Source organism: Trichosurus vulpecula, chromosome 4 (assembly GCF_011100635.1).
Source record: "Trichosurus vulpecula isolate mTriVul1 chromosome 4, mTriVul1.pri, whole genome shotgun sequence".
Lineage (NCBI taxonomy): Eukaryota > Metazoa > Chordata > Mammalia > Diprotodontia > Phalangeridae > Trichosurus > Trichosurus vulpecula.
The window spans coordinates 205935491-206007579 of record NC_050576.1 but is presented as its reverse complement, the minus strand read 5'-3'; the positions used below and the strand labels follow the sequence as shown (position 1 = coordinate 206007579).

Sequence of the window (72089 nt, the reverse complement as noted above, 5' to 3'; positions counted from 1 at the left end):
TCTCAAATGTATCTTTTTTTAAAACTCTTCTTTCCTTGCTCCTGGGTCCACCATGCCCTGCATCTGGGTCCTTCAAATCAGGCCCTATATATTTCCTGGACTTATTAACAAGACTCATAATAATGGTCTATTGCTTTTAGCACTATGGGTTGTTTTAACTGCTGCAGCTCAGAACTCCCAAATTCAAGAGGTCCACCAGCCCTCATCATCTCGGGCAGCAAGGATTACATGCATTTACTTCCACGTCTGTTAGAATTGAAATACTGTCTTACTGAAAATATAAAAGAGGAGCACTTAAAAATATTTGATAATACAGGGTTTGGGAATACTGGGGAAACGGTAATGAGAGGCAACTAAAGGTGCAGTTCCTCTTCCACTCTCCCAAATAAACTAGAAAATGCCCCCAAATAAATCCCTAAACCATCACAGTCATAGGAAGAAAATTAATGAATTGACTTCGATGTAAAGAAAATAAAAACATAATTGAAGATAGATTCATTATTCCTTGCCCCTTGGTCCTGTATGAGAACAGAAAGGAATGTGAAACAAAAGTTCACAAAAATAGAAACACATCATTTACGGATCATAGCCCAATAAAACTAGCAATTAATTTAAAAAAAATTAGGAAAAAACCTAAATGAAGACTAAGTAATGACACCTAAATGAGTGAGTCAAAGAATAAACAATAGGAAAAAATTTGAAAAATTAAAGGTAATATTGAGGTAACATAACCAAAACTGAAGTGATATAACTGAAGTAATTCTTGCAAGAAAAAGTTACTTGACTGAAAACATATTTTTTAAAGTAGAAAAAGAGTAAATAAACTAAACACAAAAATGTTTTAAAAACTAGAAAATAAGGAAATTAAGTAATTCTCAAGCAAGCACAAAGCAATTTAAAAAAACGTAGAGAAGAAATAGAAAGACTTGAGAATAAAAAGACTGTCAAGCTGGTATAAAAATCTCAGGGTTGTTATAAAAAAAGAATAAAGTCAATGAACATTAACTAAGCAATCCTGTAAAAGAGACAGTTTTTAAATGACTAGGGTGAACTCAAAACTGACAGAGAAAAAAGGATTTTACCAGTAACTCTCATGAACAGTCATCTGCCAACAAACTGGAAACTCAGCACAGAGTAATGTGTATTCAGAGAAATACAAAATACCTCAATAACAAGAGAAAGAGAGATTTGAAATAACCCTTTCTCCAAAAAAGAAATTAATGAATCCATAAATGAATTGCCAATGAGAAATCTCCAGGGATAGATGGAATTAAAGTTGAATTATATCAGCCATTTGATACCTCTGCTATAAATATTATTCTCACAAAATAGAGGCAACGTGCTTTACTAAATTCCTATGCGACAAATGGGATTGAAACACATTTATTAAGGATTTACTATGGTCTAAGCACTGGGTTAAATGTTGGTTTGGAATAAAAAATATAAAAGAGAGACAGAAACTATTTTTTTTTCTTTTAACTTTTTAAAAAATAGTATTTATTTATTTTTAATATTATTTTTGTTTTACTTTGAATTACAAATTATCTCCTTTCCCGCCACTCACCAACTCAGCAAGAAGGTAATATTATTAATCATACATGTGAAATCATGCAAATCATGCTTCCATATTAGCCATAGAAAAAGCAAAGAATTAGCAAAGAAAGAAAGAAAAGGAAAGAAGAAGGAAGGAAGGAAGGAAGGAAGAAAAAAGTGAGAAAATTATGCTTCAATTTGCAGTCAGAGTTCATCAGTTATCTCTTTGGCAGTAAATAGAATTTTTCATCATGAGCTTCTAAGATTTGTCTTGGATAGTTGTATTGATCAGAGTAGCCAAATCTTTTATAGTTGATCATCATTACAACATTGCCGTTACTATGCACAGTATACTCCTGGTTCTTCTTACTTCACTTTTCATCAGTTCATGTAGGCCTTGCCATGTTTTTTTTTTTTTCCTGCAACTGCCGCCTTTTCATTTCTGATAGCACAATAGCATTCCATCACACCCATATGCCACAACTTATCAGCCATACCCCAGTTGAAGAGCATTCTCCCAATTTCCAAATCTTTGCCATCACAAAAAGAGCTGCATAAATATTTCTGTACACATGTCTTTTTTCTTTTTTCTTCGATCTCTTTGTGATGCTGACCTATTAGTAGTGACCAAGAATTCATTAATATACCATTTTCTTTCATCTCTAGCATTTGTCATTTCTGATAGGTGTGAGGTGGTACCTCAGGGTTGTTTTAATTTGTATTTCTCTAATCAATAGTGATTTAGATATTTTTTCATATTTTTATTCATATACATAGCTTTGATTTATTCTTTTATGTGAGAAAATTCCTTTTTCTACTTCTCCCTTTCCTCTTCTCCCAATAAATACCTCTTTCTCATTTTAACATAACTGACTCATATCCATACCCATGTAAGCTCCTTATATTGCTTTAATAATAATAAAATTATTAGGAGTTACATGTATCTTCCCACATGGGAATGTAAACAGTTTAATCTTATTGAGTCCCTTATGATTTTCTTCAGTCTAGTGTTTGAATGTCAAATTTTCTCTTTAGCTTTGGTTCTTTTACTTGAATAGTTGTTGAAAGTCCTCTATTTCATTAAATAATCATTTTTTCCCCTGAAGGATTATATATACTTTTGCTTGCTTGTATTCCTTGCACCTTTGCCTTCAAAAATAACATATTCCCAGCTCCCTAATCCTTTAAGTAGAAGCTTCTAAATCTTGTGTGATCCTGACTGTAGCTCCATGATATTTACATAGTTTCTTTCTGGCTGCTTTCAGGGTTTTCTCCTTGGCCTGGGAGCTCTGAAATTTGGCTATATTTCTGGGAATTTGCATTTTGGAATCTCAGGAGGCGATTGATGGATTCTTTCAATTTATATTTTGCCCTCTGAATCTAAGACATCAGGGTAATTTTATTTTATAATTTCTTAAAATGTAATGCCTACCAGGAATGGAGAACCTGTGGTCTCAAGGCCACATGTGGCCCTCTAGGTCCTGAAGTGCAGCCTTTTGACTGAATCCAAACTTCACAGAACATTCTAAGCTCTCATTTTGATCATGGCTTTCTGATAGTTTAATCTTTCTTAAATTCTCTCTCTTTGATCTATTTCCCAGGTCAATTAGTTTTTTAATGAGAAATTTCACATTTTCTTCTATTCTTTTTCATCCTTTCGACTTTATTTAATTGTTTCTTGTTGTCTCAGAGGCATTAGCATCCGTTTGTCGAATTCTACTTTTTAGGGAGTTATTTCCTTCATTTTTATACCACGTTTCCCATTTATCCTATTCTACCTTACAAGGAGTTCTTTTCTTGATCATTTTTTTGGTATGCTACTGTTTTTAGAGCTAATTCTGTGGGTCTGAAAGTTTTTTGGTGTTTCCCAGGTGGTGTCTTCTGGAGAAAGGTGTGGTCACTGTTCTCCTGGTCTGTGCTCGTCTTCACCTAACAAGGAATCCTGTTCTCCTCTACCTACAAACATTAGCATTCCTCTTGGATCTAGGTCTGTGACTAGATCCCTTTCTCTTCTCCACCTGCTTTTCACTTCACCTTGCACCTGCAAACAGGGCCCCTACTCCCCTGTGGTGGACCACAAGCATTCCTCTCTGCCCTGGAACTTTGACCCAGGATTGCTTATAGGAAATTGAGTTGCTAATCAGCACCAGCTGCACCTAGTGCCAGCAAAATGTCCCCTCTAACCTCTTTCTGGCCAGTTGTCCAACACCCTTTCCATCTCTTTACTTAGAACTCCCAAACCTGCTGCTGCCACCACCATTGCTACCAGGGGGTGGATTAGCTCTAGACAAGCTTCCACCCTGGTGTCACAGGCCTCTCTTGTAAACTTCCTAAGTTTTCTTAGGCCATAAAAAATCTCTTACCCTGACCTTTCATTGGCTCTGCTACTCCAAGATTTGATTTGAGGAATTATTTCTAAGTTGTTTGGAGGGGAAAATTAATCTGCCCCCAATTACTACTTTTAAAGAGTTTATTTTCTAATTGGGAATGGCAATACATATATATGAATTCATCCATCTACGCCACAGATGCAGAGCTGGAAATGACTTTGGGGGTCATCAAATCCAACTCTCTTTATTTCACATATTGCAAAACTGGGCATAGAGAAGTTAAGTGACTTGCTAATTGTCACACATCTAGTAATATGTATCATAAGCTTTTTTCTTTTAATTCACATTATCTTTCAGAATATGATCAACACCTATTTTTATCAGTATTAAGAAGAGGCAAGATGAGAGTGAATAAAAGAGATGCCCTAAAAAACTAGAAAGACTTGTTTTCAAGGTCTTTGCCACATCTGCCACATACTGACTCTAGGCAAGTCACTTAATCCCACAGTGATCCAGGTGAAATATAAGGAAAAATGCCACAAAAATCCTGTTGCCATCCTTAAAACTGTTTCATAATGGGAACAGAATAATGCTTTAGAAAAAGTTCACAACTTCAGATATAGGATGTATGTAAAGTAATAAGGAACAAACAATCCTCAAAATGCTTTAGCAGAGTAAATATCACTGCCGAGGGGCCTAGGTAGTCAGTGGCAGGGCAAATGGTAAGGTCCAATGGCCTTCAGGGATCAGGGTGGGGCAAATAGTGAGGCCTTCATCTTACTGCAAGAAATGTTGTGATAACTCAGTGATTCCTTCCTCATTGAAAGGTTGTGAGTATCTATATCTGTCATACAGAAAAGGATCATCCTAGAGGGTCCCAAGGACATTATTATTGGGCAGGAGAGATCCTTGTGGGATCTATGGAAACAGAAGGTCAGGTTAGGGCTGCTGGGGAAGAGATCCTATGCAGGTATGGCTCTTTCGGGCCCCTAGGGATCAGAAGGTATGAACTGATCTCATAACTCCACTGAAACTACTTTCTCCAAAGTGATCAATAACGTCCTGTCAATTATAATGGCTCCTTATAAATCCTCTTCCTCCTTGAAATTTCATCAGCATCTCATACTGTTGATCACCTTGGGACACTTCTTTCTCCTCCTTTTCTTCCTACCTGTTCTTTTATTTTTTGTTGGTTCATCATCCATGTCATTCCCACTCACCAGGGACATACCTATGACTATCTACTATAATAGAATCTTAATTCATATACCTGCTTCAAAGATCTCCCTTGTTCAAGCCATCTTCATAAGTCAAAATTATTTTAATGAAGCACAAGTCTGATCTATTCAATAAACTTCAGGGATTCATTGATTACAGAAAAAATATATCTACTAAATCCTTTCTTAATTTCTCTATTTTGTGTTTTTTGTAGAAAGTTTAAAATCACTTCTATAGTTGTACATGCATATAATTTACAAATAAGTAAATGATATATGAGTTCATGCATTAAAAATGCTGATAGGGATTTTTAACCAAAAATGTCCATAGATCATTAATACGTGAGGTCTGATGCCGGAGTTTTTGACCATGGTATCACTCTTACGTGATACTTTAAAAAAATTTCGCAGTGTTTTTCTGTTACCACATATTAAGATGGCATTCTCCACTCAAAGGATCTCTCCTCTCTGACCAAGGCTATTCCCTCTACCCTATGACAAAGACCTCCTTTTCCTTGAGCAGACACTAAGGAATTACATATCTCTCTCTCCAATTAACTCTGGCATGTATTATGTGTGTATTTGCATACATGTACACATAAGCATAAATACTATACATCTGTGTATATATGCATATGTGTGGGCATATATATCATATATGATAAAAAGACTAATTTATATATGTATGTCTCATTGGTGCACAATACCTCAATGTTAATATTCTGTAGCCTATTTATAACTATCATCACCATGTATCTATTAATAGCAACTTTAGTTTTTGTTTTTTTTTTTAATTTAAATTTATTTATTTAACATATTTGGTATTCAACATGGATTTTCACAACAGTTTGGATTACAAATTTTCTCCCCATTTCTACCCTCCCCCCCCACTCCAAGATGGCTTATATTCTGGTTGCCCTGTTCCCCAGTCAGCCCTCCCCTCTATCAGCCCCCTCCCCTCTCATCCCCTTTTCCCTTCCTTTCTTGTAGGGCAAGATAAATTTCTATGCCCCATTGCCTGTGTATCTTATTTTTTAGTTGCATGCAAAAACTTTTTTTTTGAACATCTGTTTTTAAAACTTTGAGTTCCAAATTCTCTCCCTTCTTCCCTTCCCACCCACCCTCCTTAAGAAGTCGACAGGTGACATTGACTTAATTTGCAACCCTGCATTCAATCAATGCATCTCTTAATTGTCCAGCAAACAGGGAATTAATATTCCTGCCTCCATAATTTTGCTCAAAAATTCCCTTCCAAACCCTAAGTCTGGTGTATAATTTCCACCTCTCTTTATTTTTCTAATTTCAAACAATTCTTGGATAGACATCTTTGATCCCACATTTTCCACAGAACTTTCCATGATAGTTCCAACCCTTGCTCCCTCCTCCAAACTACTTTAGCATTTATTAATATTCCATGGATCTATCGCTTTGCAAATGCTACATTGAATCCAACAATAATGTCTTGTACTTAATATCTTGTATTGTTATTTATATTTTTGTACATCATTTTAAACTAGATTATATTATTGGTTATCAGACATTGTTGTCCTTTCACAGAGTGCTAGCATAGTAGTTTGTACATAACAAACATTTAAAAAGTTTTCCTAGGGTCTAAATTTGCTGTGATTTTGGTGTAGAAATTCGGTGTGGCATAGTATATAAAGGATCCACCTAGAAATTAAGAATACTTCATTTAGTTAGATCCTGCCTCTGATGTAATTACAGATGAGTTGTCAATCTGCATCAGTGGAGAGTGTGTCCACTTTAGGAATTCCTTTTGTCAATGAATTCATATATCCTAGTTGTTATTCAGTTGTTTTTTGACTCTTCGTGACTCCCTTTGCAGTTTTCTTGGCAAAGATACAGGAGTGGTTTATAATTTCCTTCCCCAGGTCATTTTATATATGAAAACTAAGGCAAACAGCTTTAAGGACTTGTCAAGGGTCACACAGCTAAGTTAAGTGTCTGTAGCTGGATTTGAACACAGGAAGATGAGTCTTCCTGACTCCAGGCCTGGTGCTTTTAGAGACTGTGCCACTTACCTGCCCTCCTCTATTGTAATAGCAAGCAAAGTGGTATTTTTCATTGTTTTTTCCTTTGGAGTGATTCTCAACACTAAGGTAATCAAGTGCTTTTTATTGAACCTTGCCTTTGTTTGAATCAAGAGTCTTTGATTGAATCAAGAGTCTTTGATGACCTGCTTAAGTGACATGACAGCCTAAGTCACATGAGTTTGAGTCATATAGTTGTAGTGCCTCTGACCCTGAAGAAGTGTATACATAATCTGAGGTTAGCATTTTGCTTTGGGACTTACTCATTGCAAGACTGTTCATGTGACTTGTCCAGACGAGATTCTGGGTAGCCATTAAGGAGCGCCCGCCCCAGCTTTGAAAACCCAAATGTTGGTGTTTCTCTCTCTGGTAACTATGTATGAATTGCTATGGACAGATAATTAGAAACCCTGTCTGCTGATTTGTGTTATTTGATCTGTTTATATAATTTCTGCTTGTAATTTCTGCTTGTGTTTTCTCTGAAATTCAAGGTGCTGACTTTTTCTGCTGCACTAAGTGAATGATATATGTATGTTTAATTAAAGTAAGATTGTTAACCCCTTAAAGTTGCTTTCCTTAGAAAAGCAGATCAAAGAACTTGTGCTAGCAGCCCTCCTGTGTGCTGGTGTTATTGGCCTTATACCTCTGCAAGTTTCAAGGGCCAGAATTGTAGCTCTCTAAGGGTCCAACAGAACACTGTGCACTTTGGGCATTTATTCTATTTGTGTTGAGTTTCTGAGTTGGCCATTTGTTGGTGAAGGATAATGCTACTCCAAAATTAAACATAATTTACTTTTTCCTTGATTGATAACTCCTTTGATATATTCATCCAGTCTCATAAGATTAGCATTATGAACACAATATATCACTCTATTGATTCAGTATAGTTATAGTTAACTAAAGAGCCAAAAACAGTTTACTGTAACAGAAACAATAACAGTTATGGACAAAGTGATAAAGGCCCTGCTTTTCTTCTCTAGGTAATGTCATTGTGTATGTAGCATTATAAAGTTTTGAAAGCACTTTATAAGCATTATCACATTCAACCTCCACAAGAACCACAGGTTTTTATTGTCCTCATTCTACACATGAAGAAACTGATGCTCATCATAGAAACAGATGCTTACATTCAAATGCAGGCTTTCTGAACTCTGACACCAGCATTCTATCTACTGATAAGACAAAACACAAGGTTAGATTACACTGACACTATTTGTGTGTATGTGTTTAAATATATAGATATTCCTTACAGAAGGTATAGGAAGATATAAGCTGAGTTCTGACTCAACTTTGCAGAAAGTAGATCTTCATTTATACCAACATAATGGTTGCTAAGGGCAGGGGAGGCGAATGTAGCAGGCAAGATACAAGACATCTCTGTTGTTGTTCAGTCATTTTTAGTTGTGTTGATTCCTTGTGATCCCCTTGTGGGGTTTTCTTGGCAGAGATACTGGAGTTGTTTGCCAATTTCTTCTCTATCTCATTTTACAGATAAGGAAACTGGGACAAATGAGGTAAAGTGACTTGCCCAAGGTCGCACATTGAGTATCTGAGGCTGTATTTGAATTTAGGTCTTTCTGAATTCAGGCACAGCACTCTATTTCTCCTGCCTCCAAGGATGTTACAGGGCTAGAATTACATGTATTTATCATCCCTGAAATATTTCTTGTGTAATGGAAACAACTTCCCTAATTACTCTAAAGAGAGAAAGTAGCATCTACCTTATAGTCTTTAATTTAGCTCATCCTTAAAAAGTAGTCATTACATAAAAGACCATCACCTATAGCAAGACAGAAAAAAAGTATGTATCAAAAAAAAAATCCCAGCAATTGGAATTCTATAGTTTAGAATATACCAAAGAACACACAAGAAAGAATGAAAGTTTTAGAGAGGATTAAAATAATCTCTTAGATTAAACCAGAAGAGAGAGAATGATCTTAATTGTGGTATTCCTCTCTCAGCAATCTCTATAATTGCAGGCCCTGGGGGTTAGTAACATGATGGGGCTTCCCACTATGCATGCATGTCTCTGGCTTAGATACTCTAAAAAAGTCTTTCCTTCTCCATTATTTTCCAGAAGGTCCTTTTCTCATGTTTCTTTGAAGAGTTTCTAGAGCCCACTCAAACTGGTCCCTTACAACAGGTACTCAGTATTGTGCTCAGAATTCTCTCAGTCTATCCAGAGTTAAATTTCCTTTGATTGGTCCTCCACAAAACTCCCCCAGGTTTGGGTGGACATACTTAATATGGAAAGCCATTGATAGTAATGAAAAGCAGAGGTGCTTTACAGTCTACATATCAAGATTTTACCACTGCCAATCAAAAGAATGGCACTTTCAATTTATTTTAAACCAAATGACAGAAATGGGGGGGGGGATGCACAGATCCTTTTGTGCCTTAATGTCTCTCTAGCAATTCTTAGTTTTATTTCTGCAGGTTGATATAAGATTTTCTGCCTATTATGAAAATGTGAAACAACAAAAGAGCAACTTGGTTTAAGCAGTATCACTTTTTTACTAATAGAAAGAGACATCTGAGATTCACTATTGAAGTTTTTTCTAAGTTGAGTGGCAGGGCTCTTATGAGATTTATCTGTCATTTCTTATAGTTGTTTTTTTGACAGGCTGAAGTATAGCTTTGCCAACATCTGTGGTATTGCTTAGAGCTACTGAATTCATAAGATGATAATGACTTGACGAATTGAAGTGTGATAGTTAACATGCCCTTCTGACATCAGTATTGCCAAGGTGTCTCAGGGAAGGAAAAAAAGGCCAACTTGCAGTTGTTTTAAGAAATCCATAAAAAAGACATTTCATTACTTCTTTCCTATCATGCCATATGTATTTTGCTTATCTGTCATGTGTTTCCTATCTTCTGGGAGTTGCTTGGAATGTAGCTGCTGTACTCAAACAAATACTCAATAAATGTTTATATGAAACATTGTTAATGTGACTCTTGCCGTATCGAGTGCTCTTCTTGACTTTTTTTTACTTTAAATTATTATTTATTTAAATATTTTTAGTTTTCAGCATTGATTTCCACAAGATTTTGAATTACAAATTTTCTCCCCATTTCTACCCTCCCTCACACTCCAACATGGAATATATTCAGATTGCCCCATTCCCCAGTCAGCCCTCGCTTCTGCCACCCCACTTCCCCCCATCCCCTTTTCCCTTACTTTCTTGTTGGGCAAGATAGATTTCTATGCCCCATTGCCTGTATATCTTATTTCCTAGTTGCATGTAAAAACTTTTTTTTCGAACATCTGCTTTTAAAACTTTGAGTTCCAAATTCTCTACCCTCTTCCCTCCCCACCCACCCTCCCTAAGAAGGCAAGCAATTCAACATAGGCCACATGTGTATCATTATGCAAACCCTTCCACGATACTCATGCTGTGAAAGGCTAACTATATTTTGCTCCTTCCTATCCTATCCCCCTTTATTCAATTTTCTCCCTTGACCCTGTCCCTTTTCAAAAGTGTTTGCTTTTGATTACTTCCTCCCCCTATCTGCCCTCCCTTCTATTGTCTCCCCTTTTTTTATCTCCTTCCTCCTTCTTTCCTGTGGGGTAAGATACCCAATTGAGTGTGTATGTTATACTCTCCTCAAGTCAAATCCAATGAGAGAAAGGTTCACTCATTCCCCCTCACCTGCCCCCTCTTCCCCTCCAACGCACTGCTTTTTCTTGTCACTTTTATGTGAAATAATTTACCCCATTCTATCTCTCCCTTTCTCCCTCTCTCAATATATTCCTCTCTCATCCCTTAATTTGATTTTATTTTTTAGATATCATCCCTTCATATTCAACTCACCTTGTGGCCTCTGTCTTTATATATATAATATATAATATATATATATATATATATATATATATATATATATATATATACATATATATGTATGTATGTATATTCTCTTCAGCTACCCTAATACTGAGGTCTCATGAATTATACACATCATCTTTCCATGTAGGAATGTAAAAAAAAACCAGTTCAACTTTAGTAAGTCCCTTATGATTTCTCTTTCTTGTTTACCTTTTCATGCTTCTCTTGATTCTCTTCATTCTTCTTTTTGAAAGTCAAATTTTCTATTCAGCTCTGCTCTTTTCACTAAGAAGGCTTGAAAGTCCTCTATTTTATTGAAAATCCATATTTTGCCCTGGAGCATGATACTCAGCTTTGCTGGGTAAGTGATTCTTGGTTTTAATCCTAGCTCCATTGACCATTGACCTCCAGAATATCATATTCCAAGCCCTTCAATCCCTTAATATGTTATCCTGATTGTGTTTCCACAGTAGTCAAATTGTTTCTTTCTGGCTACTTGTACTATTTTCTCCTTGATCTTGGAGCTCTGGAATTTGGCAATAATATTCCTAGGAGTTTTCTTTCTGGGATCTTTTTGAGATGGTGATCAGTGGCTCTAGAATATCAGAGCAGTTTTCCTTGATAATTTCTTGAAAGATGATATCTAGACTCTTTGTTTGATTCAGGGCACTAAGGCCTGTTCTGCCCAGCTCTTGGTCTGGTTGGTCTGGGCGCAGCCCATGCTGGGCTCTGATCTACTCTGCTCCCAGCATGGTGTGATAGACTTTACCCAGTGACCTTCCAGCCTGTCCTGGGCTGAAGCCCTGCTTCCCTCTGCTATTTTGTGGGTTCTGCAGTTCTAGAATTTGTTCAGAGCCATTTTTATAGGTTTTTGGAGGGTCCTGGGGGAGAGCTTTAGGCAAGTGCCAGATTTGCAGCCGCCATCTTGGATCCCACTCTTCTTGCTTTTTTCTTCATCCCTTAAATCCACACAGATATGCTTAGAAAATAAATACAGGTTGTTCCCAACAAATAGGATGTATTCTCAAAGTTTATTTATAATTTTATTTAGAGCTCAGAACTCTTTTCTCCCCCAGAAATAAAGTCATACGTGGCAATCAGGCAGTAAGTCTAGTTCCATAAAGCCTATTTAAATGATGATATATTAGAATTTTTGGTTCTGGAGGTCAGAGACCTGCCTGGTATAGAAAATAGAAGGTAAGAATAAATGAGAAAATAATTTATTTCTACTTTCTGAGTCCCCATGTCAATCCTAACAAAAACTCCAATGTAGGGTAAGTGGTTGTATTTAGTAATTTCCCAAGGTTGTATGTCTTTCACCTCTATGCTCATCAAGGTCGGGCATGAGTTTAACATACAGAAGAATATGAAGTTTGAAGTAAACATATGGCATTTGATGATCATTGAAAGTCGTGCTGTTTCCAAGGTGAACCTGGTAGCTTTGGTGAGGATATACATGACTCATTATTTGAGTGTTCAAAACAAGCCTTGTGGTCTAATCAGCTACCTTCTTCAAGGATCTATGTTTGTAGAAGCTGTGAATTAAAAAATGGTTCTTAGTCCATTAGGATATCTGTGGGGATGATGTATAGGAATTAACAAGAAAAAATAGGATCTTCATTTGTGACCAGTTCACATTAATTGTAAGGAGTGTTGTTTCTTAGGGAGGCAGATGCTGTAATCTACAGAAAAAAATTAATTCATATACCTTTTGTTTGTCCTTCCTGGGCATCGAACTCAACCAATTAATTTGACCTGTGTGGTTTCTTCTTCCAGGTGGGATAATTTATTTTGACTGGACATGTTTTGGAGAAATATATGCAAGACTGAAACAGGCTAGTCTTTACAATCTTTCCAAGGGTTTGTACAACCAAAGAGATATAAACTTATCTCTAAACTGTCTATATGGAGGCAAGATGTCAGGAATGGGGGTCCATGTCAATCTTTACTGGTTATAGTATTCCAAGATAGCAGAGATAAATTCTACATTCTTTTTCTTTTAATTAGAATTTAAATCTGGATAGGAAATTTGAAAGGTCAGGTGAATATAATACAACATTTCTTTTCTGCAATTTCCAGGTCTTAAACTTCATTAATAATTATATCAATCCCATTGCAATTGGAGCTCCCTAGTCCAAAGATATGATGCAGCCACAAAACATACAATGCAGCCACAAAACATACAATGCTCCTCAAGAATGGCTTACCTCTCATGCTGAAGAGCATGGGAGTAACTATTAGCATATGGCATTAGTATAGTCCCATTTGTCACAGAGAGCTGGAATTATGGAAAATGAAATTTCACTGTCACAGAATCCTTTATAATGTCTCATATATGTAAGTCAAATCTCCTGATCCCTGTTATACAAAGACTAGGCATGTACATATTGAAAAACTCACAGCAAACTCCTGCCCAAGCCCATAGTAATATTTTCTTACGTTCCAATCAAAGCACACCTCCACCAATCATCCCTATTACTGATGAAACTTAGGAGAGCTCATTCATGTTGACAGAGTTTCATATCCACATTTCTAGAGAGTCTATGCCATGAAAGTCTAGATATGGAACATTCATTGGTCAAGGAGTCTGAGCCTGAGGTACAGAAATAGATAGGCTAAAAGACCAGCTCTGAAGCTTTAAAGATGGGAACAAAGATGTAGTAGTTTCCAATGAGAGTTCCCTTGTTATAGAACCATATACAATTCTCTACTAGTTAACCTTTCCTTTGAACAAGTAACTAGTCAAGTAGCAAATGGCCGAGCCAGCTAAGGCATTGGTCAGCTAGTGCTCATTAAGATAAAATACTCTTAGTAGTAGGTAGATAGACTGAATGAATTTTTTGGCTTCTTGGGGTACAATCCCAGAAGATGAAAATGCTACCTTCTACCCTATCATATATTCTAGTTAAACAAAAGTGGAGGCAAGACTATTTTAAGAAAATTTCTTGAATCTAGGCAAGGAGGTGGTAAAATGTATAGAGAATGGAGTTTGAGTCAAGAAGATCTGAGTTCAAATACTGCTTTAGATACTCTGTGGCCCTGGACAAGTCATATTCTCTCTCTTAGCCTCAGCTTCCTTATATGTAAAATGTAAAAATTTTCTTACCTGTAAAATCACAGCAAGTATATCCCAGGTTTTTTTGTGAGGATAAAATCTGATGATGTATGTAAAGTGTTCTCCTAAACCTGAAAGTATTAAAATACTAGTGATTGCTAATTGATGATGGGCTATTTCCATCTAGATAAATTAATGTTGAATTGCATCACCCAAGTCCTAAGACAGTTATCAACAGACTCTAGTTCTACATCAGATCCTATATCCAAAGCCCAATTGGATTTGTACAGTTGACCATAGATCCTTGCTTCTACCTGAGGCAATGGCTCTGGTGTCTGGTAGTTTTGACACTCAGTAGGTTGTAAAAGGTATCCCTGGGAAACTCCTAGATGTCACTTAATGATAGGAAGCCTCCAGTTAGGTAAAGTAACACTTAGCAAGTAGTCTGCACTAATGCCTGATGAACCGTAAAGACCACTTTGGCTTGATTCACTTAAAATTCAGACAGTCATGACTAGGTTTATTTGTGACATGGAGATACTTTGCCCAGACAATTTAACCAGGTGGAGCCAACTATGTTTCTAATGATAATAATAACAAAAATAATAACTTTAATGTAGTGCTTACTATGTGCCAGGCATCGCGATAAGCACTCTTACAAATATCTCATTTATGAGGTAGGTGTTGTTATTACCCACACTTTAAAGATGAGGAAATTGAGGCAGAGGTTCAGTGACCTATCTGTGGTCACATAGTAAGTTTCTGAGACTGAATTTGAACTCGGGTCTTCCTGACTCTAGGCCCAGTGCTCTAGTCACTGCACCACCTAATCGTGACTTTGTGAGGACAATTGCTTTTCCTTTCTCTGACTTAGTATTCTTCCTTCTGTTTGGGTGGATGGTTTGGCCAAGCTTCTGCCAAATTCGGAGCCTGCAGCACCATCGCCTGGTTTGATCCTCCATGCTCCAGAGGCAAAGTGAATTGTGGTGCAAGATGGTCTTATCCTCCCTGGGAGCAAGTAATAAATGAGATAAAAAGACAATGGCACATGACTTCCTACCCTTCCTTATAGACTGCTTTTGATACGTTCTGTTGATGTGGCAGATAATAACTATTCTCAGGGCCACCACCTGGTTCTTCTGAGATTTGACAGACAAGTAATACAGCTATGAAACTATTCAATACTGAGGGAAAATGAGAGCCAAAGAAAGATAATTACTGCAGAAAAGAAAATGAAAAACCTCCTTTATTTTCCATACTAAAGATTTTAAACAGTCATAGCAACAAATGAACCAACAACTGTATTATTTATGAAAAGTCAGAGCCATCCAGGAATTTCTAAAGTACTATAATGAGCTAACTTTTAGCAGAAGACAACAGAAAGACTATTACAGCCTAGATTTGAGTAGTCATTGGCATTTACACAATATCTTTCTTTAGTACAAAGAAATACATTCCTAAATATGCCAGTTTTCTTTGGTACAATAAAATACTTTCCTAAATATTGCCAGTTAATTTAGTCTAATACCTCCCCTCACCTCTAGCCCCAGTCCTAACCCCATTTTGCCCGTTTCTTAGTGACAGAAATCCATTTTTCTTGCCTTCAGCAGGATACTTAAAGTATTGGTGAGTGGTCCTCATCCTTCTACAGCAATAGCACTTGGGGGTTAAAGGAGTGGAGTCTGGAGAAAGTTATTTTCCCTTTCCGTGATGCATATCTCCTCTCAAGTTGCTTATCTCTTCCCCTGCCTCTGGTTCTGAAGGTGAAAACAAACTTCATCTTTTGAAAAGTAACCCACAAATGAAAACAAATGAACTCTCCTCTCCCCTCCCCTCTCCCAGTTGTATATTTTAACTTAGTGCCTTGTTTTAATGTCCTGTTTTACAGCTTTCATGATGAATTCTAGGGAGAGCTACCTCCCTCCGTGCCAGACTATTCCAAGTCAAGTTCTCCATTAATCATCCCCGTGAGTGCTGCTCCTGGGCTCCTAGTACATGGTCTCTCTTCTCAGCTTGCAGCCTTGCTGTTGCAACAAACATGCTGGAAACCATGTTTACTTTACGTGTCAGATATTGTTAGCATTTGAATCATGTACCTCTACTATGAACTGTTCCATAAGCCCAACACAGTTGGTCTCAAGTCTCTCTTCCATCATGAGAGTGACAACAGGTCTCATCGGGAACTGAGATCATAGTTTTGACTGAATAGGCTACAGGGTTTTGTCTGTGAATTTAACCAGCTGTTAAACTTTTAAGCTTTGCCTTTTTAAGTAGGGCGTGTTGCACTAGGGAGAAAATCCCCTAGAATCACTTTCACCTCAAGGCTATGAGAAAACGAATGCTAAACTTATGTCTCTCTACCCTCATTCACAACCTAATCCAGGTTGGTTTCCTCTCGGTCCTCCACACATATGCTGTTCTAACCTCCATGACTTTGCTGATGCTATCATTTAAAATGTCCTCCTTTCTTTCTGCATATCTTTCAAGATAATTTTTCCAGTCTCACCTCATTCATGAAGTCATTTCTCACTCTTTTAGTCTCCTCTCTTATCTGAATTCCTATTTATTACATACAAGCTTAGCATAGTGAGTATATATTTAATTTTTCTCTAAGGATTTCATGTGTCAGTTTTTTCCTCCCTGTTTAGGCTTTATTAATGATATATGACATTTAAATGACTTTTTATTTTACTTTTTAAAAATAAAATAATCTATTATTTGTTTTTTAGCCTTCTTTTCTTTTTGAATTTTGGTTTCCAGATTCTCTCCCTCCCTCCCACCCCTCTCTCACTCACCGAGAAGAAAAATAATATATTATCAGTTAGACATATGAAATCATGCAAAAAAACACTTCCATATTAGCCATATCACAAAACAAAGTAAAAACAAAAAAAAATCAAGAAAATTATACTTCAGCTTGCACTCAGAATTCAACTGTTCTCTTTCTCGAGGTACATAGCATTTTTTTTTCACCATGAGTCCTTTGGAATTGTCTTGGATTGTTATAGTGATAAGAATAACCAAGTTTTTCACCGCTGATCATCATTACAATATACCAATTCATATAGGTCTTGCCCTTTTTTTCTGAAACCACTCCCTCATCATTTTTTATAGCATAATAGTCTCCATCATAATCATGTCACAACTTGTTCAGCCATTCCCCAGTTTATGAGCATCCCTTCAATTTCCAAATCCTTATCAGCACAAAAAGAGCCGATACAAATATTTTTTGTAATATAGATCCTTTTCCTTTTCTTTGATGTCTTTGGGGTATAGATATCATAGTTGTATTGCCGAATTAATAGGTATAGGCAGTTTTATAACCCTTTGGGCATAGCTCCAGATTGTTCTCCAAAATGGTTGAAACAGTTATAAGGCACCTAGCACAGTTCATGGCACATAGAAGCTATATTAATGCTAGTTATTATCATTTTTATTATCATTATTATGTCTAAATATGGAAAGTACTAAAGATACATGTACCCATTATAGACTAAGAGACATTTGATGATTTAGTGGGATCGAAGGGGAGTCCTGACACTAATTAGAAAAAAGGCAGGATTACCAGAATCATCAAATAGTCCTTATAACTAACCATATTTCTGGCTCCAAAGTGTGAAGATTTTTGCCTTCTTCCCCCTTACCCTTTTCTTTGCAAAGCTCTTATCTATAAATTCCATACTAAATTCTCCACTCAAAGTATACATGCCTTCTTTCTGATTAAGGGACAGAACTCTAGGTTTATGTATGTTTCCAGCAGCATACCCAAACTGTGAATTTTTGCTTCCCTAAACACCTCAGGGTGATGGTAGAGGGGAAGCACATCAAGGACACATATGATGATTCTTTTTTTCAATATAAGCCAGAAGAGCAATAGCTGTCTCTTTGAAAGCCTGCAGTGGAGCAATAATGTGGTCATTGTTTTTAGATAGACAACAAAGAAATAAAAAAAAATCTGAAATAAAGTAAAAAATAAAAAACCTTGCCTGAAAGGAAGCAAAAAAAGTGAAGGACATTTGTTTGTTTTAGCAGACAATGATGGAAATTTGAACATAATTAGTTTGTTTTATTTTAAGTTACTAAGAGTTCTCATTTCTTGTGATTCAAACACTGTCTCCTATGACTTACATTTCAAGCTTGCATCTTTATATACACAAATCAACAAGTATCCATTGAGCACCTACTACGTACTTATGATTTTATTTGATCCTCACAACAAACCTGGGGGGTAGGTGCCAGTATTATTGTTATTTTGCAATGAGACAACTGAGGTTCCACTGCTAGTATGTGTCTGAACCTGAATTTGAACTCAGGTCTTCCTGATTCTAGACCCCAGTGCTCCATCGCTAAGCTACCTAGCTTTCTCTGAAATTCCATAGGAATCTTTGCACCTAGAGCAAATCACACTAGCCACATCCAAAGCAGTCAGCATGAAGTGCATCCACTTTTGGATGGGTGTGAGTGTGTGTGTGTGTGTGTGTGTGTGTGTGTGCGTACAGAAGAGCTAAATATAAGACCCCAACTACGGAGGCCACTGAACAGGGCACTGGCTAAAGTGGGTGGTCTGGGACAGACTGGTAGTTTCCTACTGAACTTTAAATTCTTGCTAACTGGTCACTAAGCTCTTGGTTCTAAATTCTAAAGGATGATAATTGCTCTTAGTACTATGTAAATCCAATACACTGGGGCAAAGCTGCAGTCATCCTGCTTCAGCCATGACTACATAAGGTGGTACAATTGATAGCATGCCAGGCCTCTAAAGTCAGGAAGACATCTTCCTGAGTGCAAATCTGGCCTCAGACACTCACTAAGTGTGTGAGTCACTTAACTTTGGGCAAGTCACTTAATTCTGTTTGCCTCAGTTTTCTCATCTGTAAAATGAACCCAAGAAGGAAATGGCAAATCCCTCCAGTATCTTTGCCAAGAAGACCCTAAAGCGGTCACAGAGGGTGAGAAATGACTTAACAACAAAAAAATGTAAAACACAGCTCAGAATTCTAGCCCTATGTGATTAAAACACTCTCATCGGTAGTACCAATCCAGTATGGCAATTTTGTAAGACCTCAAATGCCCAACCAATTGAAAATATAAAGAACAGAAATGGAAACTACTGCTTTCTCTGAACAGTAGCTACACTTAGAGTACTCCATTAATTTCCCCATTTGGTGTTAATATGTTTTTTTTTTCCCATTTTTGCCTGTTGATACAAATGTAGCATTAATGAGGAAGTTTAAAATGACACTTTTTCCCCCCTCTAGTTATAGCAAGCAGTGATTTTGTGAGTGACCAGCTACCTTTAAATCCATTTGGAACAGGTAAAACATACCAACTAACAGACATGGCTGAAGTATAATTGTAGTTACTACATGAGAAATAAGTTAACTATATCATACTCTCTCCTTAATCTTAGTCTGTGAAAAATTACCTTTCTCTTAAACTGGGATCCATATCAATATGGAGAAAGGAGAGTACTTGAGTTCAAAATTTAAATTCAACCACTTACTTGGGGCATATGGGGTGCACAGGAGGACTAGCACCTCTGGTATAAGGCCTTGTTGATCTTTCTTCAGGGCTGCCCATCCACCCAAACGTGGATATCCACCTGATGCACCCAACTCTCACCTCTGTCTCCAAGAAGCAGTAATATGTGCAGCAGCTATATCCTAGTAGATGGGTCAAACCAGGTTGAGGTTGACCAACAGGCCACAAACCTGTCAGTGAGGAAGGGGGATTGTCTACCCAAAGCATGTAAAGACTCCTGCTGATGCAATGGGTGAATGAGAACAATTTGTTCTAACAGCCATAAAGGCAGGTGAAGTAGGGTCTGGTGTGCTTAGTGTTTGGTCAGGCACAGAAGACTCCAAGGTCATTCATTGCATTCCAGGCTATTGCCAGTCATCTTAACTTCGTCCTGCCGCTGGACTTTGATAGCTCAAGAAAAGAATGAGGCTGACAACTTTGTGCAACCCTGCCTTACTTAGCTCCAATTCACATACACATTAAGATGTGACTCTGTGGTGTCATTGATTCTCTTTGAAAAATGAAGGACAAGCAGCCACATCTACCAGTGCAACCATGGGTGAGTCATTTCATCTCACTAAGCCTTAATTTCCTTGTTTATGAAATGAAGGCATGGACGGGTGTAATGGCAGCAAAGTGGGACATTTTGCTGCTTTTTCTTTTGGAGTGCTTCTCAGCACTAAGGCAATCAAGTACCTTTGATTGAGTCTTGCCTTTGTTGGAATCAAGAGTCTTTGATTACATCAAGAGTCCTTGATTGGAAACAGTATGTATACTCTAAGGTTGGTGTTTTGCTTTGGGGCTCATTCATTGGAAGAGTGTTCCGGTGATTTGGACAGACAAGGCTCTGGGTAGCTGTTAAGGAGACCTCTGGCTTTGAAAACTCAGATGTTGGTGCTTCCTTCTCTGGTAACTATGTATGTATTGCTATGGTCAGACAGTTAGAAGCCTGTCTGTTGATTTGTGTTATTTTCTTTGTTTGTAATTTCTGTTTGCATTTGCTCTGAAGTTCAGGGTGCTGACTTTTTCTTCTGAACTAAGTGAATGATATATGTATGTTTAAAGTAAGATTGTTAACCCCTTAAAGTTGCTTTCCTTTAGAAAAACAGATCAAAGAATCTGTGCTAGCAGCCCTCCTGTGTGCAGGTGTTATTGGCCTTACACCTCCACAGTAGCTACAAGTAACATTGTTGTTACAACTGGACAGATGACTTCTAAGGTTGCTTCCATTTTCTGTAGCTAAGATTCTAGGAATTTATTTTGAGGCACTTTAAGTGTGTGCAAAAGAGCTTTCTAATTAATCTCCATGACTCATTTTTCATTTTTAACCATTTCTATGCATTGTTGTCAGGTTTAATTCCTTTATCAGACAATATCAACCCCATACTTAAAAACCTTCTGTGATTCTTCACTGTCTACTGAAACCTTGTGTAATTGTGAGCATCAAATGAGATAATATTTAAAAAGGCTTTGCAAACTTTAAAGTGCCCTATAAATGTTATGATTATAAGTGTTGCTATTATTATGACTATTAACAATAATGATAACAAGTTCCTTAGACTGGCTTTCAAAATCATCTGTCATACATTTCCAACCTAAATCTATGGTCTTTTTAAAACAACATTCCTTCTTACTTAAATTATGATTCTATTAAGCTGACCTGCCTTCCACTCCTCATTTTACTGCCTCCGTGCTTTTGTTGGTGAACATTCCCTATAATAGTATGGTCCTCTACCATCACTGCTACCAGATCTATAGAGACACATTCCAAAATATCTTTTCCATGAAGCCTTTCCTAATTTGAATTTTAGGCAGCCTCACTGTACCTTTCGCATACTTCTCTCATGTATTTTTATTTCATTTTGTTATAGCTATTTGTGTTTATTTCATCTCTTTGACTAGATTGCATGCAATTTAGGGGCAGGGATTTTCCCTAATCAGTATTTACCCCCATCCAACCACCCAGTGCATAGTAGAGTGTTTGGGGTACAATGGGTCCTTAATAATGTTTGATGGATGGATGGGTGGATAAATGGATGAATAGATGGGTGAATAGACAGATGGGTAATGTTAAGCTCAAGCTGTTAGGGTACTTTTGAGCTCAGAGAATTCACACAAAACCTTTATACAGACCAGAGTATTTTTCTTTCTTTTTCCTTCACACATTTACCCTTTTAAAAGTATGTGTATTTATTTTGTACTGAATTTGTTTCCCTCATATATTCCATTTAATCTAAAATATTTATTCTTGTTAAACTTTATAAACTCTCTTGTACAGAAAAAAAATGTCCTTTGCTCATAAGATATTCAGTGTTACTGATTTTTCCTTTTCTTAATTTTTGTTAATCTCTCTTCCAAATTCATACTACTCTGGTAAGAGACAGCCCATTCTAATGAAAGCTATTAGTTAACTAAAGAATGTATATGTAATCCCCAGCAAACATGGATTTTCATGTTTTCTTTTTGTGTGGGTAGTTTCTTTTTTTTTTCTTATTACACATATGGAATTTCTACTGATATCTATGATAGTCCTATGCAGAGAACAAGTTATTTAAAAAGTGAATATAGGTTCTGTGGAAGATTTGGAGTCATACAATCAGGTAGTGCTGCAAAATTTATAAATTTATTTTAATTCAAGGCATTTCATCACTCTATCAGTCAAGGAGGAGCAGGAAAAAGAAAGCAAAAAGAGATAAATGAACCATGGAACTGAACACCTTGTAGAAAATTAGGTGGTAGTTTTTTTACAATTATTTTATTATCAACTGAAATTAATAACCTGCATTAGCTTTTTAATATATATATATATACATCTTCCTCTTTATTTAAAAGCAAACATTTCAAGCTACGTTTGGCAATGGCTCTTTTAAGTTTCCATTCTGTTCCAGCTCTCTTTATAACAAGAGTATGCCAGTAAATGTTGAACAACTGGTTCTCCAGAAAGAAAGAAAAAAATGTATACGCAACAGACTTATATGTTTAATTTAAATTATCAACATTTTTCCATCATTTTCTTAAATCTAGACAATCAACAAAATAAAACAAGCCCAATTGCTGAGGTATAAATGCTTCCAGTGGAAAATTTAAAGAAAACAGTACACTAGAGCCAATTCCCACAAATGCTATCATATAAGAAAATAAGGAATGCCTATTTCTGAGTTGGCCACTATTCTATTAAAAGATCTTTTAAATACTCATACAATAAGAGTTGTAGGCGCAGAGTTTTCAAGCTAGAAAGCACCCTCAAAGACCATCTATTCTAGTCTGTTTGTTACTCAGGGATGTTCTTATGGAATCACTGGATCTTAGAGTTGGAAGGGATGTCAAATGTCTTCTAGGCCAAATGGTACTTGAACTGGAATTCTTTCAATGATATCCCTCCTAGTGGTACTCTAGACTCTGTTGGTAGATTTCCAGTGACAGAGAACAAACCTTTTGTTCAAATTTGCAAAGCCAGTTAGTGTAAGAACTTGATTAAGAGTTTAAGTTTCTTGAATCTCTACCCACAACTCTTTCCACATTTTCCATTCCTTTTCCCTTGCTATGCTACTAAAATAAAATTAGACACAGATTTTCATCTTAAAAACTATTAAAGCTTAAAACTGACTATTGGGATACCTCGTTTAATGTTGTATTATCTGGAGGTAATGGGAACTGGCTAATGGGTGCACAATCCTTTACACATGCATGTTTTATCTGTTGCAACCTCATACCTGAATTTTGATGAGCTTGTTTCTGGGTATGTGTAATGGAGAGCCCTACTCTTCACTTCAACGAATGTTTAGATATGCTATGAGAGTTTACTGTGCAACTTCTGAGGGTTTTGAGATTGGCTGCTGACCTGGAAAAGCCTGTGCATAGAAGTCAAGGCAAGACAATGAGCACCAATTACTTATTTGCCATGCATCAGGCACTGTGTTAAGTACTAAGATACTGATCCTAGGATAAAAAAAGACAATTCCTGCCATCAAGGAATTCACATTCTAAGAGCGGAAGTCAACACACAAAAGGGAGTTGAAATCCTGCAGGCAGTGGTAGTGATGGATTATTGTACTGATGGTGGGAGGATACCCAGGCAAGCCATGCCTTCTTCCTCTCTAGGCTGTACTCTTGAGTCTTTGAACTTTATCTAGCATATCTTCATAATAGTCACTTTCATCTCTTTCTTCCCTTTAAACAATCCTCTTTTACCCATCCCCTCACTTTTTTAGCTTCCTCTCTGCTTGAATATTTATTCTCAGCATTTACCATACTGTTTGCCACGTAGTGTTTACTAAATGCTTGTTTGTGACTTGTTGAAGTCCCGAAAGCCATAAACACAATAGTGAAGGGTTCTAGCCATCTGCCTTCTGCCTCTTTCCTCCCTGGCTATATTTCAGAAAAGAGAATAAACTTTTGTGCACTTCTGGGTATGAGAGGGGTCTCAGACTTTCTCTCTGGTAAAGAGATGCTGGGAAGACAGTGAATACTAGGCCTCCTGGGCAAGTCTCTATCTGGGATGGAGTTGGCTCTTGTTTTTATCTTCTTGTTACATTACCGTGAACAGGTTGGAAGAATAGAGGTCCAGTGGCAGGAGTCCATGGCAGCATTTGCTGAAATCCAAGTGAAGTTTGTAATGACCCACTTGACCATCACAGTGGATCCAAAGCAGCTGAGCTGCCATGACCTGTAGCAAGGGAGTGACTTAAGTGGGGACTATGCCACATTCAGAAGTGAACTTAGGGCTTACCCAGGATAAAATCTGGACTCCGTATTTGTGGGGAAACACTGGAGAGATTCTCCACTTGGGACTCTGTGCTGGATTTTCTAATTTTAAAGACTCTCAAAAAATGAGAATTTTTTTTCCTCTCATTTTAGACTCAACTTCACAGTCAAATTTCCTTCTGTGTTTACATCTTAGAGTTATTCATTTGGAGACAATTTTTGTAATGTCTAAATATAGATATATATCTGCTATACTTCTGAATCTTTTATATATATATATATATATATATATATATATATATATATATATATATATATATATTGATCTTAAGACTGATACGAGAAGAGTGGGTTTTGCCTCCCTAAAATACTGGTGACTGCTTGATAATTGTTCATAATTTTCTTCTGTTTTTAAACATATCTAGACTGCTTGCTCTATTATGAAATCCACATGGAGGTCAATTCCATAGGTTAAGATTTTTCTGCTGGCTTAGAAATCCTATATGATGAATTCTAAGTGCATTCTTTCAAGGCTTTCCTGATTCTATTCTCAAATTGAGCCTGATTCCTTATCCTATTTGGGGGTGTATGGAATTCCCCTTTACTGTCCTTAAAGTGGCAGAGAAACAAGGGAGGATTTTGTTATGGCTTGTGTAGAAAGGTACACCTAGAGATTGTGTCTGGCCTCCTGTTCAATTCTCTAGGAATGGCTGGAGTAAAATTAGAATGTTACATGTTTTTCAGGGACCTAAACAATTTTTATAGCACTAAGCCCATTCTGTAAGTATGGGTCCTGGAGGATGGGAGGTGTTGGTGAGTTGTTGTAAGAAGGAAAAATAAAGCACCCAACCCCTTTCCCCAGGACCTTCAGCTTTGGTTTAGTTTCTCACTTAAAATTGAGATGCCTACTGCCAGGTGACCTTAGGCTCTAAATCCCTTCAGAGAAAGTTCCACATGGTCTAGGGACCAGAATTCCTTTTGAGATAAAAAACTGATTTTCTTTTTCTCTCTCTCTTTTTTTTCTTTATTATATTTGGATCTGCAAAGAACCGTTTGAAGACCTCTAGAAAAGGTACCCGTTAAATGGTAGGCAAGCAGTAATAAATAATAAAATTTGTAAAACATTCTGTTTACCAAATCTGTATAACTCTGCCTTTGGGGGAAGTTGTGATTTTCACATACCAGTATCTGTGCCGTACTAACTGGTCAAAGAATCTTTACTGCACAACACTAGGATAGCATTTGAAAAGTACAATCTCATGCTTTCATGGAACCCCAGAGAATAATTCTGAATTGGAGGCATAGCATGTGTTTGGAATGGACATCAATTCAGACTTGGAGGAGAATGTATACACATATGCATGCACACACACACGCACACACACACACACACACACACACACACATACACACACACACTGTACTTCCCTTAGAAATATTTTTAAAATGAAAATGAATTCTTGAAGGCTTGCAACTATAAGGCATACATTTTAGACTGAAACAAGATCTAATTCCTTTGTATGTGCCTCCCTCTCACAGAAAGCCTAGGATTCCATGGAAAACAATTTGATCAACAAGATACCCCTCCACCAATAAATAAAAAAAAAACATTTTCCATCTCAACATTGATTTATATTTTAAGATACACAGATGTAAACATCTTTCTCCCTCCACATGATAAATCATATATATTAACATTGCTGTTGAATTTGACAAAGATATTGAAATGTCTGAAAAATTTAGGTACAACCATATATTATTTTTCCTAAAAGAAAAATCAGTTGGGTGATGGTAATGAAGAAGACAGTCCTCTTTGGAAAAGAAAGTAGTTACTCATCTTACTGTGCTCCAGAGATAGGACAACGGGCCAAGGTCTCTGTAGCAAAGTCAATAGTCACTAACTGCCCCCTACCAACCTCAAGTTTAGGAGGCAGCAAATATCTAGTGTAGGTAAATGAAACATCTGGAAGGTCTGACCCAGAAGAGGGGTGTCATAGTCCCCATTCCCAGGGGGCAGTAACCTGGGGCCAAGTGAAGAATTCAGAGTGGTAGATGGTTTATCTTCAGTTTAAAGAGAATGAAGTGATGGGATAGCATTATAATTTGGAAGTCCCAGGTTCAATTAATAATTACCCTGCTCTACTTATAGCTCTGAAAAGACCCTTTTTCTTTTTCAGTGTAATGAATGGAGTGGCTATTTCAGTACTCACATAACAGGTTCACATAAGATGGTAACAAACAAGTGGATGGATGGTTCCTTAATTCCCTCCGGTGATGGTGGTAGTAGTTGTAACAACAATGCTACTTGCCATTACTATGGCTGCATAAGACCAATAACACCAGCACTAGCACAGGTTTTTTGATCTGCTTTTCTAAGGAAAGCAATTTTATGGGGTTTGAAATCTCACTTTTATTAAATATACATATATCATTCACTTAGTTCAGAGTTGATTGAAACAAAGACTCTTGATTCAAACAAAGGCCTCAATATAAGGCATTTGATTGCCTTAGTCCTCAGAAGCACCCCAAAACAAAAGACCACAAAAAGCTCCACTTTACCTGCCTGATTCAAACAAAGGCAAGATTAAAGACACTTGATTACTTTAGCATTCCAAAAGAGAAAACAACAGTGGAATTGGGGAGGGTGAGAAAGAAGAGGAGTACACCTAAAGTTCACATGCTGTCAGAGCCTGGCTAAACTCTTCAATCCACTTTTCCGAACATAGCAATGATTTTATGCTTTTAGAAGCATACAATGAATATTCATCACATTCATTTTCTGTTATCTTGATGGCAGGAGAAAAATTTCTGACGATGAAAATCATATGGATCTTTAAGACAAAACGGGATCAGTCTTCTGAGGTGGTATTCCTTGTACTATTCCATGGTGCTAAAAGAATGCTTATGAAAAACAATGTTGTCCTCTGAGCCTTGAAGTGAAATTGAGAAAGTGAATCATACAGACTTGAGTATCCTGATGATGTTCTCTTTTAACCTTATAATGTTATTTCCTCATTCTCAATGAATCATACATCCAATGGCTTCAAGTGAAAAAAAAAATAAACAAGGGAAAAAATTAACAACATTATTTCCCTTTCACTCATATTTATTCATATTCTCCAAGTTACTTGAAGGCTTTTCTCAAGAATTTGGAATTAAAGGTATTTTTTTCTCTTTTTTTATACACCTAGCTTTTATTTAAAAAAATAGTAAACCATAGTAAACCTTTCATAATTGTATGTTTTTCTAATGAATGTTTCTTTTGGGGGAAAGAAGGAGTAGAGTTATTACCAAAGTGGAAATTGGTAAAGAAGATGATGTCAAGGAAAGGGTTTAAGTGCAGTAGGAGGCCATTACAGAAAATGAAGAAAGCTGAATATTAGTATTTCCTAGCAAGAAATAATCTATTAAAGAAATGATAGATTTAGTATTTAAAAAGAACCTAAACATCATTTAGTCTTAGTTTTCCTCATTTTATTATTTTATCTTTGTGTTTTATTGATGTTCCTTTCTTTCTTAAAACACCATTATCTGAGGGAGCCAAGATGGAGGATTGGAGGTAGGCAGCCAGCTAACCTCTCCAAACATTTCCTTCCAAATAATTTTAAAATAATACAGCAAACAAAATTTTGAGTGGCAAAGTCAACAAAAAGTCAGAGTGAGACGTTTTTTCCCCAGTATAAGACAACTTAGAAGGTTAGCAGGACAGTCTATAACACTGGCATGGAAGTTGGCCAAGAGCATAGTAGCAGCAGCAGCAGCAGCATGGGCCTTGGAGGCAGCTACAAAAGCATCTCTGTTTACTCTCAGCCCAGTGGTGGGACAAAGGTGGGTGGGTGGGGAGTGTCAGACAACTAGCCAGAATAGATTACAGGGCACCCTTTGCTGGTATTGAGTACAGCTGGTTCTATTCGGCAACTTTATTGCCCATATGCAGTTCTGAGTCACAATTCTAAGGCAGAGAGAAACACTGATTGTCACAGAAGAGCAGAGACCCTGGTACCAGTTCCAAGGCAGAGCCTTTGTGACTACAGGGGAACAGGGTAAAGATCAGTACAGAGTACAGACCAGGGGAGAAAGGACCATACCTCTCACCACATACCAACACCTTGAAAGCACCAAAACCTTGTAGATCCCCAGAACTAGCTCTGAAAACAGCAGCATGAAAAAGTCTGAAACTTGGTGAGTAGAGCGCAACTTCAACACAATGTTCAAAGTCAAGAAACAGGCTGGAAAATAAATGAGCCAACAACAAAAAGGAAATAATGTTAAAATAAATAAATAATATTATTCTAATGATAAATCAATAAATGAATGAACAAATAAATAAATAATGAATTTTTTAAAAAAACATAAAAAAAGAAACCTCAATTTCACAGCTCTTAGGCATGATCCCTCCATCCCTAGCACCCCCACCTATCCCTTATTATCTACATTACCTTCTCTGGCAGCAACCTTTCTTGCTGACAGACAATAAGAATTAACATCTCTTCATTAATTCACCATGAACATAATAAGTGTGCATCACCCATGGCCCTCTGTCTTCCATCTTCTCTCATCATTTATGCTACTGCTTACTTTGCTATTCCTTCCCACAAAAGATCATGTAATAGTAATCAGGGAAGGATTTTTTGCTGTTCTTCTCTTTTGGGATGCTAAAGCTATCAAGTACCTTTAATGAGTCTGGCCTTTGTTTGAATGGGTGTTGCAACAATCTGGCTAGCAGTTGCTGTGGGGGGTGAAAGACCAACACAAGCCCAACAAAAAGAATGTGCCAGCACAGGTTCTTTTGATCTGCTTTACCAGGGAAAGTAATGTTAAGGGTTAACAATCTTACTTTAATTCAATATATACATATAAACTCACTTAGTTCAGGAGGAAAAGGCAGCACCCTGAACTTCAGAGCAAATACAAACAAATTACAAAAATACATTATAAACAGACCAAATACAATTCATAGTTACCAAGAAACCAGCATCTGGGTTGACGAGCCAGGGAGCTCATAACAACAGCTGGCCCAGAGTCACATGCCACTCCTCCTATGGCAGAGAGCCCCCAAGCAAATACCTCTCTTCTCTCTTTTTATACACTCTTTCGCCATCATCAAACTTCATCTGAGTGACCAGAAATCAGGCTCCTACTATTGGCTCTGGTCTTAGCAACTCCCCTTAGGGCCCTGAGGGCTTGACACCCACATATGCTTAGCACCTAGTAGATCGGGGTTTGGAACTGGGGCTTTGTACCTCTTAAGCCTCAATCAAAGACACCTAATTAATTTATCATTCCAAAACAGTAAGTCCCACCTTAGTTATCAATGCACTGGCACAGGTAAAGTGGGATCTTTTTTTGTCTTGGAGTGTTTCTCAGCATTAAGACAATTGGAAGTCAATGATTTTTATATGATGTGGTACTGGTGGTGGTTGAGGAACCAGCCCTCAACCAGTGCTCCTCCTCCCCCAAGAACCATCAAGCAGGACAGCTACCCAGATCCAAGAATGGTAATGCAAGAGAACCCTGCCTCTGCTCCAGCAAAGCAATTGCTGCACTCCTGCTCCTATCTGGTTCTTTTTTCCTCCCACCCTGTGGGCCAGGGGCCAGAAGCAGCCTCCTCTGGAGCTCTGGAAGTAGCCACTGGAGCTTCCTGCTGCTTCAGCCGCCCAACTCTGCCACCCCTGGCCTGGGGCCAGACTGTGCACTTCTTTCACCCAGATCCAGCAGTTTTCCCACTAACCTGCTCCATTGTCTTTGTCTTTTGTGGGTTGAGAAGTCTGGTAACTGTCACAGCTCAGTGACTCACAGCCCTGATGCCTGCTGCACCAGACTCCTGGTCTGTTTTGTCTTGGTGCGGCCCATGCTGGGCTGCATTCAGCTCCCAGCAAAGTGAGATAGACCCGTCCTAGCAACCATCCAGGCTGTCTTGGGCTGGAGACTTGTTTCCCTCTGTTATTTCCTGGGTTCTGTAGCTCTAGAATTTGTTCAGAGCCATTTTTTATGGGTGTTTGGAGGGATTTGGGGGAGAGCTTAAGTGAGTCTCTGTTTTCCAGCTGCCATCTTGGCTCCACTCTGAAAATTTGACTTTCAAACACAACATATCAAGAGAGGCATGAAAAGGTAAACAGGAAAGAGAAATCATAAGGGACTTACTAAAGTTGAACTGTTTTGTTTACATTCCTACATGGAACTAGGATATTTGTAACTCATGAGACCTTTCTCAGTATTAGGGTAGTGGAAGGGAATATACACATACATATAGATATACATATACGTATACGTATACACATATGTGTGTGTATATATGTATATGTGTATATGTGTGTATACATATCTGTGTGTACATATGTACACATATACACATATACATATATACATATAGATATATAGATATATAGACAGAAGGCACAGACTAAGTTGAATATGGAGGGATGATATCTAAAAAAATAAAATTGATGGGTGAGACGAATATATTGGGAGAAGGAGAAAGGGAGATATATACTGGCGTCAATTATTTCGCATAAAAGTGGCAAGAAAAAGCAGTTATAATGGAAGAGAAGAGGGGGTAGGTGAAAGGGAATGAGTGAATCTTGCTCCCATTGGATTTGACTTAAGGAGGGAATAACATACTCAACTAGGTATCTTATCCTGCAGGAAAGTAGGGGAAGAGGGGACAAGAGGGGATGATAGAAAGATGGGCAGATTGGGGAGGAGGTAGTCAAAAGCAAACCCTTTTGAAAAGGGACAGGGTCAAGGGAGAAAATTGAATAAATGGGGACAATGTAGGATGGAGAGAAATAGAGTTAGTCTTTCACAACATAACTATTATGGAAGGGTTTTGCATAATGATACATGTATGGCCTATGTTGAATTGCTTGCCTTCTCAAGGAAGGTGGGTGAGGAGGGAAGAAGGGAGAGAATTTGAAATTCAAAGTTCTAAAAATTAATGCTCAAAAAAATAGTTGTTTTTACATGCAACTGGGAAATAAGATATACAGGCAATGGGGTATAGAAATCTATCTTGCCCTACAAGAAAGTAAAGGGAAAGGGGATAAGGTGGGGAGAGGAGTGGGGTGACCTAAGGGAGGGCAGACTGGGAAAAGGGACAATCACAATATATGCCATCTTGGGGTGGGGGAAGGGTAGAAATGGGGAGAAAATTTGTAATTCAAAATATTTTGGAAATCAATGTTGGAAACTAAAAATATTAAATAATAAACAAATTAAAAGATCAGAGCTTCAGAAGACACCCTGTGAATGTATTGAAAAAACAAAAGAATCTGAGTAATTGGGGCAAAATGGCCATTTTTTTATACAGAAAGACTGTGGGAAAATCTGGATGTGATCAAGAAGCCACTAATAGCCTGGGGTGATCCCCCCCCATGTAATGGACAATGAAGGGCTGGCCTTGGGTCAGAGGTAACAAAGAATGAAGGGTTGGGGGTGGGGATGGGGACAATGACAGGACAGTTGAAAGGATTATTGAGTATCTAGGTGGGTATGTGTGGGATAGTTCAGGAGCTGGATTGCATTTTTGTGGTCCAGGTCCCTGACCCTGTCAGTTTCAATACCTTACATCTCTTCTAAATCTTGATGGTCCCCCTTATTTCTTTCTTTTATCTCATAGATCAAGACTTATTTTTCATAAAGCACTAAACTTTAAGTATTAAATAATTGATTTTATTATTTAATGTTTTCTTGAAAATTACACTTTTTGCTTTTCTTGCCCTCATATTTGTATTTTCTTCTTGTTGTTTCAAGACATTTCTTTTATTGATGATTAGATTCATGTTTACAAAGTATGAAATTCTGACTTTCAGCATAAACTCCCTTGCTTTTTGGAATATATCTTTCTAATCCCTTATCTAATTTCTCATAACTAGAATTCTCATGCATTGTTTGAATTTACCTTTTCTCCATATTTGAAAGTCTTTTGCCTGGCTATTTGCAAAATGTGTTGTTTTCGTTTGAATTTTTTTTCAACTAATAACCACATTTTTTGGAGCTGAAAGTAAAGGTTATTTGTTATGTTTTTTTCTGGGTAATGAGGTAGACATTTTCCCACAGGTGCTATTTTTCCCTGTCACCAGTTCAGATGAAAGTGAAGTGTCAGTGTCACCAGTTCCCACATTCTGCTGCGGCCCTCATTTTAACAGTTAGTCTTTATGGTTTTTTTTTTTTGAGACAACTTATTTTTTTCTCTTGATATTCTGCTGTTTTCATTTATTTTATGTGTATTCTCATCCCATTCAATTTCTTGGTTATTGATGAGGGCACAGTCTCTGGGAACCCCCTGGAACCTGGAGTACAGTCTCTGGGAACCCCCTTGAACTCTCCTTGAATCTTCCCACTTGATCTGACCTTAGCCTGAGGCTATAACCTTACATTATCATTAGGCCCAAATCTCTACTTAGCCTTGCCCTTTATTGTCCAGCTACTTCCCACCCTTGATACTATCAATATCCATGCCTTCAGCTACTGCCCACCCTTAATCCCATTCCCTGGGTTACTGGACTGTGACCTCATCCAGGTCCCATCAAGCTCCTCCTCAGGCTCCTCCTCAAGTCCCTCCCTAAACCCCTTTCTAGTCACCCCAGACCACCCTTCAATCCCTCCTACAATTTTTGTGTATATAATCTCCATCTTACCTCCATGAAGGTGCTCAGATTCAACCTAGCTCAGTAGATTGAATTCGGCCCACTTGTGAAAACAGGCGTCACAGAGGGTGAGATTTCTTAAGACAATCCATTATGGTGAATCCTTAATAACCTTTGTCTTTTCCCTTGGCTGAGAAGGCTTGAGTAGAATTCTTTCATCAGGACACAGCGTGTTGGTATTTTGGGGCCTCGAGAACCCCTAGAAACCTACCATCATCATTTTTCTTAACCTCTTCAGTTACGATAATTAATTGCATTTATCCATCTTAATAATGTCTTATTCCTTCTTCCCTTTCCCTCCCCTCTCCTCATTATACCTCTTTACAAAGAAGAAGAGGGTATTGAAAAAGAAGAAATCTAATCAATACTGGTAATCTACATTTTACTTCACCTTCCTGTTTCCCTTCCTCTTTTCTCTTTACCAATTTTAAATCACAATATCTAGTTCTTATACTACCCTCATTTTTAATCTCCCTTGAATGGTTTTCATTTTTTGATTTCTTGAAATATAGCTCCTGAAAACAAACAAACAAAAAATTGGTTTTTAAGAGTCCATTCTGTTTTAAATGGTGCTACTTGACTCCACCTATAAACTCAAATCATTAAGGCCTTCATTGAATGGCCAATAATAGCCCTAGCCCAAGCCTCTATGTCTCCTTGTTTAGATTTTGATGGCTTACAATGACTGTAAATAACAATTGTTTTCTGTTCTAGCCAGAAACTACTAGCTCTTCTCCTCCCAGACTGAAAACTTTGTAATAGTAAATGAAAGCATTTTTTTTTTGTCTCAGCTCCTGCCCAGCCCTTAGTCATGGAATGAACTTGGTCACAGACATACTGAGATCTGGAAAAGACCTTAATTCAAAAAGGTCAATGTCACCCGCTGCATCCTTGGCCATTAACAATCTTCTTTACCTTTGGTTTGACATTGGAGGATAGAATGAGCCCGGCAACTTTGCAAAGCTCTGACCCACTCACTTCCAATTCCTACTCAAGTCAAGACATTTCCTTTATGATGTCATTGATCCTCTTCAGGAATAAAGGATGAGCAAAAATCTCCCCTTTATGATCAAGTCTCCATAGCTGATTTTTTTGTTTTGTTTTGTTTGTGCCTATTTTCTCTCCAACTCTAATCTCCTTATCCATATTTTCCTGTTGTGATGAATATATTTCTATATATTTCAACTTTCATATTATTCTCTAGTTCTAAAAGATCTGGGCAGCTTTTATTTCCTGATTTCTTTTTTGATAATGGGTTTTAGGGAGTCCAGTAATTATTACTTAACTTCTATATAACCAGTTTTCCAAGTCACTTGTATTGACAGTAGAAACTTTATATTTTCTATTATTTTTTCAAAATCTTGATTTTTTTGTAATATTTCTTGTTGTGGTAGAAATGAAGAGGTTTGGGGTTGAGGGGTGCTCGAGACCCCAAAATACCGACATGCTGTGTTCTGCCAAAATAATTCGACCCAAGCTTCTCAGCTAAGGAAAAAGACAAAGTTTACTGAGGGTTTCCCATAGAGGATTGTCTTAAGAAATCCCACCCTTTGTGACACCTATTTTCACAAGCAGGCCAGATTCAGTCTGGGCTAGATTGAATCTGAGAGCCTTCATGGAGGCACGATGAAACTTATATACACAAAGATTGTAGGAGGGATCTAGGGTGGTCCTGGGGTGATGGGAGGAGGGGTTTAGGGAGGGTCTTGTAGAGTCTAAGAAGGAGCTTGATGGGACTGGGGTGACTAGAGGTCTAGACTCCAGGAAACAAGAATGGGATTTTCATAGGATTAAGGGTGGGAAGCAGCTGGACAATAGAGGGCTAGGCCAGGTAGAGATTTGGGCCTAGATAATTCAAGGGGAGTTCAAGGGGCCTCCCACAGTCTAAACCCCATCAGAAATGATGAGGTTAAGGAACCATAGGCTTTTGATGCACCCAGTCCTGACAAATTAATTCGACTCCAGCCTTCTCAGCCAAAGAAAAACAAAAATTTATTAAAGATTTGCTATAGCAGGTAGAGTCTTAGGGAGCCTGAGCATTTGTGAAGCTAATGCTAGGGGGCCAGAAAAATCTGGACTGAGCTACGTTGAATCTGGGCACCTTCATGGAGGCAAGATGAGACTTATATACAGAAAGGTTGTGGGAGGGATCTAGGGGTGGCCAAGTAGTCTGGGTTGACTAGAGGGATGGGAAGCCCCTTGAATCTGGAGTACAGTCTGTGGGAACCCCCTTGAGCCCTACCCAGAATCTTCCCACTTGATCTAGGTTTTCATGCCCAAATAGCCTAGCCTAGCCTTACATTGTCTGGTTCACTCTGGATTGCCTTCTGGCTGTTTCCTACCCTTGATCATGATCAAAATATCTATACCCTAGCTCTCTTATAGTCTGTCATCTCCAGGTAGCCTTCAGCTATTTCCCACCCTGGAGTCTGACCTCACCCCAGTCACCCCAGTCCAATCTAAACCCCTCCTCTAGTCATCCCAGACTACTCAAGACCACCCTAGATCCCTCCTACAATCTTTGTGTATATAAGTCTCATCTTGCCTCCATGAAGGGGCTCAGACTGAATCTGGCCCGCTTGTGAAAACAGACGTCACAAAGGGTGGAATTTCTTAAGACAACCCATTATGGCAAACCCTTAATAAACTTTGTCTTTTCCCTTGGTTGAGTGTAATACAGGGAAAATTAGGAACCCCTGAGAAACCCCTAGCTACTGACAAGCACCCCCAGAAAGAATGGACTCAGATACCTTTGGCATTTAGCAAACCCCCTGGGACTCCATGACTCCACCAAGGAATGTCAATAGATAGGACCATCCCACTGAAGGATAACCTGGCAGACCCTTTCTAGCAGATATCCCTGGGGCTCTGTGACTCCACCAAGGAATGTAAATGAGATTGTCCCACTAGTACAATAACCTGACTGAATCTTTTGATCAGCCAGGACCTTTGTTCCTGTTTTCCTGCCCTGTACCCTCATATATCCTATATAAGCCAAGCCATCACCCCAACACAGGGCCATTGATTTGTGGTGCAGTACCCCAATGGCCACCGGCTAATAACTTATACTCTGTGGTGTGTCTCGCTCGCTTCTGGTACAACATGAGAGGGCTTGGGTGAATTCTTTCAGCAGGACATGGTGTGTTGGTATTTTGGGGTCTTGAGCACCCCTCAACCCCAAACCTTTTGAAGAGGAGAGGTTTAGGGAGGGTCTTGAGGAGGAGTCTAAGAGGATTTTGATGGGACTGGGGTGACTAGATGTCAGACTCCAGGAACAAAGAGAATGGGATTTTGATGGGATCAAGGGTAGGAAGCAGCTGGACAATACAGGTCTAAGGCTAGAGATTTGGGCCTAGAGATAATGAAAGGCTTATGGCCTCAGTCAAAGGTCAGATCAAATGGGAAGGTTCAAGGAGAGTTCAAGGGGGCTTCTACAGTCTAAACCCCATCAGAGACACTGAGTTTTATTTACTCTATTCTATGTTTTTTCTGGGAGCCTATTACTTTACTAATAATTTTACCTTCTGTTCTAAGAAATATATTCCTCTTTTCCTTTTTTTTCTCCTGAAATATAATTTTATTTGTAGTTTCTCTTTCTTTTCTTATTTTATTTCTCACAACTACCTCTGTAGTTCTTGTGTGTAAACCATTTTCCCTCAAGGCTCTACTTGCTGTTGTTTTAGAATTACTTTTTTTCTTGATTTACCTCTAGGATTTCTCTTAAACTACTATATTCTTTCATTATGTTTGGTGCTTTCTTACTCATACTTTAGTCTCAGTTCATGGTTCCTAATTTTGTGTTCAGGATAGTCTTCTTTGGTTCTTTTGGGAAAGTGGGGTAGACCTTGTCTATACTATATCATGGATGTCACTGCTGTTGGAATTCCCAATGTCGATGGAGGACCTGGAACTAAGCCCTCTTCCTGGTTTCTTTTTCAGTTTCGTAGATTTCTATTACAGATTCTGACCTCCATGAGTTTCTGTCTTCTTTTTTTTCCATGATCTGCTAATAGAAGTTTCTTCCATCTGTTGCTCTTGCCCTGACTGGGCCCTGACGAGGTTTAAACTGTGGGAACCCCCTGAATCTCCCCACTTGACCTGGCTTTTAGTGCCCAAATAGCCTAGCCTAGCCTTCCATTGTCTGGATTGCCTTTTGGCCAGTTCCCACCTTTGATCCTATCAAAATATCTATACCCAAGTCTGTTACCTTAGCCCTCTATTGTCTGTCATCTCTGGATAGCCTTCAGCTATTTCCCACCCTGGAGTCTGACATCTCCTTAGTCACACTGGTCGCCCCCAAACCCCTCAGACTACTTGACCAACCTAGATGCCTCCCACAACTATTCTGTATGTAAGTCTCAACTTGCCTCCATGAAAGCCCTCAGATTCAATCGAATCTGACCCACTTGTCAGACAAGCGTCACAATTGGTGATTTTTCTAAATTTGCCAATATGGCAAATCTTTAATAAGCTTTGCTTTCCTTTGGCTGGAAGAAGGCTTGAGTTGAATTCATTTGAGCAGGACCAGGTGTGTCAGTATTTTCGGGTCTCGAGAACCCCTAACCTCAACATATGCTTCCCTAAACCTCATCAGCCCCATAAGACTTCAAAGTGCACGATGGTTTCCAGTCACCTGTATAGTTCCCCTGGTGCTGGCATTCAGCTACTTAGCTGGTCCCACTTCTTACTGTGCTTTCCAATTCCATTCCTTGGTACAGTATATGATCAAGCCCTTTCTCCAAATACAGTGACCTATAGGGACTGGTTCTGTCACACAATTCTTTTCTGACTATCCAGGACCAGGACTTTAAGCTCACAATTGCTAAAATGTACACTATGTTCTTACCTACTTCTTGAGAATTCTGACTAACTTCAGGTCCATTTGTGGGAGCTTATGGTGGCTTTCTTTTTTAAAATTATTTTTATTTATTTCATCAAATATTTACCAATTATATTTTAAAAATTTAACAATCGTTTCCTTAAAAAAATTGAGTTCCAAATTCTCTCACTCTCACTTCTTCTCCTTCCTTGAGAAGGCAAACAATATGATTTTGATTATATATGTGAGATCATACAAAACATATTTCCTTGTTAGCTATGTTACAAAAGAAAGCACAAACAAACTTAAGTAATACAAATGAAGTTTTTTTTTTTGGAAAGAATGTTTCAATCCACATCAGGGCTCATCTGTTCTCTCTCTGAAGGTGAGTAGCATTTTCTATCTTTGTTTTTTTTGTTTTTTTTAAATTGTCTTAGGTCATTGTCTTGACCAGAGCAGCTAAATTTTTTACAATTAATCATCATTACAATGTTTGTTCTTACTGTGTATAATGGTCTCCTTGTTCTGCTGACTTCACTTTGCTTCAGTTCCTATAATTCTTCACAGTTATATTCTAAAACCATCCAGTTCACCAATTCTTATAGAATAATAGTATACTATCATAATCACACATCATGAATTCCTCAGTCATGCATCAATTGATGAACATCCTCTAAATTTCCAATTATTTGCGATCAGAAAAAGCGCTGTTAAAATATTTTGTACAAATACATCTTTTTTTTCCCCTTTTTCTTTGATCTCTTTGCAATATTGTACTACTAGCCTTGTAGTGGTATTTCTGGGTCAAATCTTATTCACAATTTTATAGCTCTTTGGGCATAGTTCCAAATTGTTCTCCAGAATGGTGATAGTAGCTCACAACTCCACCAATACTGTATTAGTGTCACAATATTTTCCATATACCCTCTAGCATTTGACATTTTCCTTTTCTTTCATATTAGCCAATCTGATAGCTATATGCTGTTATTTCAAAGTCGTTTAATTTGCATTTCTCTAATCAATAGTGATTTGGAGACTTTTTTTTTGTATAACTACTGATAGCTTTGATCTCTTCTTTTGTAGACTGTTCATATTTTTTGACCATTTGTCAACTGGAGAATGGTCCTTATTTTTTTTTAATAAAATTGGCTCAGTACCCTATATATTTGAGAAATGATGCTTTTATCAGAGAAACTTGCCGCAAAATTTTCCCCCAGTTTCCTGTTGTCCTTCTAATTTTGGCTGCATTAGTTTTATTTGTGCAAAAGCTTTTTTGACATCATGTAATGAAAATTGTCTATTTTCTTTCCTGCAATTACCTCAATCTCTTGTTTGGACATAAATTCTTCCCTGATCAATAGATCTATCAGGGGTATTTTTTCATGCTCCCTAATTTGCTTATTTCTAAATTATTTATCCAGTTTGACCTTATCTTGGTATACAGTGTGAACTGTTGGTCTAAGCCTATTATTGCTTGTTGTTGTTTAGTTATTTTTCAGTCTGACTTTTTGTGGTCCCATTTGAGGTTTTCTTGGCAATGATACTGGAGTGGTTTGCCATTTCCTTCTCCAGCTCATTTGACAGATGAGGAAACTGACGCAAACAAGGTTAAGATTTTTGCCCAGAGTCACATGGTTGGTAAGTGTCTGAGGATGGATTTGAACTCAGGTCTTTCTGCCTCCAGGCCTAACACTGTACCCACTACCTCTATTTTCTGCCAAACTGCTTTCGAATTTTCCCAGCAATTTCATTAAATAGTGAGGTTTTGTCCCCAAAGCTCAGATCTTGGGGATTATCACACACTAGATTACTATAGTAATTTACTACTTTGTCCGTAATGTACGTAATCTATTTCACTGATCCAACACTCCATTTTTTAGCCAGTACCAGATTGTTTTGATTATTACTACTTGTAATATACTTTGAAATCTAGAACTTTTAGACCACATTCCTTAATATTTTTTTCCCATTGATTTCCTTTGATATTTTTGTGACATCTTATGGAACAGAAGGAATAAGAAAACTAAAGGAAAATATTTCCATTTTACTTGCTTACGGGTTCTTTGAGATATTCACAATAGGTAGTGCTTACCCAATGCTCATGTCCATGAAGGAATCCTACAATTTCAATGTCTGGTTAGTTGGGTTAACCAGAGAATTGAGAACAACAGGGGAAATAGAAGTCAGTATGCTAAAATCATCTGTGAATGATATCATACTAAAAACGAATCCTCTTTGTAGAGTTAAGAAATTAAACAAAAGATAATTTTCTCAGGCTTTCACTAGCCTTTTCCTAATGTGAAGTAAATGAGTGTTGGGTCAGATATGGGCCAGCTGAGGATGAAGTCATAGGGGAGCAAGTGAAGATGGAGTTAAAGATTACGATTTGATTAGGATTTCTTAAGATAATATTTGATCTTATAAGAGGTTTAAAAGCTGAAAAATCCTTTTTCTTGAATCACAAGCTATATTTGCTCCCTGCTTCTACAGACTTCACAGGCAACCAGTGCTAAAAGGAACAGGGTTTGTTTTGGAATCTGATGGTTACATAAGACAGGCAAAATTGATGCCAGTTATAATAAGAGTCTGCAAAATGTTAGCAGTATAAAAGTATATTTGATCAATTATAAAGCTTATGGTGGTCCAAAGGACCTAATCATATTGGAGGTATGCTATGCCTGGGTTTTGAAAGGCAACTATCTCTGACCTCTATCAGTCAGGAAATTTGCATTTAATAGAGATACCCTGTTGCATTTGTGAAGGAATTAAACCCTAATGAAAAGAAATAAAAGAGCATGTGTCAGGGCTGGAATACAGACAATTTGGGGAAGGAAAAAAAGGATTATAGTAGCCATTAATATAAGACAAACAAGCTTATGCCCAAGCATGAATTCTTCAAAACTTTGAAACATGGAAAGTGGAAATTTGATAAGAGATCTCTGGGTGGTAAATGGTAAAGTTCATTTGGAATCTTGCTATTATAAGGCTTGGAATTTTGAACATTATTCACTCTCTCTTTGGGGTGAGGGAAGTTTAGATACACATTCCAAAAAAGAATACCAACCAGGATGGGCTGCTCATTTGGGGAGGGCAAGAGATAGCTGCTGAACAGACTGTATGCTCCATTAGTATCCTCGTAATGTCAAGAGAAAGTAAGGAAGGGCCTCTAAACACTGGATGACTCCCTTGTGGTGAAATATGGAAGGACACGGACCAGAGTCATATGGGATTTGCAGGTGAAGCTTTCATATCAGTGTGTTTTTTACTACATGGCACTATTTCCATAAATGACATATTCTACTTGATCCAAAGCTGAATTGATATGTCAGGGAATTTTAGTAATTTATCATGCTTCCACAATGAATCGGAAATATATGTATCACATAGATGCAAGAATTCTGATTGCCCATGATGTACACATCAAGCCACTCATTTTCCATTTGTTGTTCTTGTCCTGGCTCATGTTGACAACACCTGGTTGTTTATTCCTACGAAATTCGTCTAACATTTATAGAGCACTTAAAATCCTTAAAGATAAATTATTGGTTTATTATGTTTTTAATATTTACAAAGAGTATGTGATTATTATGACACATCTATGTGTATATGTATATATGTGTATGCATATGTGTATATATGCATATGTAAATGTATATGTATACGTGTATACATGTGTATATATGTATATGTTTGTGTGTGTATATATGTGTGTGTATATGTATATGTATGTATGTATATATATATATATATATATATATGCACATATAATTTTGATTTAAGGGGCCATCTCTTGATTAAATTCTTAGGCCTATTCACTGAATGGGCATTACCTCACTCAAAGTGGGAACCTGAAAAGACCTTAGCCTGAAAAGGCCAAGGTCTCCCAATGCATCCTGGGCCATCTCCAGTCCTCCTGGTGAATATGAGACCACTGGACCCAGATGGCTCTGGAGGAGAAAGGGAGGCTGGTGACCTTGCACAGCCCTCCCTCATTCAAATCAAAATCAACTTCAAGTCATGTCATCATATCCCTGATGTCATGGTCCTCTTAGAAAATGAAGGACAAACACAATCTAGGCAAGGAGAAAAATTGAGCAAATGTGCAATCTGAAACAGCATAAGGATTTAAACAGATGATAATCTGAACAATCAAGATTCACTCCAAACATTTTCTGTTCATTTATCTTAAATCCTATGGAGTAAATCTGTATCCATCCTCTCTGTTGTATCAAAGAGATATGAAAAGTAAGTTTTTAATAATCCCGAAGAATCAATTCTTCTTGGTTCTGAGTCTCTATTTGTGCCAGGCAGTGGAGGCTGACTCCAGAAAGAAATTCCTTTGTTATTTATTTTACCTTCAAATGGTTAAGAAAAAGAAAAAGTTAGTAAACAGCTTGCAAGAAAACTTCAGCCAAAATAATTTAAAGAAACAAAATATGCACTATTTCAGGTATACTTGGTAATTTTTTTAACTTTCAGGTTGTGTTCCAAACTAACCATGGATATTCTAAAGTAGCTAGGTGGTGCAGCTGATGGAACATCATACCTGGAGTCAGGAAGACAAGTTCAAAACTCACCTCAGACAAGCTGTATGACCACTGCCTCAATTTCTTCATATGTAAAAGGGGATAATAATAACACCTATACCTCTCAGTGTTGCTGTTAAGATAAAATGACTTAATAAGTACAAAATCCTTTCTAAAATGTAAAGTACAATATAAATACCAGTTATAATGGCAATTACTATTAATCTTACAAAACACACGGTACATTGTACTCTAGATAGTTTGTTCTATTTGTTCTTCATTAAAGGAAAGAAAATTGAATGAATAAATGAATGAATAGGCATTTATTAAGCACCAGTATATTAGGCATTATCATAAGGGATGGGGATACAAATATATAAATATTTCCTGCCCTCAAGGATCTTTATTTCTAATAAAGGAAGACAACATATATAGTGCACTGATGTCCAGTGAAGGAAGTTCTGGTCAGGAAAGTCACACAAAGAGTTGAGGTTTAGGCCAATGAATTGACCAGACTGTTGTGGGAGTAATGATGAAACTTTTGGATTTCCAAATTGATTTGAGAGGGGCGTGTGTGTTTCTGTGTGTTTGTGTGAGTGTGTACTGGCTAGGGCAGTGTGCTGAGAGGGTATGTCCAAAGTAGAGAGCTGGTTAACTGAAAATTATGTGAAACTGAAGAGAAGTTTGGTGTCTAGAGCAAGCAATAAAGATAATGGATTAAAAGTCATTTGCACAATTGGAGTCCCATTAAATATCTTCAATTTATCCAAATTTTATTAAGAGAAAGGATAAAACAATGAGATGTTTTAAGAATGCAACACAAAATCATCATTGACTAAATCTATCCAGTTAAAAAGTTCCATGATAGATTGATTATTCAACTGATGAGAGAAAAGAAAAAAAAAAGCATCTAGTTAAAAATTATATTAATTTTCTATTTAAACTGGGTGCTAATTGGGAATTTATCAGTTTGCTATTCAGTATTGTGCTATGTAGACATGACTTTCCAAAATTTGTTTTAATTAAATGTCACATTCCAAATTATAGGTATTTTTGTCTTTGCCATTTCTTTTGTTTGTTTGTTTTAGGTTACAGATTGATTTCTTCTTCAGTTTTCAAGTCCTTAAATTTCACTCCTGTGGTGTTAATGTGATCAAAGATCTTCCTTGCCCATTCAATAGTCCTCAGGTAGAAGTAGTTAAGGGAAGCTTGATTAGGAGAGGCTTGCTTGTAGGCATACCCACACTCTTTTGCTATTAGGTGCTACGCCCCAAGCCTATACCCATTTGTATGTGCTAAGCCCCAGGACTACATAGGATATATATACCCCATGGGCAGCCATGAAGAAGAAGAAGAGAACTGTGAGAGAGGATGGAGAACTGGAAGAGGCAGAGAGACAGAGAGAGAACTGGAAGGGTTTGGGGAACTTCAAGGGCTTTCAGAATGGGGGGAGGAGAGGACACAGGCAAGCAGACAGTTAGGATTCATGAGTGAGTGTTTACAGGAAGGCCCTAGCAGAGGGAAAGGTTACAGAGTGGCTTGACTCCTCACTGTGATACTGTCTTTTAATCTCCTTGATGTTACATTGAGGTGGACTTACTGGTTTTGGGATACAATTACTGCAATGTAGAATTGGGGTTATTGGTTTTGGGATCTCATCCTCTGGTATCTGAATAAATGTTTTACTTCTTCTGTCTTCTATACAGAGAGTCTCTTATACTTTGTGATTCTGAACTATACAGGCATATTCACAGTCACCATCGATATCATGAATCTTGCCTTACAGATAGAACTCCACAGGGAGAGACTGCACAACATTGCTAGACACAAAATATGTTACAGGAATAAATAATTGGCCTGAACAAGAGAAGTGTAAAAATATTAATAATTAATGATTTTACTAGTCTTCTTGCCTAGAGGCAATAGTATTTAATCTTCACTTGTAATACATGAAACTATATGAGGACATTCTGTCCGTGTGTATGTATGTATGTATGTGTGTGTGTGTGTGTGTATAGAGACAGAGAGAGAGAGAAAGAGAGAGAGAGAGAGAGATGTACATATGCAATGATATCAAATTATAAAATTGTGGATTTAGAAGGGCCTTTATGGATCTTCTAGTTATCTAGTCCAATCCATAGTCACAGGGCAGCATTAGTAAAAAAGGAAGAAGTTGCTAAGTTACGGCAAATCCAAGTAGTCCACAAAAATATAGAACTTTTCTCTTTTCATTACTCATCTTCACTGATTATTCTTGCTTATAACAAGAAATGAAACCTCACAGTTATCGATAATAAGCAGCTAAAGACAATTTGATTATTTTTACTGGAACTATGCTCTGCATCGGTTAAGGAAATGCCTTCATAGATCCTCAAAGTATGGAAGAATACAATTAAGGCAGTTCCCTCTTGGAAATTGTGAAAACAAAATCAACCAACTAAACAAAAAACCAATTCCATTGACCAAGTTACGTTCATATTTACCTGTAACTAGGATAAAAATCCTTTGGATCGCCATTAGCATATGATTATATGTATTTTGTTTGTTTCTGTTAGTCAAGAGGAGGGGAGAGAACAATTTAAAAAAAGTCTGTGATTTGGGCACTCAGAATTTGAATATTGTATACAGAATGTTGCCTAAATTACACCTTTCAAACATACAATACAGAATACATGAAAATTATGTAGAGCATCTGATAACTATTTTCTTAATCAAAAAAGATACTCTTGATCATCTGTTTGACTATAATTTACACAAGTTATAATTTCACATGATTTAATCATATAAAATTTTACTTCATTCCCTCTCTTGTGTCATTTGGTGTAAATGAGTTTTGGGTTGTTTTTAGCTCTTCTGCAACTCTTTAGAAAAAGGTCAAGCTGATCCACCTTAATTTCAACTACATTTTAGTGACTTTATAGTGGAAATCTTTGAATTTAAAGTTTAAGAAATTACTTGGAATCAAAGAATTGATATCCATAAATGAAGTCATTTACTGTTCTTTTCATCCTTTTAAAATTTTTTTTCTTGGATAATATTTTTTCCCCAAATTTCATGTGAAAGCAATTTTTAACTTTCATTTAAAAAAATTGAGCTACATATTCTCTCCTTCCCACCCTTTTCTCCTCCTCCCTCCCTAAGATGGTAAGCAATTTGGTTATGCAAGTTCAATTATTATACAAAACATATTTCCACACTGGTCATATTGTGAAAGAAAATGCAGACAAAAAAGCCCCACAAAATAAAGGGAAAATTATATGCTTTGATCAGCATTCAGATTCCAGCAGTTCTTTCTCTGGAGGCAGGTAGCATTTTCCATCAGGAGTCCTTTGAAAATTGTCTTGGATCATTGTATTGCTTAAAATAGCTGTCATTCACAGTTGATCATCATACAGTTACTATGTATGTTTTCCTGATTCTTCTTATTTCAATTTGCATTGGCTCATGTAAGTCTTTCCAGGTTTTTCTGAAATTATCTTGCTTGTCATTTATTTTTAGATAACAATAGTATTCCATTATAGTCATATACTACAACTTGGTCAGCTATTCCCCAATTGATGGATATCCCTTCAATTTCCAATTCTTTGGAAACACAAGAAAAGAGCTGCTATAAATATGTTGTACAAATAGGACACTTTGCCTTTTTCTCTTTATCCCTTTTATCAAATATATCTGCATTTAACAGAATCAAGTAAAAAGCAATGCAATGTAAGAGAAAGAACATATGGATAGAAGCCTTAGTTTCCACTCTCTGTGCTTTTATTTACTAATTTAAACAAATTACACATACCTCCATCCCTATAGTTGAGTAAATATTAGAAAAATTATTTTAAATATTCCTCCTAGTTCTGAAAAATCTGAGCTTGAAAGGGATCTGCTATAATCTTTGTCTTGATTATAAAAAATTTAAGTTTCATCTTGATACCTTGGAAATATAAGTAAATACTTATTTTCTTTCAAGCCAAGTACATAATATAATTTGTAGACATAAACAGAGTTCAAAAAGAAAATAAACCTCTAAACACAAAGTGAATATACCTGGAAGGCAGGATAATTGTTATTTAACTCTCCAGACCATTTCGTGCATCCTTAAATTATATATACGTATACGTGGATATACACACCCAAGTGTGTGTATGTGTGTATATGTATATGTGTATGTATATATATATATATGCATATATATATACATATATACATATGCATACATATTTGTATATCCAATATAATTTTTAAGCCATTTGAGGTTCATATGTATTTATCAAAAGCCATAAAATCATTAGAAGGGCAATCTTTTCCAAATGCCATTCAGAAAAGCGTGAGTTGTGTGGAAGAGGTAGGTTGCACTACTTTATCTTGTTCTACCACCAATCCTTTATAGCATTGATTTATAGATACAGCAAATAATATTTTCTAGGCATACTTCAAGGAAGAAAATCAACTTTGCTAATTTCCTCAAGAATATATAAATAAAAGTCATGTGATTTTTAAAAAGATACAGATCAGACAATATTAGGCCTAAAATGAATGAATGAAGCATTTATTAAGCACTTATATGATAGGTACAATATTAAGTACAAGAAATTCCAGAAAGCAAGATAGGCTTTTCCCTGACAGAAGTTATATTCTAATAAAGAAAGAAAACACATGTGGGAGACCTAGAATTAGAAGGCAATGGTGGTTGGATTGAGGATACATGTGTAACAGCAGAGTAAGCAGCATGACTGAGTTTTGGACAAGGTAAAGTGAAATTTCAATTTTCATATCCATGGGTCTCAGCGATAGGATTCTGAGTTCTTGTAGGAGGAACAGGAAAGCCAAAATGCAGAAGGTGTGAATTGGAGATTGTTTCTGGAAAGGAAACTTAGGCATCATCTAGTTCAAATCTTACATTTTATAAGTGAGGAAAATGAGGCTCAGAAAAGTTAAATAATTAGCCCAGAGCCTGAATAAATCATCTGAATATTGCAAACAAGGTTTGAAATTTGTACCCCATGGCAATTTTTTTTGTTTGAGAAACATAAGACATCCCCTTTTTTTTAAGTTAATGTATTTATTTTTAGTTTTCAATATTTACTTCCGTAAGTTTTAATTTTTCCCCCTCCCTCCCTTCACCCTCTACAAGATGGCCTGCAATCTGATACAGGTTCTACATATGTATTCCTTTTAAACATATTTCACATTAGTCATGTTATATAGAAGAATTATAGCGAATGGGAGAAACCATGAGAAAGAAAAAACAAAACAAAACAAAATAGCCAGCTTCGCTCTGCATTCAGACTCTATAGTTCTTTCTCTGGAGTTGGATGGCATTTTCCATCACAAGTCCTTTGTTTTTTTAGGTACTTGCATTACTGAGAAGGGTTAAGTCTATCAAAATCAGTCATCACACAATGTGGCAGTTACTATGTACAATATTCTCCTAGTCCTGCTCACTTAACTCAGCATCAGTTCATGTAACTCTTTCCAGGTTTTTCTAAAGTGTGCCTGCTCATCATTTCTTATAGCACAATAGTATTCCATTATATTCATACACCACAACTTAATTCAGCCATTCCCCAGTTGATGGGCATCACCTCAATTTCCAATTTTTGGCCACCACAAAGAGAGCTGCTATAAAAATTTTTGTACATGTGTGTCCTTTTCCCATTTTCATGATCTCTTTGGGATACAGCCCTGGAAGTTTATTGCTGAGTCAAAGGGTATTCACATTTTTATAGCCCTTTGGGCATAGTTCCAAATTCCTCTTCATAATGGTTGGATCCGCTATATCAGTAAGGCAATAATAACAGTGTAGATGATAATTGTCAAAAGTCTATGTGGTTCTGTATCACAAAGTATACAAGATGCTCCACAGAGAAGGTAGGAAAAGTAAACCATTTATGCAGACACCAGAGAACCATATCCCACAAGCCATTTACCCAATCTATCAGAGCAGTAAAACATTCAATACATAATATTACAACATGGAGCTTTGCAGTATTTTCTCCTTAATCTGATAATTCAGGAATTTGGCTACAATATTCCTCAGAATTTAAGTTTGGGATCTCTTTCAGGAGGTGATTGGTAGGTTATTTCTATGACTATTTTACCCTCTGCTTATAGGATATTGGGGCAGTTTTCCTTGGTGATTTTTTTGAAAGATGCTGTCCAGGCTCTTTTATTCATCATGGTTCTCAGGCAGACCAATAATTCTTAATCTCTCTTTCCTTGATCAATGTTCTAGGTCTATTGTTTTTCCAATGAGGTAGTTTACATTTTCTCCTAATTTTTCATTCTTTTGATTTTGCTTGACTGATTCTTGATGTCTCATATACGCATTAGCTTCCAGATGCCCAGTTCTAATTTTGAAGGAATTGTTTTCTTCAGCTAGCTTTTGTACCTCCTTTTCCATTTGGCCAATTGTACTTTTTAAGGAGTTGTTTTCTTCAGTGTCCTTTTTTTCCCATTTTGTCAATTGCATTTTAAAATTTTTCTTCTACTTCTCTTTGACTTTTAAAATCCTTCTTGAGCTCTTCCAAGAAGGCTTTTTGGCCTTGAGACCAGTTCATATTCCCCTTTGAGGTTTCAGATGTGGATATATTGACCATGTTCTTCTCTCCCGAATTTGTGTATTGATCTTCCCTGTCTCCAAGGTATTTCTCTATGGTCATTGAGTTGTTTTTTTTTTATTCTTCTGGCTCATGTTGTTTGCCTTTTTCTGGCTTTCAAATTTGATCTCTGCTTCTTCAGCTGAGGGGGCATTGTCTCAGACTTCTTGTGTTGGGGGCTAGGGGCCTGGTTACTGGTTTTCTGTGCTAGGGCCTCAGGTGCTGGCAGTTGGATGTTGTAGTGGTCTGGTAGTTTACCAGATGCTGAACTAGAGGTGTTATGTGCCTAGTGTTGGCACTTACCTGCTCCTTTACCCATGGGTTCAGGATCTCCCACTGATCCACTGAGGTGGGGGCTTGCTGCTGGCCTGCTGGGACACTTCCTGTCCTGCACTAGTCCCTGTCAACTACAGCAAGAGGGATATTTCCTGTTAATCTCCTAGCCTCCTGAGCTAGAGTGAAAAGACTGCCATGCCCCATCTTTCTGCTTGCTCTACTATTCCAGGATTTTTCTTGGGGCAACATTCTCTGGGTTTTTCAAAGTCGAGGGAAGGTGAGAGCATCTTGTCTCCTGGAAATTTAAATAGATGACTTTCAAACATTCAATCTATAGACTGATAGCCCCAGGAGTAACTGCTGCCACTGCCACAGGCCCCGGGCAGTACTGCATCTCTTTCTCACCCAGTTTCGACCCACCCCACTCTGGACTGAGAGGTCTGGGAGTCACCACTGCTGGCAGTGATTCTCTCATGGCATTTTAAAACTGTGTTCCTTGTGTTTTGCTGTGTAGGGGAGGGAGGTAAGCCTTCAGTGTAACTTCTGCAACTAGATTTATCCCAAAATAAATACTGATATATCACAGAAGGCAGAAGTTTCTACTACTGATTCATTCATTCATTCATTCATTCATCCATTCATTTATTCATTCATTCAACAGATTTATCATGTACAAAGTACTGTGCTGGGCATTTTGCATACAAAGACAACAACAACACCAAAAAGTAGAGTTCCTGCCCTCAGACAGCTGATATTCTACTGGAAGAGATTAGAAATTGTTGCACATTTTTTAAAAATACCTTTTTTAATAGTCCATCATTGTAATTATAACTGCATGTTGAACCCTAAGCATTTGTCTATCTTTCATATGAGTATATGTTTTTGCACCACTTTATATTTCCCTTTCTACCAGGCAAATACTACAATTAGGGATTTACAGGGTCAAGGAAAAATATATACATACATATGTATGTCCACATATATGTATATATATATATGTGTATATATATATATATATATATATTTCTATATACCCTTATATTATCATTCACAATAGTAGTATTATATAGGATATAATAATAGAACCACAATGACAGTACATGCCATATGTATATTATTATGTACTACTATTTTTCATGATAGTATGTGTCCTATAATGTGTTGTATTATATTATACATAGTAGATATATTATTTTATCTATCTACCTACAAATAATACTACCAATAGTAATTTTCAGGGTTGAGATGTGGTAGATTATTCAAAAGTAGGAATGTGGTCCTCTTGTGGAGTTGGGTCTTAGATACTTACTAGCTATGTAACCCTGGGCAAGTAACTTAACCTTGTTTGCCTCAGTTCCCTCATGTGTAAAATGATTTGAAGAAGAAAATGGCAAACTACTCCAATATCTTTGACAAGAAATCCTAAAATGAGGTTACAGAGAGTCAGATATGATTGGAAAATAACTAAACACACACATGCAAGAATGTAGCTTCTGAATACCAGTTAAATCTGCGGAAGTATCTTCTTTATTTCTCTTGTGTAGCAAATCAAATATGAAAAAAGAAGCCATTGATCCATGACATTTCCAAAGAATATTTCTAATATGATTAGTTTTTGTCATCCTTACTTTTGCATTTTAATCTCTTGCTTTTGAATTTGTTAAAAGAAATCAAAAGAGATAATAGGAAATAAAATCAATGAACTGCTGCAGGATCATATTCTTTTGTGTATGGGTCAAAATGAGACTTTCCTGAATGATATGCTATCCCTTAAATGGGTCCATGATGGTCATACAGCATTGGGTATCTCTAGATGAATTCACTGGGAAAACTGGAGCCATACAACTGTATCAATCTTCCACTACCAGGCCTGATACAGTGAATACAAATTCAAAAAAGATGAAAAGGGGGGATTGTATATGTGTCTTTTCTTTCTTTCCTTTGGATTCTTTCTTTTGTGTACATGGAAGTTCTTTTTCTTCATTTTTTTTTCCTTTTTTTTTTTGTTTGTTTGTATGCCCTGTATTAAGTCGTTAAGCCTCTTGGTGACACGATAAACTCCCAAGATGCAAAAGAGAGAATTGTCAGTAACCAAAAAAAAAAAATCATTTGATTATATCAGTAGATACAGAAAAAGAAAAAAACAACATTTGCTGAACTCAGACCTAGCAGGCATTTTCTTGGTACAAAACAAGTTACCTCTACCTTGTTTTTACATAGCAACAATAAGAGAGTGAATGGCCAATGACTTTCATTCTCTGTTTTAGATCTTCGTGCTTTAAATATCAGCACCATATTTGTAACATAGAAGGGATTTAATAGGATTCCTTCTTTTCCTATGTTTTTCAAATAGTTCATATAGTTTATATAGTACTGGAATTAAATGTTTCTTAAACGTTTGCTAGAATTCACTTCTGAATCCAGCTGGTCCTCGGGTTTTTTCTTAGGCAGATCATTGATGGAGTGTTCAAGGTCTTTTTCTTTTTCTTTTTTTTTTTTCATTTATGTACCCTTTATTGATCATTATGAGAGTATAAATCCCCTGGATATCAGAACTTATTATTTTTGCTCATCATTGTCATTTCTGTTCAACCTATTGGAGCACTGGGATCTCCTCTCAAGGTTTTGGCCTTGTGGTCGACCTTTTGTTATCCTGGGGATCGTGTCGCTAAAATGGATGACCCATAGTCCATTGCTTTTGTCTACATGATCAAGTCGGGGACTTGTCTTAAGAGAATCAGTCTTCAGTATATTGGATGCTCCTAACCAGGTTTAGATTCTTCATTTGCCATGTGATCATATGACAACATTCTTCACATTGTCTATTCCATTGGTTGATTTTGCATCATCAATATACCTGCATACTTACCACTACAAAATTCCAACTTCCACAGTTTTGACTGTACAGAGAAAGTAGTAATAATCATAAAGTGACTCTGTGAGAGTATGTTTTTATTGTTAAGTCATTTTTCAGTTGTGTCCAACTCTTCCTGACCCCATTTGGGGTTTTCTTGACAAAAATACTGGTGTGGTTTTTTCTTCTCCAGCTCATTTAACAGGTGAGGAACCGAGGCAAATAGGGATAAGTTACTTGGCCAGAGTCACACAACTAGTAGTGTCTGAGATTGGATTTGAATTTACAAAGATGGGTCTTTCTGACTCCAGGCCCAGCACTCTATCCATTGTGCTACCTAACTGCACCCGTGAAGGTATAGCTGATAATGTAATAGCTGATAGCATCCTTTTCAGTAGTTCATTCTCCAATACTGAAAATGTAAGACAGTGCTTCCTCCAAATTTATGGGAACAGAAGCCATTCTCATCAACAAGCTCCAATCACCTTTTTTTTTAATTTAAATTTATTTATTTAACATATTTGGTTTTCAGCATTGATTTTCACAAGTTTGAATTACAAATTTTCTCCCCATTTCTACCCTCCACCCCACTCCAAGATGGCTTATATTCTAGTTGCCCTGTTCCCCAGTCAGCCCTCCCCTCTATCACCCCCCTCCCCTCTCATCCCCTTTTCCCTTCCTTTCTTGTACGGCAAGATAAATTTCTACGCCCCATTGCCTGTGTATCTTATTTTTTAGTTGCATGCAAAAACTTTTTTTGTTTTTGAACATCTGATTTTAAAACTTTGAGTTCCAAATTCTCTCCCCTCTTCCCTTCCCACCCACCCTCCCTAAGAAGTCGAGCAATTCAACCTAGGCCATACATGTATCATTATGTATAACCCTTCCACAATACTCATGTTGTGAAAGGCTAACTACATTTTGCTCCTTCCCAACCCATCCCGCTTTATTGAATTTTCTCCCTTGACCCTGTCCCCTTTCTAAAGTGTTTGTTTTGATTACCTCCACCCCCATCTGCCCTCCCCTCCATCATCCCCCCCTTTTATTTTTTTTTTATCTTCCTCCCTCTTCTTTCCTGTGGGGTAAGATGCCCAACTGAGTATGTATGGTATTCCCCCTCAGGCCAAATCTGATGAGAGCAAGGTTCACTCATTCCCCCCTCACCTGCCCTCTCCCCTCCTCCCACAGAACTGCTTCCTCTTGCCACCTTTATGTGAGATAATCCACCCCATTCTGTCTCTCCTTATCTTCCTCTCTCAGTATGTTGCTCTCTCATCCCTTAATTTCATTTAATTTCTTTTAGATATCTTCCCTTCATCTTCAACTCACCCTGTGTCTGCTCTCTCTCTTTTACATATTATATATATATATAAACACACACATATATATATATATATACATTCACATTCACTTATATATATATATATATGTATATGCATATTCCCTTCAACTACCCTAATACTGAGGTCTCATGAATCATACACATCATCTTTCCATGTAGGAATGTAAACAAAACAGTTCAACTTGAGTAAGTCCCTTGCAATTTCCGTTTCTTGATTACCTTTTCATGCTTCTCTTGATTCTTGTGTTTGAAAGTCAAATTTTCTATTCAGTTCTGGTCTTTTCACTGAGAAAGCTTGAAAGTCCTCTATTTTATTGAAAATCCATATTTTGCCTTGGAACATGATACTCAGTTTTGCTGGGTAGGTGATTCGAGGTTTTAATCCTAGCTCCATTGACCTCCAGAATATCACATTCCAAGCCCTTCGATCTCTTAATGTAGAAGCTGCCAGATCTTGGCTTATTCTGATTGGGTTTCCACAATACTCAAATTGTTTCTTTCTGGCTGCTTGCAGTATTTGCTCCTTGATCTGGGAGCTCTGGAATTTGGCAACAATATTCCTAGGAGATTTCTTTTTGGGATCTATTTGAGGAGGCGATCGATGGATTCTTTCAATTTCTATTTTGCCCTGTGGCTCTAGAATATCAGGGCAGTTCTCCTTGATAATTTCTTGAAAGATGGTATCTAGGCTCTTTTTTTATCATGGCTTTCAGGTAGTCCAATAATTTTTAAATTATCTCTCCTGGATCTATTTTCCAGGTCAGTGGTTTTTCCAATAAGATATTTCACATTGTCTTCCATTTTTTCATTCCTTTGGTTCTGTTTGATAATATCCTGATTTCTCATAAAGTCACTAGCTTCCACTTGCTCCAATCTAATTTTTAAAGTAGTATTTTCTTCAGTGGTGTTTTGGACCTCCTTTTCCATTTGGCTAATTCTGCCTTTCAAGGCATTCTTCTCCTCATTGGCTTCTTGGAGCTCTTTTGCCATTTGAGTTAGTCTGTTTTTTAAGGTGTTGTTTTCTTCAGTGTATTTTTCAGTATTTTTTTGGGTCTCCTTTAGCAAGTCATTGACTTGTTTTTCATGGTTTTCTCGCATCCTTCTCATTTCTCTTCCCAATTTTTCCTCTACTTCTCTAACTTGCTTTTCCAAATCCTTTTTGAGTTCTTCTATGGCCTGGGGCCAGTTCATGGTTTCCTTGGAGGCTTTTGTTGTAGGCTCTATGACTTTGTTGTCTTCTTTAGGCTGTATGATTTGGTCTTCTTTGTCACCAAAGAAAGAATGCAAAGTCTGAGACTGAATCTGGGTGTGTTTTCGCTGCCTGGCCATATTCCCAACCAACTAACTTGACCCTTGAGTTTTTCAGTGGGGTATGACTGCTTGTAGACGAACGAGTTCTATGTTCCACGTTTGGGGGGGAGGTGCCAGCTCTGTCAGACCCGCACTACTCCTTCCCCAAGAACCCCCAGTCCAGACTGGGCTTAGATCTTCAGCAGGCTGTTGCACTCCTGCTCTGATCCGCCACTTAATTCCTCCCACCAGGTGGGCCTGGAGCTGGAAGTAACAACAGCTATAGCTGCCCCACCTCCGCTGCCCCCGGGGCTGGAAGCTGAACCAGGAACTCCTTCCACTCCTGCAGCTTTTCCCACTAACCTTCTCTGCAGTCTTTGGTGTTTGTGGGTCGAGGGGTCTTGTAACTGCTGCAGCTCACATATTCAGGGCGCTAGGGCCCCCTCTGCCCGGCTTCTGGTCTGGATGGTCCATGCCGCTCAGGCTAGGCTCTGCTCCACTTCGTTCCCAGCTACCAGCTCCGTGTGGAAGAGACCCCACCCAGAGACCATCCAGGCTGTCCTGGGCTGGAGCCCTGCTTCCCTCTGCTGTTCTGTGGGTTCTGCCGCTCTAGAATTGGTTCAGAGCCATTTTTTATATGTTTTTGGAGGGACTCGGGTACGGAGCTCACTCTAGTCCCTGCTTACCAGCCGCCATCTTGGCTCCGCCACCCTTCATTTTTTTTCTAATCTCTACCTCCCCCTGCTCCTTTCCCCATGTTAATTATGGCTTTGAGCATTCTTGGCTTTCCTGTACTTTGTCCCCTTGAAAATGATGCCTCAAAGCAGGGATAGTCTGTTATATAGTGGAATTGGCTAACTTTGCATACCTTCTGTTCAAAAGATTATTCTATGACTTTAAAGTGTCAAAGTCTCTTAAATGATTTCAGTTTCAAGGAAAGGAAATTAAAAAAAAAAGTAAACGAAACTACACTCAGGAGAGATTCTTAGTGCCAGCAAAAGAAGACAGAGGAATAAAAAGCTATTTTAAAATCTCTGAGCTGATAAGCCAATTAAGTATTAATACAGGTTGTAGGTATTCAGCTGAAGAGAATGGGTGACTTACTCTATTTCACCTCCACTTTTTAGTGAGTGTAGCATTCTTTCCCAACTCCTCCCTTCATGTATGATTTTCTTGGATCTTCCCTTTACTTCACTCCATGGGTATTGGTTGTGTGGAGAGTGATTTCCTTAAACCTCCCCAAAGAAATGATACAACTATAGCAGTATATTAATTTATTCTCCTCCTTTTACTGCAATAAGAAAGTGCTGATCACTAAAAATGCTATTGGACCTATAGGTCTTTTCCCTCTGATCTTTACCATAATGGTGTATATGCCTTATTGTAGAACTCCTTGATGAAAACGTGATGTAGAGTATGTACCCTTGGGAACAGTTACAATTGCTTTTCAAAATAGTCGGACCAATTCATAATTTTACCACTAATGCATTAGTGTGCCTGATTTCCCACAGGCCCTCCAACAGTGATCTTTTTTTTTTTTAATTTTAGATCATCTTTGCCAATCTGATTGTGATGAAGTAGAGCCTCGGAGTTGTTTTAATTTTCATTTCCCTTGTTAATAGTAACAATTCACATTATTTTTGATATGGGTGATTATAGATTTCATTATTTTTTATGAGAGTTGGCCGTCAATATCTTTTGGCCAATCTTTGGGGGGGAACTATCTATTGTTATCATATGTGTGGTGTTCAAATGAGTTAGTGCAACTTAAAGCTTAAAAAACTGCACTAAAACTTATGTGACACAATCTATCTTTATCAAGTACCTATGTATCTAGGGTAAAATAATTTTATTATAGAGATTTGCAGCAGTTTTTCCACACAGTTAATCATTTCCTTTTTAATTTTAACTTCATTGATTTTAGTAGTACAATAGATTTTCAATTTTGTGCAATTAAAGTAATCTTCCCCCCTTCCCCATCCTTCAATCCCCCTGTTATGAAACATTTTATCCCTTGATTGGTCAATAACTTTTCTACATGTATTTGCCAAAGATATCTCCTGATCTGCTTTTAAAATTTGTTTATGACTTTTTTATATCTAGGTCATGTGTCCATTTGAATCTTAGTATCACATATGATACAAGATGTTGTTTTATCTAAGCCCAATTTCTGCCAGGTTGCTATCCAGCTTTCCCAGAAGTTTTTGATAAATAGTGCCAGAAGTTGTGGACCTTGACTTTATCAAAAATTTTTGATTGAGTTCTGGATTCTGTGTACTTAATCTGTTTCCCTGATCTACTAATCTACTTCTTCCTTCCTTCCTTCCCTCCTTTCTCTTTCTCTCTCTCTCTCTCTCTCTCTCTTTCTTTTTTAACAAGGGACAAATCATTTTGATGGTTAGAGATTGTTGACATCTCATATTTGTATGCCTCCCTCCTTTCCATTTTATTCATCATTTCCTTTGCGATTCTTGACTTTTATTCCTCCAGATGGCTTTGTATCATTTTTTCTAGTTGTGTAAAGTTGGTAGTATGATTAATATATCATTGAATATGGAGATTAATTCAGATAGTATTGTCTTTTGTATTATATCGTCATTCTCCACAATTAGCAATTAGTTCTGCCGATCATTTAAGTGTGTCTTTCTTTTTTAACTAGTTTTTCTAGTTGTATTCATATAATTCCTTCATTTGTCTTTGCAGGTCAATACAAATATTTTATACATTTTATAGTTCCTTTACATAGAATTTCTTTTTCTATCTTTTGCTGCAGTTTTTTGTCATAATATATAGAAAGGCTGATTATTTGTTTAGATTTATTATGTATCCTGATATTTTGTGAAAATTATTTTATTAATTTTTAGTTGAATCTCTAGAGTTCTCTAAGTAAAAAAAAAATTTATCTGTAAAAAGGGAATGATTATTGTGTTCCTCATTTGCTTATGTATATTCATTCAATTTCTTTTTCCTGTTTAACTGTATAGCTAGCATTTTTAGAAATACATACAACAATAGCTATGGAAAAATAGGCAATCATGCTTTATTTCAATCTTGTTAGAAAACTACCAAGTGTTTCTTCATAAAAATGTTTTCTTCTGGTTTTATATATACCATTAAGAATATTACATTAAATCAGTTTATTTCCTTTTAACCAATAATGTTGTATTTTAGTTGTATTTTACGTATATGTATATGTATATTATGTTATATTTTAGTCATGCAAATTTTAGCAAATTCTTCTTAAACTGTCCTGGATGCAAATGAAGAATTTAAGTATTTTTATATAATCATGTTATTTATTGTTATATTTATTAATATATGTTTGTAATGTTCTTATGTCTATGTTCTTAGTATGAGTACAAACCAGTCATCTCTTTAATGTGTCAATATAACATTTTTGATAACATTCCATTCAATATTTTTCACCAATATTCACTATATATGTGTGAATATATATATATATATATGTGTGTGTGTGTGTGTGTGTGTGTGTGTGTGTGTGTGTGTGTGTAGGTATGTATGTATTTGCTTTATTTCTTCCTTGTTTTGGTATCAAGCCCTCATCTATTCCCTTAAAGGAATTGAGTAATTTCCCCTATTTTCCTAATTTTGCAAAATGCTTGTGAATATTAGAAATTTTAGTGTTAAAATTCACTTTTACACACATCAGATACTTTAAAATTTTTTCTGTAGTTTATCTGTGATCTATTCATTTTTTCCTCTGTATTATTTCAATTGTCTACTGCTTTTTTTCTGTTAATCTGTATATTTTGTTTTCACAAAACAATTGGTAATTTTATTTGTTTGTGTTTTAGTACATAAGTAGACAAAATCATTTAAAGTTAATTCCTTTCAGCTGGTCCCTAAGATGGTGTATTAGGAGAGCAGAGTTTATAATCTCAAAGAGGATCATATACATGTCTGAAAGGTTCGGAACTGCCGGATATAAGAAACTCTCGAAGTAGAAGGCAGAAGAATCAAAATATATATTTAGGCTCCACAGTAACCAGCCCATGAACCAGCAACCCCATTTTGATATATTGATCAAAAGCTTCCAGGCCCAATAAGTATGCCTTGAAAGAGTAACCAGGAGGCTACAGGGAAGCATGATTGCGTAAAGCAAAATCATGCTTCCCCCTCTGTGGTAAAAAGATTACCCACTGGCCCGAAGTCCTTGTTCAGCTTCCTCCCGTAGGTCAGCTCTGCCACTGGCAGCTCCTACTTCGGCTGTGGCAGCTCCTGGCTCCAACGGAAGCTGTTTTTAACTATCTGGCTTCTGCGGGGGTGTAAGGTACACCGGGGAAAGCACAGGTTCTTTCAATCTGCTTAAGCAAGGTGAAGGGGTTGACCGGGAAAGCACAGGTTCCTTCCATCAGCTTAAGCAAGGTGAAGGGGTTGACCAGGAAAGCACAGGTTCTTTCCATCAGCTTAAGCAAGGGAAGCAAGGTGAAGGGACAAGCTTACTCCAGTCCAACATACAAACAGCATTCAGTTCAGGGGAAAAAGCCAAACTAGTCAAGGCCACTTGTTGACTAAGTGTTAAGGAGCCCATTTTTGGTTGCCAACACAGATGGCAACTACCTACAGGACTAAATGTCAACGTGAAGAAGTTTGACCACTTATAGCTCAGAGTACAGGAGCTTGAGCATATGGCTAAAGAACAGGATGAAGAGTCCGCAAAACAAGCTTTGTTCCAGAGAGCTGAGAATCACAAAAAGCAATCAGACTGCATGAAGGAAAGCAAATTTTACTGTAAAATTTCAATCAGTACTTCAGAAAAAGTGGAACTTCTTCAAGGAGACCCTGGCACATTGTTCTAGCAGTAATACAGAAAGCTTTTTGGGTGTTAGCAGAATGATTTCCCAGCAGGTTTGCCAGGAAGTCATGCAAATTTTAGCAAATTCTTCTTAAACTGTCCTGGATGCAAATGAAGAAATTTAAATCTATATCAGGAGCTATGCAGTTGGGATAAAAGTTCATCACAAAATATAACCACAGAGAACTGACAGACAAGCTGCTTATTTCTCTTGCTCTTTCTATCTTTCTGGCTACTATGTTTTATATTCTAAAAAAGAAGCTTTTTCCATCTTTGTGGGATTTATAGGACCATCTATTCTTTTGACAACCAGTACTGAATCCTCTGTTCCACTGAGTTCAACCATTGCTGCCAGCTCCGACTGCAGGGATGTCAGGTTTGTTTATTCAAATTGTTCAGTGTCTCATATGGAAATGCCTTAGATTTTGCCAGCATTCTTTGATAAGGGGTGGAGAGAAGATTTGAAAGGAAATGTTGGTTTGGGAAGCTTACAAAGACATTCAATTCTGAGGTCCCCAGACCCATGAGCTGCTATCACTATACAGTTTATGAGACCAGGTATGTGTTCTGGTGCTGCCTTCATGTATTTGACGGACATCTCTACTTTCTCCCCTCCCTCCCTCTCACCTAGAATGCCTTGATTTCTAGATTGGAGAGAACTAAAAGGAAAGAAAAATGAGATTGGAAGAAAGATCACAGATTTTTATCTAGTACTACTTAATTAATTTGATTGTATTATTAGAACAAAATCTTTAGAACAATCTTTAGGCATAAAATGTCACTATGGGACTATGCAAACTTTGTCTTGATGCTGAAATTCTAACTTTGCTTTGTGAACTTTTAGCAAGATTCCTCTTTAAAGGTGCCATGATGAGCAGTATACCAGACCAGCTTAGGCCAGGGATATGCAAAACAGATGCCCCACTCTGTAAACTCATCATCTGAATGGTCCAAAGCTAAGTATAACCAAGGAGAGGAAGATGTGACTAGGAAGTCACAGCATATTCAAGTTCTTCCTGGTCCTGAGTACCATAAAGAGCCAGTGGAGTGGGAGCTGGGTGAGAGCAGGCCTGAAGGTATAGCCTCAGGCTCAGGAGTGAGGCTAAATGGAGCCTGCACACATCCAACCCCTCCCCCTCCCTGCCCCGCCACTGCTATCTCTACGGCTGATTGGTACTTCTGGCAGCTCAAAGTGAAACTAGGCAAGGGGGTTCTGGAGCAAGCTAGGCCAAGGCAGCAAAAGTATTATTCAAGTCTGTGAAGTAAATATAATTTCACACAATTTTGGCATTAGTAGTTACAAGACATTCTTTGAAAATGCTATGGGATAATGCTGTTTCTGGAAACTGGGATAAAAATTGTGAAATTCTGTAGAAATATGTCATTAGCATCATAATTATATCCAGTTATCAAAGCATATGTAGCTTCTATGGCAAATTCTGTAAAATCATTATAGCTCCATAAGCAACATAACATCTATTATGAGATTTATTATGTCTCAGTCAATTATTTATTACTAATTCATTATGTTCTAGTGAGATAGAGAGAAGCACTTCTTGAGAATATATACATACACACAGGCATATGCTGCTAACACACACATACACACACATTGTATACAATTGACACCCTTGCTGTGTGAGCTAGCCCACCGAGGAGTGGCTGAGCTTGGGAACAGAGGGTCCCTAGTTGGTTGTCAAGAGAAAAAGGATGCCCTTCTAAAGCTTTTAACAAATGCAGACAAGGTATATGTGTAAACCTTCTTGATAGACTATGTGTATATGTATGTATATAAATATGTATATGTGTATGTATATATGTATGGCAGGCAGAGCCAAGATGGCAGAGTAAAAGGAGGGTCTTGCTTGAGCTCTCCCCCAAACCCTAAACAAATTCTAGAGCTACAGAACCCACAAAATGATAGAGCAAAACAAATCTCCAGTCCAGGACAACCTGGAAGGCTGACAGGAAGGGTTTATTGCACCAGCCTGAGAGTGGAGCTCAGTCCAGTGCAGGTTGCACCGGCACAGTTGGGGCTGGAACAGTCCTCAGGGCACTGAATCACTGGCAGCTGTGGTGGTTTCCAGACTTCTCAACCCACAAATGCCAAAGACGAAGTAGAAGGTCAGTGGGGAAACTCTCTTGGTCCTGGGTGACAGAAGAGCATGGTCTGGCCCAAGCCTCAGGGTGGAAAAGGTGGTGGTGTTGGCTGCAGCAGCAGCAGCAGCAGCTACTGCTGCTTGTGGAGCTGCAGGCTCACAGACCGCGGGAGGATCAAGTGACTGATGAGAGGGGTAACACAGGGATCTCTTTGCTGGCACTGAGGCAGGATTCTCTGACTTTACCCTGCTTGGATCTGGGTTGCAGTCTTGGGTGGCAGTCTTGGTATCAGCAGGAGTGCTTGAGTGACAAAGCTTGTGGTGACTATAGAGAGGAATAGGTCCTCACAGTTCCAAGGCAGAAAAGAGTGCTTGAGGTCACTCACAGACCAGAGTAAACACTGCTCTTTAGAAGAATGGAAAATTTACAGATAATTAGAAATATTTTTGACAACAGCTGCCCCAAACCCTTGAAACTTGGGATAGAGCACTCTCCACTCTGGAAGCAGAGTCATACCTTGACAAAGAGCTCAAAAGTCAAATAATTGGCTGGGAAAATGAGCAAACAGCAAAAAAAAAATCAGACTAGAGAATCTTACTTTGGTGACAAAGAAGATCGAAATGTACAACCAGAAGAAGACAAAGTCAAAGCTCCTACATTTAAAGCCTACAAGGGCCTTCTAATTCAGCTTTCTCTTGTGTTGCACTAATGACAATTAAAGTTGTAGAGTGGAATGAGGATACAAAACAAGGTAAGGGAGAAGAGACATTTGAACTTCCTGAAGATAAGAAATCTGGTGTTAATGAAACAGATGCTGCATCTGCTGCCACAATCTTGACAATCTGGCTGCTTAGGTGACTTAGCTCATCTTGTAGTTCAGTGGTTCAGCTCAGCGCTGGTAGGCCAAGCTTCTTCAACACCAAGAACTTCTTCTCTGGCCCTTGAAGGCTGGGCACTGAGGCATTGCTCTGCATGTCAAACGATGGGCTTCCACTTATGCCACAAGGGCCGGGTGTCACTCCTGACTCCAGCATAGGTTTCCTCCTCATCTGCTGCTATCCAGGGACAGGAGGCACATCGCTCAGATATAGGTCGGAGATGCTGGGCAGTATCTGAAAGGCTGCCTGAGGACGTGGCTTCAAGGGCAGAATAGTCCCAGTCCTCCTCACCACACTTCGAGTAACTCCATGTGGTTTGTTCTGCTAGAGTGGGAGAGTGGAATCTGTTTCCATCTCTGATAGCACAGCCTGCTCCTGCCTGGCAGGGTTTTTTCATGTTGGGCCATCTTTGGGAACAGCATGTCTCTTTACCTCATGGCTCCTCCTCCCTCAAATCCATTTTTACTTAAGATGTCAGCCACATTATGCTTTCTAGATTCCTATTGGGTCTTATATAAATGAGTGTCTGGGAACAAAGATTGAAGAGGCCCTTGCTTTAGGTTAAGTTCATTTTCCTGTTTGCATCTTCATATGCAACTGAAACTATTTGATTCTAAAACTGCCTGTTTTGGCACTAAAGACAGGTCACATACATCTTTTTATAAAGTGCCTCCCACATTTGCCACCTTGACTTTTCCTAGAGTGTTGTGTTTAGCTTTTTTCATTGCTCCAATCATTAACTACCTTGGATTATACTAATCTATATTTGTCATATCTCCACCCTTGCTCACACTTCACTTCTTCTACTACTCTACTTTACTTGGGGTTTACTGGGCTAGATTCTTCCCTCCCTCTCTCTCTCTTTCTTTCTCTCTCTCTTTCTCACTTCCTTCCTTTCTTCCTTCTTTCTTTCTGTCCTTCCTTCCTTCCTTCCTTCCTTCCTTCCTTCCTTCCTTCTTTCCTTCCTCCCTCCCTCTCTCTCTCCCTTCCTTCTTTCCTTCCTTCCTTCCCTCCTTCCTTCCTTCCTTCCTTCTTTCTTTCTTTCTCTCTCTCTTTCTTTCTTTCTCTTTCTTTCTTTCTTTCTTTCTTTCTTTCTTTCTTTCTTTCTTTCTTTCTTTCTTTCTTTCTTTCTTTCTTTCTTTCTTTCTTTCTTTCTTTCTTCTTTCACAAAACCTTAAACCCAGTTCACTCTGAAGTTCATACATTGGACCACGATAGGGCCCTGCCCAAGCTCCACTTAATGGCTGTTAATGGCTGTACTTTTGGCCCTCCTGGCTTAGAATGAATGTCAATGGTCACCCTTTCTCTTTGGAACAGCAACCCTGAGGGTTTTCCCTCCCATTTCTTTCTTTCTTACCCTTCCTTTGCCTCAGTTCCCTCAGCTATAAAACGGGGATAATAATACTTACTTTCCAGGGTTATTGTGAGGATCAGATAAGATATTCATAAAGAACTTAGCTCAATGCCTAGCAAACAGCAAGCACTACATAAATTATAGCTATTATTATTATTATTATTATCATCATCATCATCAATGTGGGAAACAGGTTGAAAACTGTCTTTTAATACAGATCACTTACTCATTCCTGTCTTGTATCTTAAAGTGTCTGAGTTACCTAAGGAATCAAGATGTTAATTGACTTACCTGCAGTCACAGTTAGTATTGTCAGAATAATAACTAGACCTGAATGCTCCTGATACTAAAGCTGATCCTTTATTCACTAAGCCATGCTGCCTCTCCTTGTATATAGTAAGTAATTAACAAAACTATGGTGTGCAACAAAAGCATATATTAAAGTTCATTGGATGGGAAAGCTGACTACTGTCTATCTCTCGATTGCCGATAATTAAAATGCATTAGATTAAGTGAAAAGCAGACAGACATGCCCACATGGACTACTTATGAGTCTTTCAATTTACTAAAGTGGTATCAAATCCATTTCTTTTTTTTTCCTTATTTAATATTTCATTTTTCCCCAGTTACGTGTTGTGTTGGTAAACAAAATGGGCTCTTAGCACTTAGTTGGCTTTTGTTTCCTTTGAGTAATTCAGTATTTCATTGAGCCTTACTAGGTGCTAAGCCCCGGGCCCAAACCCCTATTGGGTGTGGAACCTGTGTGGGTGTGGATTGGTGACTGGGGTGGTGCCCAAGGTGGGGCTAGCTAAGGGGAGGTGCTAACTCCAGAGCCATGCCTGTCTTGAGTCTTACTAAGTGCTAAGCCCCAGGCTCTAACCCCTATTAGGTGTTAACCTAACCTATGTGGTTGTGAACCTCCCAGGGTCCTAAGGGGAGGGGCTAACTCAAGAGCCAATCATAGCAGCCTAAGTTCTGGTCATTCAGATGATGTTTGATGACATCTGAAACCCTATAAGAAGAGAAGACAGAGCCATTTGCGCGGGGCTCTCACTCGTGGTAATGCTGAGGTGGAGACTCCAGGCAGCTGCAGCTAAGGGCCCTCCAGCTTGTAACCTGGATGCTGAGACTTTGTTAAACTCTGGTAACCATGTATTGGGATTTGAATCAGATAAGGTCTGTCTGTTGATGTTTGTAATTTGTTTGTATTTGTTTTGAAGTTCAGGGTGCTAGCTTTTTCCCCTGAACTAAGTGAATGATATTTGTATGCTGAATTAAAGTAAGCTTGTCAAGCCCTTCACGTAGCTTTCCTTAGTTAAGCAGATCAAAAGAACCTGTGCTTTTGCAGCGTGCTGGTAGCATTCTTGTTGTTGGGCTTGAATTGGTCTTTCACCCACACAACAGCTACTAGCCGGATTGTTGAAACACATGTAAAACAATTTTAACATTCTTTTCTTTTCAGATTTTGAGTTCCAAATTCTCTCTCTCCCTCCTGGAACCCTTATATAGGTGTGTAATCATGCAAAACTCATTTCCATGTAAAATCATACTGTGAAAAAAACACAGACAAAAAAAAAATCAAACCAAGAAAAATAAAGGTAGTAAAGAAATAAGTTTCTTTAATCTACATTCAGGCTTTACCAGTTTTTTCTTTGGAGATGGATAGCATTTTTTGTCATAAGTCCTAAGAATTGTCTTGGATGATTGTATTGCTGAGAATTGCTAAGTTATCCATTGTAGATCATCATACAATATTGTTGTAACTGTGTATAATGTTCTGCTCATTTCGCTTTGCATCAGTTCATGTAAGTCTTTCCTTGTTTTTCTGAGAACATTCTGCTCATCATTTCTTAAAGCACAATAGTATTACATCACAATCATATCCAACACCTTTTTCAGCCATTCCCAGTTGATGGGCATCACCTCAATTTCCAATGCTTTGCCATCACTAAAGTAGCTGCTTTAAATGTTTTTGTAAACATAGGTTCTTTTTATCTCTTCTGGACATAGACGTAGTAGTGCTATTGCTTGGTCAAAGGATATGTATGCATGATTTTATAGCCTTTTGGGCATAGTTCTAAAATGCTCTTAAGAATGGTTGAATCAGTATACAACTTCACCTATAGTACACTAGTGTTTTAAGTTTGCCACATCCCCTCCAATATTTGTCATTTTCTTTTTCTGTCATATTTGCCAATATGACAGAAATGAGGTAGTAGCTCAGCGTTGTTTTCATCTGCATTTCCCTGATCAATGGTGATTTAGAGATTTTTTTTTCATATGCTATAGATAGCTTTGGTTACTTTGAAAACTGCCTGTTCATATACTTTGGCAATTTATCAATTGAGGAATAGATCTTATTTCTATAAATTGACTCAGTTTTCTGTCCTTATCAGAGAAACTCACTGTAATTTTTTTCAGTTATGATTACCATGTATTTCCCTCCATCTTATTTTCTCCTGTTTATCCTGCTCTTTCTGTCCTTTTACCCTATCCATTCTCAAAAAAAATGTTTTGCTTCTGACTTTTACTTTCCCCAAACTGCCCCCCTTCTATCAGCCCCCTCACCCTTACTTCTCTTGTCCCCTTTTTTTCCTACTTTCCTGTATAGTAAGATAGATTTCTACATCCAGCTGAGTGTGCATATTATTCTCTCTTTGAGCCAATTCCAATGAGAGTAAGATTCATGTGCTCCTCTCCCTGCATTCTCCATTTAACCTTCTACTGTAAAATCTCTTTCAGCACTCTTTTATGTCAGATAATTTATCCCATTCTACCTCTCCCTTTCTCTATCTCCCAGTGCATTCTTCTTTCCTATTCCTTAATTTTTTATTATTATTTTTTAAAATAATCATACCTTCACATTCAACTCATACCTCTTCTTTCTGTCTATGTATACTCCTAATTGCCCTAATAATGAGAAAGTTTTTAGGAGTTATAAATATAATTTTCTGATGTAGGAAAGCACACAGTTTAGTTTTATTAAGTCCTTTATGACTCCTCTTTCCTCTTTACCTTTTTATGCTTCTCTTGTGTCTTGCATTTGAAAGTCAAATTTTCTATTCAGCTCTTGTCTTTTCATTAGGAATGCTTGAAACTCCCCTATTTCACTGAATATTCATTTTGTCCCTGAATGGTTACACTCAGTTTTCCTGGGTAGGTAATTATTGGCTGTAATCTTTACTCCTTTGCCCTCTGGAATATCATATTCCACGCCCACTGATCTTTTAGAGTATAAGCTGCTAAATCTTGTGTGATACTGACTTTGACTACATGATGTTTAAATTATTTCTTTTGGGCTGTGTGCAGTATTTTCTTCTTAACCTAGGATGTTTGGAATTTGTATTGATGAGTGGATTCTTTCAATTTCTGTTTTCCCCTCTGACTCTAGAATATCAGGGCAATTTTCCTTGAAAATTTCTTGAAAGATCATATCTAGGCTCTGTTTTTGATCATGACTTTTGGTAGTCCAATAATTCTTAAATTATCTTTCCTAGATCTATTTTCCTGGTAAGTTTTTTTTTTTCCCACGAGGTATTTCAAATTTTCTTCTATTTTTTCATTCTTCTGATTTTTGTTTGATTATTTCTTGATGTCTCAAGTCATTAGCCTCCACTTCCCCAATTCTAAATTTTAACGAATTATTTTCTTTTTTTAATTAGATTTTTATTTTTAGTTTATGACACTCAGTTCTACATGTTCTTGAGTTTCAAATTCTCTTCCCTTCTTTCCTCCCCCCCCAAGACAGCATGTAGTCTGATATAGATTCTATATAAATCTTCACATTAAACTTATTTACACAATAGTCAAGTTGTAAAGAAGAATTATGACCAATGGAATGAATCATGAGAGAGAAGAAACAAAACCAAAAAATAAGAGAAAAAGAGAGCAAATAGTTTGCCTCAATCTGCATTCAGACTCCATAGTTCTTTCTCTGGATATAGATGGCTTTTTCCGTCATGAGTCCTTTAGAGCTGTCCTTGTATTGCTGAGAAGAGCCAAATCTATCAAAGTTAGTCATCACAGAATCAATATGTCTGTGGATGTGTACAGTGTTCTCCTGGTTCTGCTCCTCCCACTCACCATCAGATCATGTAGGTCTTTTCAGGTTATTATGAAGTCTATATCTTCCCCATTTCTTATAGCGCAATTCCATTACATTAATATACCACAACTTGTTCAGCCATTCCCCAATTGATGGGCATCCCCTTGATTTCCAATTCTTTGCCACCACAAAAAGAGCTGTTATAAATATTTTTGTACATACAGTCCCTTTCCCACTAGTATGATCTCTTTGGGATATAGCCCTAGGAGTGGTATTGCTGGGTCAAAGGGTATGCACATTTTAACTGCCCTTTGGGCATAGTTCCAAATTGCTCTCCAAAATGGCTATATCTCTTCACAACTCCACCAACAATATATTAATGTTCCAATTTTCCTGCATCCTCTCTGGCATTTATCATTTTCCTGTTTTGTCATGTTAGCCAATCTGACAGGAGATTTGTTTTGATTTGTATTTCTCTGATCAATAGTGATTTAAAGCATTTTTCATATGCCTATAGATATCTTTAATTTCTTCCTCTGAAAACTGCTTATTCATATCCTTTGACCATTTCTCAATTGGGGAATGGCTTTTATTCCTATAAATTTGGCTCAGTTCCCTCTATATTTTAGATATGAGGCCTTTGTCAGAGACACTGGTTGTAAAGATTTTCTCCCAATTTTCGCTTCTCTCCTAATCTTTGTTGCATTGGCTTTGTTTATACAAAAACTTTTCAGTTTAGCCTAATCAAAATTATCCATTTTACATTTTGTAATGCTCTCTATCTTTTGTTGGGTCATGAATTCTTCCTTTTCCTATAGATCTGATAGGTAAACTATTCCATACTCTCCCAAATTGCTTGTAGTGTCAGCTTTTATTTCTAAATCATGAACCCATTTTGACTTTATTTTGATATACAGTGTAAGATATTGGTCCATGTCCAGTTTCTGCCATATTATTTTCCAATTTTCCTAGCAGTTCTTGTGGAATAGTGAATTCTTAGCCCAGAAGTTGGATTCTTTGGGTTCATCAAAAAGTAGATTGCTATAGTCATTGACTTCTGAATGAATTATTTTCTTAAGTGAGCTTTTGTACCTCCTTTCCCATTTGTTCAATTCTATTTTTTAAGGAATTCTTCTCTTTAGTGAATTTTTGTGCCACTTTTTCCATTTGACCAATTCTGCTTTTCAAGGTATTTTTCTCTTAATTGGACTTTTCTGCCCCTTTGCTATTTTACCTATTCTGTTTTTTAAGGTGCTATTTTCTTTAGTATTTTTGATACCTCCTTTACCAAGCTGTTGCCTCTTTTTGCATGATTTTATTGCATTGCTCTCATTTCTTTTCTGAATTTTTCCTCTACATCTCTTACTAGGTTGTTAAAATCTCTTTTTGAGTTCTTCCCTAACCTGCAACCAATTTATATTTTTCTTTGAGCCTTTGGATGTTGGAATTTTGACTTTTCTGTGTACTTCTGATTGTGTATTTTTATCTTGCTTGTCACCATAGTTACTTTCTATGATCAAAGTTTTGTTTTTCTATTGTTTGCTTATTATCTAGCTTATTTATTGACTTTTAACTTTATGCTAAAGTGGGGCTCTGCTTTCCAAGTGAAGTTGGAGCTATGACAAGCTTCAGGTATTTTGTGCAGCCTTTTTCAGAAGTAATTCAGGGCACCTGTAAGTTTTCAGTCCTTCTAAGTTGGTATGATCTAAGGATAGTTGTGTTTACTACTCCACTGTATTATGCACTTGTTTGTGAGTCACCACAAGCACTCTTTTCAATGCTGCAACTGTATTTTGCTGAGCTAATGCTCCTCCTCACACTTGGACTAAGGCTCGGGTCTGGGACCCAGATCTAAGCATAGGCAGTGCTGCAGACTCCTGCATCTGGTGCCAACAAAGGGACCCCTGTAAATTTCCTTCTGATCTGTTGTCTAATCCCCTTACAATCTGTGGGCTGAGAGGTCTGAATCTGCCATTGCTGCCACCAATTCAGTCACCCCGAGGTGTGCTCCTGATTTGCTGGGGCCCTGGCATGGTCTGTGCTGGGCTAAACTACACTCTTCTCTCACCCTGGTGAAAGAAACCTTTTCTGCCAACCTGCTAACTGGTCTTGGACTGGAAAATCGTTTCACTCTGTCCTTCTGTGGATTCTTCCACTCTAGAATTTATTTAGAGTCTTTATTTAAAGGCATTTTTGAGGGGTTTGGGGGAGACCTCAAGCATGTACCTGCCTTTATTCTGCCATCTTGGCTCCACCCCACCTCACCCCCAGTCAGTTTCTATAGAGCAAGTCATCAGTCCGAAGTCTTCAGTGAAAAATTAATCACTCTGGGAGCTCAGTTCCTGCAATACTAATGCCATTCTGCCTGAAGCTAGATTTATGTGTCAGGAAAAACATACAAATGGAATCTGATTTACTTGCTCAAGTTCCTGGACTGCTTGATTTATGTTTGAGTAAATAAAGACATACGTCTTATAGGTATTGGTCTTTGGCTTTAGTTTTCCCCTATAAATGCATGTGAAACATTTCAGCTTCTTTTCTTGGCATGTCTAGAGTTCTGAACATTTTAAAGCAGTGTAACCAGGAATTTTTCTCCCCAAAATTTTCTCCCTTACTTTTTACTTATGTTCGTTAAACTTTTATATATGTTTTCAATACTCAGCATCAGGACAATGGAAAATCTGCAGCACAGACCATTGGGCAAAATTTAGTATTTTCCAGTTCAAATTTAACTTAGAAAGATAGCTAAAATATAGAACTTTATCCAAACCTTCATCAAGTTACCCCACCATTTTGGCTTCCAAAAATCTGTGCTAAAATCACATTACACTCCAGAACATTTAACATTGCCAACAGCTATTTTTAATAAGCAATTCCTAATTGGCTTAAGTGGATTAATTTATTCAACCATCTCCAAATATTAGGCTTAATTTACGTGGGTGACTGAATAATTGTGAACTCAAAATACCTGCTTGGTCCTGTACTTATTGCTGAAAAATTTATTTTTAAATAGAATCAATTCAACAAATTAAAATTCAACAATATTTGCAATTACCTACTATATACAAGATTCTGTGCTAGGCAGTGTATGATTAAAAAAAAGACGAAAATGGGACCTCTGCCGCAGCCGCCGTAGAGAGACACCAGGGAAAGCGGCAGTAAGCCGAGCCCTCGCGACCCACCACCCGGTCCCGTCTTGCGTCGCCGCTGCCCCATCCACTCCTAAAATGTTCGCCCGCGCCAAGCTCGCCTGCTCCCCCGCTCTGATCAGTGTTCGATCCAGAATTGTATACAGACCAATTTCTGCAGCAGTGTTGTCTCTACCAGAGGTCAGGACCGGGAGGGCAACACAGCATCTTATGGGGCCCAGAACAGTGTATCTCAGCTGGCACTAAGGGAGTTCCAGACCAGTGCTATCAGCAGAGACATTGACACTGCTGCCAAATTTATTGGTGCAGGTGCTGCCACAGTAGGAGTGGCTGGTTCTGGTGCTGGTATTGGAACTGTCTTTGGTAGTCTGATTATTGGTTATGCCAGAAACCCTTCACTGAAGCAGCAACTGTTCTCATACGCTATCCTGGGATTCGCCTTGTCTGAAGTTATGGGTCTCTTTTGTTTTATGGTTGCTTTCTTGATCTTGTTTGCCATGTAATTAATTGCAGCTTGAAATGTTGACATTTAATACAAATTACAGATGTAATTCTGTGTATCTTACTGTGGCTCCGAAAACTGTTGTATTGGTGTCATGGAAATGTACATTATTTCCAAAGTCATTTCATTAAAGATGATAACTTTAAAAAAAAGACAAACTGAGAAAGTTACTGCCCTCAAGAAGCTTACATGTTACTAGGGAGACAGAATACATCCACAGATAATTAAATACAAAATATGTTCAAAGTAACTCCAAAATGTATGGAGTGGTGAGTGGGATTAGTGGAAAATCAAGAAAGACTTAATGATGGAGGCAATACATGAGTTGTACTTTGAAGGAAGGTATGGATTTTAAAAGGCCCAAGTGGAAGACAGTATATTCCTCACAAGCAACAAAGTTGTCGCAGACATAGATATATGTCATTGCATGGGGAACAGCTAATAAACCAGTTTGATTAAAATAGAAAACATAGAAGGACGTTATATGAAAGAAGACTGGCAAAGTAGGTAAAAGCCAGATCGTTGAGGGCTTTAAAAATCATTAAGGATTTTTTATTTTTCCCTAAAAGTAATAGAAAACATTTGAGAAGGGGAGGTTATATCTGTATGGTGGGAATATCCATTTAGTAGCTATATGTAGTGTAAAAGAATGAATGAATGATGCAT

The 72089-nt window shown here is 37.6% G+C and overlaps 3 pseudogenes; 2 read left to right on the top strand and 1 right to left on the bottom strand.

Moving 5' to 3' along the window:
• Positions 1–27957: 27957 nt before the first annotated feature.
• On the top strand, positions 27958–59683 carry LOC118847004 (annotated as a pseudogene).
• Positions 59684–62154: 2471 nt separating this feature from the next.
• On the bottom strand, positions 62155–62730 carry LOC118847003 (annotated as a pseudogene).
• An 8269-nt stretch (positions 62731–70999) lies between these two features.
• On the top strand, positions 71000–71482 carry LOC118847949 (annotated as a pseudogene).
• Positions 71483–72089: the final 607 nt, after the last annotated feature.